This window comes from Capricornis sumatraensis, chromosome 17 (genome assembly GCF_032405125.1).
Source record: "Capricornis sumatraensis isolate serow.1 chromosome 17, serow.2, whole genome shotgun sequence".
NCBI classification, from domain to species: Eukaryota; Metazoa; Chordata; class Mammalia; order Artiodactyla; family Bovidae; genus Capricornis; species Capricornis sumatraensis.
Window position 1 is genome coordinate 48267915 of NC_091085.1, and position 72089 is coordinate 48340003.

The following is a 72089-nucleotide window of genomic DNA, read 5'->3' on the forward strand; positions in this document are numbered from 1 at the left end:
GATCCTTGGCCAGCACGTGCAGTGGGAATTATTTCTTCTTATTCCAAAAGTCTTCTCGGTTTCGCTGCCACTGTTGTAATTGACCTCTGCTACTCTGAATGTTTCCTTCTTTTCCCTTTGGTTGATTTTTAAAAGTAATATTTACCAAAAAAAAAAAAAAAAAAAAGGAAAGAAAAGAAAGACCTCTTCCGGCCCGGTGTATCTGCTTCTTAATGTTACTGGATGGAATTACCTGACTCCAAAAAGCCACGTTTGGGTTTTTCCTTCTTTCTCTCTTTTCCTCCCCTCTACCCTCCCATCCCCTTTTCTTCTTTTCTTCCCTCTCTCTTTTCTCTTTATTTCTTCTTGGTGCACAATTTTAATTTATCAGTTTCCAGCTTCTAGGGGATGGTAATGCATTTCAAGTACAAAACCAGGCTTCTTAAAATACTATCACTTTATCATTTTCAGAAATACAGAAAAAGCCTTTCCTTGAAGATTCCTTTAGTTTAACAAGTAAAATCATTTGAAACCTCCCCACAATGATGTTTTCCCTCTCTGATTTATGTTATCGGAAGTAGTCTGCAGAACTGAAACTGTTTCCCACAGTCAAGATTCATAATATTCTGAAAAATGACTCTGAAACCTTCGATTAGAAAACCCCTTAGTCTTGGATTATCATTCTTCCTTCCCCATAATGAGTTACTACTGATTGATGTGACTTACTCCCACTTTTAATACTCAAGTTTAGATCATGTAATTAAAGATAATTCAATAGCCGACCACATCAAATTACTGAGGAGACCAGAAACTAAGGACTTTTACATAAGTCTAATGGCACCCCACTCCAGTACTCTTGCCTGGAAAATCCATGGATGGAGGAGCCTGCTGGGCTGCAGTCTGTGTGGTTGCTAAGAGTCAGACACGACTGAGCGACTTCACTGTCACATTTTACTTTCATGCATTGGAGAAGGAAATGGCAACCCACTCCAGCATTCTTGCCTGGAGAATCCCAGCGATGGCAGAGCCTGGTGAGCTGCCGTCTATGGGGTCACACAGAGTCGGACATGACTGAAGCGACTTAGCAGCAGCAGCAGCAACCCTGATAAAGACAGGCCTGTATAGGTTCTGTTTGGAGGTAAAGTTGTGTTGTGTGTCTCCTTATTCCTATCATTTCTGGTGAGATATCTGAAGCTTCAATTGTCTAGAAAGAGCAACCTGTATGTATACAGATGTAGCCAGGGTCTCCTACACAGTGTAACCTCAGGAGGGAGGAGAAACAATTCATGATCCTTTTCTTCTGTTGCTTCTATTCTCTTTATCCCATTTTCTTAACCAACATAGAAAAATGTATTTGTTTTAACACATAAACTGTTGATCTCCAAATAGGATTAAATAAGTTACTAGTCAAAGATGGCATGTTACGAGCTATTTTGTAGAGAAAAAAAAAAATTCTTGATCCATAACTGATAATGCATACTCTAGTAAAAAAGAAGAGAGTTAAAAGCGAGTGGAGATTTTGGAGCCAAGGTACCACATTGTGAAAAGAGATGGTCAAAACAGAAGAGTAAAGAAGATATTCAGGTACTAAAGAGATAGTGGGGCAACAAAAAGTAGGAAAATGGGCTAAATGAGATTTAGTTAAATACATATCTGAGTTATTCCTGGAATGTCTATGCTGTTTCATACTTTTATTTTTGTATCCTTTAGCCAATATCACACTGTCAAAATGTTGTTACTGTTCAGTCACTAAGTCGTGTCCAACTCTTTGTGACCCACGGACTAGCACACCAGGATCCCCTGTACTCCATTATCTACCAGGGTTTGCTCAGATTCAAGCCCATTGAGTAAGTGAGGCTATCTAACCATTTCATCATCTGCTGTCCTCTTCTCCTTTTGCCTTCAATCTTTTCTAGCAGCAAAGTCTTTTCCAATGAGTTGGCACTTCAGATCATGTGGCCAAAGCATTTGAGCATCAGTTTCAGGAACAGTCCTTCCAATTAATATTCAGAGTCGATTTCCTTTAGGATTGACTGGTTTTATCTCCCTGCAGTCCACGGGACTCTCAAAGGTCTTCTCCAGCACCACAGTTTGAAAGCACTAATTCTTCAGTGCTCAGCCTTCTTTATGGTCCAACTTTCACATTCATACATGATCACTGGAAAAACCATAGCTTTCACTAAGAGGACCATTGTCAGCAAAGCAATGTCTCTGCTTTTAAATATGCTCTCTAGGTTTGTTATAGCTTTTCTTCCAAGAAGCAAGCATCTTTTAATTTCCTGGCTGCAGTCACCATCCATAGTGATTTGGGGTTATTTTTGTGTTAAAATTCTGTAGGGTAAAATAAATATCAAAATTACATAAAGTAAGTCCTTAACTGGTTATTGTCCATTGTCTGGGCAAATGTTTGTAATGGCCCCTTGTCTTTTTACCATTGATTTGTATATATATATATATATAATGGATAAAAATATTTTGTTATACAAACTAGGTTTTTACTCTTATCCTTGACTTGCCTATTCATTTTCTTTTTTTTAAATGATATCTTCCAAGAAGGAAAATATTTTCTTTTGAGAAAGCCCAGGTTAAGCTTGTTCTCCTCTGTTTCTTTAGTGCTTTTTGTGTCCACCTAAGACAACGTAGCTTCTCTTAATGGCTTGAAAATACTCTCCAGTGACACAGTTTAGACTTTTTTTTTTTAGTTTTCACTTTTGCATTTAGGCCTACAATCCATTCTGAATCAGGTATTTACAAGATAAGAAAACATGTCTACATAAGACTTTTAATAAGAATATGCACATCAACCTTATTCTTAATAACCGTACAATGGAAACCAAATTACTATGAAGAAGAAATGGATAAACAAATCATATTAGATTCACACAATGTAATACTACTGGGCAATAAAAAGGAATAAACAACTGTTATACACATAATTAGAATGAATCTCATAATCATTCTATTGTGTGGAAGAGGCCAGAGACAAGCAATTCCATGGGTATGAAGTCCAAGAAGAAACAATTTTTTTAGGGTAATAGAAATCAGAAAGTGGTTAACTCATATAAGACTCATAATAAGCAGGTGGTGATAAGAGTCATAATAAGCAGGGGCAATTTTTCAGAATGGGGGAAATGTCCTGCATGTTGTTTTGGATGGTGATTACATGGTGTGTATAATTGTCAAAACCTATCAAAATGACACTTGAAGTCTGTACAGTTCATTTTATCTTCCTCTACATCAATAGTTATTCTAAAATAGAAAGACCTGCCAAGGTTTAATGGAATTTTACCATTCACAGATCTAACTTCCATGGCTTTCTCTAAATAATGTGGATGTGCTCCTCTGAGTTGGACCATTTGCAAACTGTAGCTGTGTTTGGTGTTCATAGTAATGTGCATACAAATCATTGGAGCACCATTACCTTGACTTGACCTCACACGCCATTTAATGACAGCCAACATTTTTTTTTTTTGCTTGCTTACTTTGCCTTATACACTTTGCAGATATTATTCCAATTAATTAATCATTAAGGACCAGCAGATATTTTCATTACCCACTGAGCAAGATTTTCTCCCCTCTGGTTAATGAGGTCAGTAAAGTGAATCTATGACTTCAAAAAGGTGAAAATTCATCACACCAATATGTGCATGGAGGGATGGTAAAGCAGAAAAATATCACTAAACTAGTAAAGTTTTAATACCAGATTGTTTTAATGCCTAAGACCAGCTCTAGGCAAAAGTTTTAATGAACAAGTTTATCTTCAGCACCCCGTGAATGCTTCTTAATTATTTTTTTAATAAAAAAAAAAATCACATTAGCCTTGCTGCTGTCTGAAACACTGCATTTCATCTCATGAAACTGATTTCCTGAAGCACTTTCCTTTTGTATGCAGTCCATGTTTGCTGTGTTTCTATGCGCGTTGCTTATACTAAACCATCTCTTCATTTAATGTCAGAGGAAACTGAGATACAGATGTTAGGTAACTTCTCTGGAACCAGACAGCTTGTAGGAAAAGATTCAGTATTAGAGTTAATGCTCTGTGACGCCTTGTGAAACTGCACAGTTCAGATTGGGACTTGAACTTGTCCAAAATCAGGATTGGACTGGAATTATGTATTTCAACTAGATTGCACTCTGGTCTCAGAACTTACCGAAGCTCAGGTTCTTTGTGTCTCAGAGCAAAAGGAATTCAGCAAGAGACAAAGGGATAGGAAAGAAATGGATTTATTTACAGAGAAACACAATCCACATTCAGAGTGAGGTCTGTTTCAGAAGGTGAGAGGCTCCAAAACATGGCATGGTTAGTCTTTATGGACTGTGTAATTTTATAGGCTAATGAGTGGGAGGATTATTCCAATTGTTTTGGAGGAGGGGCAGGGATTTCCGGGAATTGAGCCACCTTGCACATTTTTGTTCTTTTATTGTTAGAAATGTCAGGGTACCTGTGAGTGTGTCATTTAGATGCTAATTATGATGAGGCTTAAGGTCCGCTGGAAGTCCAATCTTTTGGACCAAGTAAGTTCTAACCAGTTTTATCTTATCCTCCTCTAAAAAGAATGTACCCTGCCCTCTTCCCTCTTGTTCCACTTGGGCACAACACTCTGTGCCTTTTCCTTACCTCCCTCTGTTGTTGTACTTTTTGCCTCCACAAGGTATAGGTGTAATATGTAAATTGGTCCTTAACACTTGCATTTCTATAAAAGTGTACTCTGTCTTAACTAGCCCACACACATGTGAGGTGACCCAGACACTGACGAGCTAGCAAAGAAGGTGGTTTCATTTGTCATGTAGGCCCTTTACTACAAATTATTCATAGACTATCATTTTCCCTACCACTCACTCAACAAGTTATTTATTAAGCAGGTATCACAACAAACTGTGGAAAACTCTTAACAAGATGGTAATACCAGATCATCTGACCTGCCTCCTGAGAAATCTACATGCAGGTCAAGAAGTAACAGAACCTGACGTGGAACAACAGACTGGTTCCAAGGCTGTATATTGTCACTCTGCTTATTTAACTTATATGCAGAGCACATCATGAGACATGCTCGGCTGAATGAAACACAGGCTGGAATCAAGATTGCCAGGAGAAAGGAGAGGGAAATAATTGGCTTAAAACTCAGCATTCAGAAAACTAAGATCATGGCATCTGATCCCATCACTTCATAGCAAATAGATGGGGAAACAATAGAAACAGTGAGAGACTTTATTTTCTTGGGCTCCAAAATCACTGCAGATTGGTGACTGCAGCCATGAAATTAAAAGATGCTTGCTCCATGTAAGAAAAGTTATGACCAACCTAGACAGCATATTAAAAAGCAGAGACATTACTTTGCCAACAAAGGTCCATTTTGTCAAAGCTATGGCTTTTCCAGTAGTCATGTATGAATGAGGAGAAGGCAATGGCACCCCACTCCAGTAATCTTGCCTGGAAAATCCCATGGACAGAGGAGCCTGGGTGGGCTGCAATCCATGGGGTCGCTAACAGTTGGATACGACTGAGCAACTTCACTTTCACTTTTCACTTTCATGTATTGGAGAAGGAAATGACAACTCACTCCAGTGTCCTTGCCTGAAGAATCCCAGGGAGGGGGAGCCCGGTGGGCTACTGTTTATGGGGTCGCAAAGAGTCGGACATGACTGAAGCAACTTAGCAGCAGCAGCAGCAGCAGCAGCAGCAGCAGCAGCATGTATGGATGTGAGAGTTGGACTATAAAGAAAACTAAGCACTGAAGAATTGATGCTTTTGAACTGTGGTGTTGGAGAAGACTGTTGAGAGTCCCTTGGACTGCAAGGAGATCCACCAGCCCATCTGAAAGGAAATCAGTCCTGAATATTCATTGGAAGGACTGATGCTAAAGCTGAAACTCTAATACTTTGGACACCTGATGCGAAGAACTGACTCATTGGAAAAGACCCTGATGCTGGGAAAGATTGAAGGTGGGAGGAGAAGGGGACAACAGAGGATGAGATGGTTGGATGGCATCACTGACTCAATGGACATGAGTTTGAGTAAGCTTTGGGAGTTGGTGATGGACAGGGAAGCCTGATGTGCTGCAGTCCATGTGGTCACAAAGAGTTAGACACAACTGAGCGACTGAACTGAACTGAACTAACTAGAAAACCAGGATGACCTTGAAAGCTTATATCCTATAGAAGGTCATGCCAGAAAAAAGTGCCTAATTTCAGACATCTCAGGAGGGTTACTATACTCTAATGTCCCTTTTATAGCATCATTGCTACCCCAAGATATGTCTTTTTATCTTAAACATTGGTGCAATCACAGAATCCTCTGCAAATTAGATTTCCAAGCCATGAAGATTAAAACAGAGAGACACCTATGGCTCAGAATAGGATGTGAAATAAAAATGGCAAAATAATGTCTGCATCAGTATTCCTATGTATATTGGTTTTAGCCATAAGCTGCTGTAACAACCTACCATAAATTTACTGGCTTAAATTTTTTATTATTGTGTAGTTTTGAAGTGCCAAAGTCTGAAATGGGTTTCACTAGGTGAAAACCCAGGTGTTGGCAGAACTTCCTTCTTCCTGGAGGCTCTAGGGGAGAATCAGAGCGAAAGTACCTCACATTTTCCAAGCTTCTGGAGGCTGCTGCACTCTTGGCTCATAGATAAATCTCCATTAAAGAGCCAGCAACACAGAGCATCTCCAAATGCCCCTTTAACTCTGACATCTGCTTCTCTTTTAATATGTGAGGACCTCTGGGACTTCATTAGGCAAACCTTGGATAATCCAGAATTATCTCTTCTTCTTCAGATCCTATCTTGAATCTCCTTGACAGGGTCCTTTATTCCATGGAAGGTAACATTCCTAGGGTCTAGAGATTAAGACTTGGTGTCTTGGAGCGGTAGACACTTCCTGGTGGCCACATTACAGGAAAATGTTCTTATAGTTTTGTATTCCTTAAAATTTTTATTTTCTGGAAACGTAACACTCCATAAACTTATGGATTTAATAGCCAAGGTATGTATTTTCTGAAGTCTGTTACTTTTAGACTGCCCCAAAATGTCTCAGGAGGAAAGAATCTCCTTAATTGGCACAGAAATCAATCCACAGAATGGCTACATAATAGATATCTACTTTTAATAGCCTCTCAGCATCTGCTCCTCCCACCCTCTCCCTCTCCACCTCTATTTTTCTTCTCTTTTCCAATCCTATTTCTCTGTAACACACAAACATGCATTTACACACAGCTAAATCTTCTCTACTCATTTAATGGCAGCAAATGCACAATGATAAATGAAAGATCTAGTTCAGAACTATATTTCACTTGGTCTTAAATAGAAAGCACTCATACAAGGAAAAAAAAAAAATTAAATGTCCAAGGGATTCCTTGTGGGATGTGAAACATCCTTCCCAAGAGAAATAATCTGCTGGTTGAAGCTAAATTTATAGCAGGAATTTGATGGGTTAGTTCACTCCTCCGACGCCTTTGGGGCATAATACTATGATCTGGACTTTGCAGATGATTCAGCAGGCAAGAATTCACATGGAACTTGCTCCGGGGAGAGAGAGAGAGAGAGAGAGAGAGAGAGAGAGAGAGAGAGAAAGTAACTTGTTAAGGGTGCTTTGGAAAGCTTCCTTGAGCTACGACCTTGGTAGATATTGGGCTTCTGATCATTAACTACCTAAGGTAAACATGGTCCATGGGAGGTCGTGTTTCCTCCATATGTGGGTTGCTAATGGACTTGTTGTTTACAATAGCTGCATTTAAATGAGAACAAATTTAAGTAGTGATGAGTCAACTACGTGAGTCTCTTCCTCTAAAAGTGCAAAAACAGAGAATAACATCCATTTTCAAATTTGAAAAATCACTCAAAAATATACATTTGTCCAATTCAACAAAATTCCAGGTGTATTATTTATAATAATTAGCAGACGAAATGTTAGGTTTAGATATCCAAATCTAATCCTTAGTAGCTGGGTGACTTTGCTTACTAAGTTATTAAACCTCACTGCATTCCTATTTCTTTACTTTTAAAATGAGGGTTAAAACTGCCCAGACTATAATTCAGTGATGTTATGAGGATTACTACAGCCTGAAAGCATACCTTGGAAATCACCTAGTATCATCTCAATAATAAAACTCTATGTATGCCTGTGCTAAGTAGCTTCAGTCATGTCCAATTCTTTGTGACCCTATGGACTGTAGCCTGCCAGGCTCCTCTATCCAAGGGATTCTCCAAGTAAAAACACTGGAGTAGATTGCCATGCCCTCCTCCAGGAATCTTCCTGACCCAGGGATTAAACCTGGGTCTCATGTCTCCTGTATTGGGAGGCCAGTTCTTTACCATTAGCACCACCTGGGAAGCCCTACAATTCTTCATCAGTTTTATTAAATATTCATGCTTGTGAAGTATTTATTACCAGGCCTGGCTCACAAGGTTGTTAATTATTACCAAATGCTAATAAAAGGTATGAAATAGTAACACACGAAGCTGAAGATTTTTAGTCTTTTTCTTGTCAACTTTGGGATAATAGATATCTGTTTACAATGTGTCATTCAGTGAGCTATGCTTCTAAGCAGAGATTATTTTGAGATGTTTAGAATTTCATATCTATGGAATTGTAACATATATATTTTCTTGTATCCAACTCCTTTTACTCAGGGTACTACTTCTGACCTTTTACATCCAGTAGATTGTTAATGTTCCTTTTTATACCTGAGTAGTATTCCATTGCACCACATTTATATTACAATTACTCACATCCTATTGATCAACATTTGAGTTCCATTTTGGTTTTCAGTTATTTTAAATAAAGTTGCTGTGCACATTTTTATATAAGCCTTTGTGTGGCCATAAGTTTTCATTTCTCTTGGATAAACACCTAGAAGTGAAATTACTGGGTCATACACAAATATATGTTTACCTCTATGAAAAATTGTCCAACTGTTTTGTAAAGTGGTTGTATCATATTTCTCCAATTAGCAATGTAGGTATTCCATATAACTGACAACATTCATTCTCATAATTTTTAATTGCAGCCATCCATGCATGTGTATAGTCATGCTTCATTGTAGTGTTACCATAATTTCACTTTTCTATGATTATTGATATTTTATATATCTTAAGAAGTGTTTTAAGATTTTTACTAATTTTCAAAAGGCATTATTCATTATTGTTGAATTGTAAAAATTCTTTTCCTTTCTGAAATTTCAATGTAGCTTTATTAGACTGAAACATTCAAAAGGATTTGAGAAAATGCCATTTGTCTTATAACTATTTTTTCCCAGTTATTAAAAAAAAATTTTTTTCAAACGTTTATTTTTAATTGAAGAAAAATTGCTTCACAATACTGTGTTGGCCTCTGCCATTATATATCAACATAAGCCAGCCACAAGTTTACATGTCCCCTCTCCTTCTAACCTCCTTCCCACCTCCCACTCCTTCCCACCCCTCTAGGTTGTTACAGAGCACTGGTTTGAGTTCCCTGAGTCATACGGGGAATTCCCATTGGTTATCAATTTTACACATGGTAGCATATATGCTTCCATGTTATTCTCTCCATTCATCCCACCCTCTCATTTCTTCCCCCAACCAGTATCCATGAGTCTGATCTCTATGTCTGCATCTCCACTGTTGCCCTGTAAATAGGCGCATCAGTACCATCTTTCTAGATTCCATATATATGCATTAATAGATGATATTTGTTTTTCTTTCTGACTTACTTCACAATGTATAATAAGCTCTAGATTCATCTACCACATTAGAACTGACTCAAATGTGTTCCTTTTCATGGCTGAGTAATGAATATTTCATTGTATATATGTGCCACCTTTCTTTATCATCTGTTGAGAACATCTTGGTTGCTTCCATGTCCTAGCTATTGTAAACAGTGCTGCAGTGAACACTGGGGTACATGTGTGTTTTTGAATTATGGTTTTCTCAGGGTATATGCCCAGTAGTAGGATTGTTGTCATATGGTAGTTTTATTCCTAGTTTTTCTTAAAGTATCTTGATATAGTTCTCCATAGTGGCTGTATCAATTTACATTCCTACCAATAGTGCAAGTTGGTTCTTTTTTCTCCACACCCCCTACAGAATTTATTGTTTGTAGATATTTTGATGATGGCCATTCTGATTGGTATGAGGTGATACATTATTGTAGTTTTAATTTACATTTCTTTAATAATGAGAGATGTTGAGCAAGTTTTCAGTTGCTTATTTGCTATCTATATATCTTTTTGGAGAAATGTCTGTTTAGGTCTACTGCCCACTTTTTGATGGACTGTTTCATTTTCTGGTATTGAGCTGAACGAGCTGCTTGTATATTTTGGAGATTAATCCTTTGTCAGTTGTTTCATTTGCTATTATTTTCCCCCATTATGAGGGTTGTCTTTTGTTAATAGGTTCCTTTGCTGTGCAAAATCTTTTAATTTTAACTAGGTCTCATATGTTTATTTTTGTTTTTATTTCCATTACTCTGGGAGATGGTTTATAGAGGATCTTGCTGGGATTTATGTCAAAGAGTGTTCTACCTATGTTTTCCTCTAAGAGATTTATAGTTTCTGGTCTTACATTTAGATCTTTAATCCATTTTGAGTTTATTTTTGTGCATGATGTTAGGAAGTGTTCTAATTTCATTCTTTAACATTTATCTGTCTGGTTTTCCCAGCACCACTTAATTGAAGAGATTATCTTTTCTCCATTGTATGTTCTTGTCACCTTTGTCAAAAATAAGGTGTTCATAGGTGCATGGATTTATCTCTGGGCTTTCTATCTTGTTCCATTGGTCTATATTTCTGTTTTTGTGTCAGTGCCATACTGTCTTGATGGCTCTAGCTTCAGACTGTACTGAAGTCAGGCAAGTTGAAAAAAAAGTGAAAGAAACAATAGCAAAGATCAATAAAACTAAAAGCTGGTTCTTTGAGAAGATAAACAAAATTGACAAATTGCTAACCAGGCCCATCAAGAAAAAAAGGGAGAAGACTCAAACCAACAAAATTAGAAATGAAAAAGGAGAAGTTACAACAGAAAACACAGAAATATAACAGATCATAAGAGACTACAACAAGCAACTATATTCTAATAAAATGGACAACAAAGAATTGGACACAACTGAAGCAACTTAGCATACATGCATGCATGCAAACCTCCCTAAAGAGATGAAAGGCCTGTATGCAGAAAGCTATAAGACATGGGTGAAAGAAATCAAAGAAGACACAAACAGATGGAGAGATATAACATGTTCCTGGACTGGAAGAATCAATATTGTGAAAATGACTATACTACGCAAAGCAATCTACAGATTCAATGCAGTCCTTATCAAACTATCAATGATATTTTTCACAGAACTAAAGCAGTAAATGTCACAATTATTATGGAAACAGAAAAGACTTCAAATAGCCAAAGCAATCTTGAGAAAGAAGAATGGAGCTGGAGGAATCAGCCTTCATGACTTCAGACTATACTATAAAGCTTACAGTCACTCATTAAGAATTTTATGTCTAGCAAAAATATCTTTCAAGAGTGAAGGTATGATAACAATGCTTTTAGATCATCTTAGTCTTTTTTTTTTTTTTTTTTTTTGGTTGCACTGCATAGCATGTGAAATCTTAGTTCTCCCACCAGGGCTTCCACCTGCACTTCCTACATTGGAAGTGTGGAGTCTTAATCACTGGGCATCCAGGGAAGTCCTAGATTATCTTAGATTTATTCTACAATTTTCTTCAGTGTAGTGATACATTATCATTCTTATTATAATAATTACCACATTCAATTACATCTGTCATTGACATTTCAGACCCTGCTCAATTTTACTCTTTATGTGGGAGAAACGTCCTTAGGAAGACAAACATTTGAATACATCTCATACTTGGGCAATTTAAGAGAATGGATCTCTTTTCTTCTTCACCCATCAGGAAATGACAGGGTTGTAAACTCAACTGACTATCTTATAGAAGGGCTCAATGTCAGAGAAAGGAATTACTGCAGATTTCTAAGCATCCTCAGCATCAGTGTTTGCCTTCTTTTTAAGTGTAGTGAGTATTTAGAAAGTCATTGTTATCTTTTAAGTGTAGTGCATTAACATGTTCCATATTCAAGTGAAAATGGCATTTTTAAAAATCTCAGGGCTTCTGATTACACCTGTATCTTCTGTGGCATGAATAATTTAACTACAAGTAGTGACTAGAATAACTTCCCAACTTCAGCACTGGTCTATTAGACTATATAAAAAGTGGAGCATTGTACTTTTCAATCCATTGTTGTGACATCTCAAGGGAAAATAAAATCCTGCAGTTAAAAATCGCTTTTATGTTTTTTGCCTTCAGCACTATCACCTAGATTCTAACTAGGTCTTTGTGCAGGGTTCTGGTCCTTGGAGATGGATCACGTTATATTCTCTGAACTGTTAACTATCTTCACATAGGCATGAAGGATGACTCTGCCCTCCTTCTCTCAGACCTACTTTCCTTTTACATCTTTGGAAAATAACATTCTTGTTTTTGTCAATTATAATCTGGTACCACTGATAGATATACACCTGGGGAAGTTTGTGTTATTATTGGGTTTGGTTCACTCTGGTTTTTCATTGTATCTTGTTAACATCACTAAATATTCCTTTAAAAGGAGGAAAGTGATTTCTCCTGTTATGTGGTTTTCTAAGAGTGACTGCTTTGAGTTTTAAATACAGAAAAAGAAAAATAAATGTACATTAATGTAACAGTTTGTAAGACTTTTGATCAGATGAAATTGTACACTGAGGCAGAATTTCATACAACCAGCACCTGTATTCTCAGAGATGGTGATATGTGAGTGTAATATTGTTGACACTGTTTCTAGTTCAAACCACTTACTTGAGTTTCAAGAGTAACTAAAAAGCTATTTTTACAGCTTTATGCAACTGTATTAAATATAATAATATCTAACTTTATTTTTTGGGCTCCAAAATCACTTCAGATTGTGATTGCAGCCATGAAATTAAAACGCTTACTCCTTGAAAGAAAAGTTATGAGCAACCTAGATAGCATACTCAAAAGCAGAGACATTACTTTGCCGACCAAGGTCCGTCTAGTCAAGGCTATGGTTTTTCCAGTAGTCATGTATGGATGTGAGAGTTGGACTGTGAAGAAGGCTGAGCGCTGAAGAATTGATGCTTTTGAACTGTGGTGTTGGAGAAGACTATTGAGAGTCCCTTGGATTGCAAGGATATCCAACCAATCCATTCTGAAGGAGATCAACCCTGGGATTTCTTTCTTTTTTTTTTTGTATTTAAGTCTATATATTTTTCTTGAATTTATTTTAAAGATCTAAAAAAGTAACTTTAAAAATTAAGATAACTATTTCTAAGGTTAGTGGTGTGTACCTGTATTTAGGGTTAATTATTATTATTTTTTTAATTTTTATTTTTACTTTATTTTACTTTACAATACTGTATTGGTTTTGCCATACATTGACATGAATCCACCACGGGTGTACATGCATTCCCAAACATGAATCCCCCTCCCACCTCCCTCCCCGTAACATCTCTCTGGGTCATCACCATGCACCAGCCCCAAGCATGCTGTATCCTGCATCAGACATAGACTGGCGATTGGATTCTTACATGATAATATACATGTTACAATGCCATTCTCCTAAATCATCCCACCCTCTCCCTCTCCCTCTGAGTCCAAAAGTCCGTTATACAAATCTGTGTCTTTTTTGCTGTCTTGCATACAAGGTCGTCATTGCCATCTTTCTAAATTCCATATATATGTGTTAGTATACTGTACTGGTGTTTTTCTTTCTGGCTTACTTCACTCTGTATAATCGGCTCCATTTTCATCCATCTCATCAGAACTGATTCAAATGTATTCTTTTTAACAGCTGAGTAATACTCCATTGTGTATATGTACCACAGCTTTCTTATCCATTCGTCTGCTGATGGACATCTAGGGTGTTTCCATGTCCTGGCTATTATAAACAGTGCTGCGATGAACATTGGGGTACATGTGTCTCTTTCAATTCTGGTTTCCTCAGTGTGTATGCCCAGCAGTGGGATTGCTGGGTCATAAGGTAGTTCTATTTGCAATTTTTTAAGGAATCTCCACACTGTTCTCCATAGTGGCTGTACTAGTTTGCATTCCCACCAACAGTGTAGGAGGGTTCCCTTTTCTCCACACCCTCTCCAGCATTTATTGCTTGCAGATTTTTGGATCGCAGCCATTCTGACTGGTGTGAAGTGGTACCTCATTGTGGTTTTGATTTGCATTTCTCTGATAATGAGTGATGTTGAGCATCTTTTCATGTGTTTGTTAGCCATCCGTATGTCTTCTTTGGAGAAATGTCTATGTAGTTCTTTGGCCCATTTTTTGATTGGGTCATTCATTTTTCTGGAATTGAGCTGCATAAGTTGCTTGTATATTTTTGAGATTAGTTGTTTGTCAGTTGCTTCATTTGCTATTATTTTCTCCCATTCAGAAGGCTGTCTTTTCACCTTGCTTATAGTTTCCTTTGTTGTGCAGAAGCTTTTAATTTTTATTAGATCCCATTTGTTTATTTGCTTTTATTTCCAATATTCTGGGAGGTGGATCATAGAGGATCCTGCTGTGACTTATGTCGGAGAGTGTTTTGCCTATATTCTCCTCTAGGAGTTTTATAGTTTCTGGTCTTACATTTAGATCTTTAATCCATTTTGAGTTTATTTTTGTGTGTGGTGTTAGAAAGTGATCTAGTTTCATTCTTTTACAAGTGGTTGACCAGTTTTCCCAGCACCACTTGTTAAAGAGATTGTCTTTACTCTGTTGTATATTCTTGCCTCCTTTGTCAAAGATAAGGTGTCCATATGTGTGTGGATTTATCTCTGGGCTTTCTATTTTGTTCCATTGATCTATATGTCTGTCTTTGTGCCAGTACCACACTGTCTTGATGACTGTGGCTTTGTAGTAGAGCCTGAAGTCAGGCAAGTTGATTCCTCCAGTTCCATTCTTCCTTCTCAAGATTGCTTTTGCTATTCAAGGTTTTTTGTATTTCCATACAAATCTTGAAATTATTTGTTCTAGTTCTGTGAAAAATATGGCTGGTAGCTTGATCGGGATTGCATTGAATTTGTAAATTGCTTTGGGTAGTATACTCATTTTCACTATATTGATTCTTCCAATCCATGAACATGGTATATTTCTCCATCTATTAGTGTCCTCTTTGATTTCTTTCATCAGTGTTTTATAATTTTCTATATATAGGTCTTTAGTTTCTTTAGGTAGAGATATCCCTAAATATTTTATTCTTTTCGTTGCAATGGTGAATGGAATTGTTTCCTTAATTTCTTTTTCTACTTTCTCATTGTTAGTGTATAGGAATGCAAGGGATTTCTGTGTGTTGATTTTATATCCTGCAACTTTACTATATTCATTGATTAGCGCTAGTAATTTTCTGGTGGAGTCCTTAGGGTTTTCTATGTAGAGGATCATGTCATCTGCAAACAGTGAAAGTTTTATTTCTTCTTTTCCAATTTGGATTCCTTCTATTTCTTTTTCTGCTCTGATTGCTGTGGCCAAAACTTCCAGAACTATGTTGAATAGTAGCGGTGAAAGTGGGCACCCTTGTCTTGTTCCTGACTTTAGGGGAAATGCTTTCAATTTTTCACCATTGAGGATAATGTTTGCTGTGGGTTTGTCATATATAGCTTTTATTATGTTGAGGTATGTTCCTTCTATTCCTGCTTTCTGGAGAGTTTTTATCATAAATGGATGTTGAATTTTGTCAAAGGCCTTCTCTGCATCTATTGAGATAATCATATGGCTTTTATTTTTCAATTTGTTAATGTGGTGAATTACATTGATTGATTTGCGGATAGCTGGTTCTTTGAAAGGATAAATAAAATTGACAAACCATTAGCCAGACTCATCAAGAAGCAAAGAGAGAAAAATCAAATCAATAAAATTAGAAATGAAAATGGAGAGATCACAACAGACAACACAGAAATACAAAGGATCATAAGAGACTACTATCAGCAGTTATATGCCAATAAAATGGACAACTTGGAAGAAATGGACAAATTCTTAGAAAAGTACAATTTTCCAAAACTGAACCAGGAAGAAATAGAAAATCTTAACAGACCCATCACAAGCACGGAAATTGAAACTGTAATCAGAAATCTTCTAGCAAACAAAAGCCCAGGTCCAGACAGCTTAACAGCTGAATTCTACCAAAAATTTCGAGAAGAGCTAACACCTATCCTACTCAAACTCTTCCAGAAAATTGCAGAGGAAGGTAAACTTCCAAACTCATTCTATGAGGCCACCATCACCCTAATACCAAAACCTGACAAAGATACTACAAAAAAGGAAAACTACAGGCCAATATCACTGATGAACATAGATGCAAATATCCTCAACAAAATTCTAGCAATCAGAATCCAACAACACATTAAAAAGATCATATACTATGACCAAGTGGTCTTTATCCCTGGGATTTCTTTGGAAGGAATGATGCTAAAGCTGAAGCTCCAGTACTTGGCCACCTCTTGCGAAGAGCTGACTCATTGGAAAAGACTTTGATGCTGGGAGGGACTGGGGGCAGGAGGAGAAGGGGATGACAGAGGATGAGATGGCTGGATGGCATCACTGACTCGATGGACGCGAGTCTGGGTAAACTCCGGGAGTTGGTGATGGACAGGTAGGCCTGGCATGCTGCGATTCATGGGGTCGGAAAGAGTCAGACACGACTGAGCTACTGAACTGAACTCAACTGAACTGAAGGTGGTGAGTAATACTGATTTCAGTTTTCATACTTAAAGTTGTTGTTGTTTGGCTGCTAAATCCAGTGTGCCTCTTTGCTGCCCCATGAACTGCAACATGCCAGGCTTCTTATCTCCTGGAATTTCTCAAACTCATGTCCATTGAGTCAGTCATGCCATCCAACCATCTCAGCATCTGTCACCTCTTCTCGTCCTGCCCTCAATCTTTCCCAGCATCAGGGTCTTTTCCAATGAGTCAGTTCTTTGCATCAGGAAGCCAAAGTATTGGAGTTTCAGCTTCAGCATCAGTCCTTCCAAGATTGATTTCCTTTAGGACTGACTGATTTCATAAAGAAGACCTATATTTATTTGGAAGATAAATTTAAAAAAATTTCACTTGGATAATTTTATCTAAGCCAATAAACAACACGTTTAGTACAAAAAAGCTAGGTTTACATCACCCAGCTATGTTTTCTTACTACTACCATAACCAAAGCAGAATAAAGAATGTTATTACACCTGAATGACTTATGGCATCATTTCATATCATAAAAAGCAGGGCACATCTTCAAATAAAGAAGTCTCAATGAGAGAGACTTGCAAATTTCTTCTAATGTTAATATGTATCAATACTTATTTTTAGAAACGATACATACTATTTGCTGAATAATCATCTCACTGGGTGTCTGAGGTTACCACCTGCTACATTTGACTTAAACCCCATTTTCCTGTACACCCCCCTTATGTTAAGCAACATGGAATTTGTAGCTATAATCAAAATTTGTTCTGGATGCATCCTCATAGGGCAGACTGGAGAACTACTAGACTCTTGTACTTATTGTCTGCCGCTGCCTCTCTTACCTCTGGAACTTCTGACCCTCTTGTTTTGTAATGGTCAATACCAAATGTTGTTTTCCAAAGCAAAGGTCCAGGGAAAAACATTTTTACTTATCCTTTCCTTTTCCCTGCTCACACTTCTGAACGGAGATCCCCTTTGCAAACTATTTTTAATAACTCTCCATCTTTCAAAACGTGTAATCCCTGTGCTGTCAAAATTTTCAAAATCGGGTGTGGTAATTTCTACAGTCTTCAGAAATCTCTGAGAAATTCTCTGAGAAATATGTCACTTTCTTACTTCTGAAACAAAACTCATCTCAAGTACTTGGTTGGAGGAATCAAATAAAACAATAAAAGTGATTTGCTCCACTTACCTATCTGCACCCCTTCCATCCTATGAAATTCCTCAAAGATGTTAAAACGTTAAAAACATGTTAAGATTGGAGCCTCCTTAAAAATAAGATCTTGTACACTGAATGGAGATTATGTGTTAATCAGATTATAGTGTACTTTCTCAGAAGGAATTTGAGTAAATTTTTAAAATATTAATTAGTTTATCATTTTCCACTGAAAAAAATGTTCAAATCAGTCGAGTGCTTTGTCATTTTAAGATGGCAGAATCCTGTGACTCACAGGTATTTTTTCCTCCTATGCAAAATGTTAAATACATCTTTAGTCTCTATTGAAATGAAATGCTTCTAGTTTATCCATTTGTTTCTGTGACTAAGTCAAAGCAGGGAACATTTCTGCTAGGATGACTGCCAGTCTGTCCCCACATGCTTTAAAACTTCCACAGCTAACATTCAATTACAGGAAGTACACTTACTCCCTGACACTTTCTTTCTTAAACTTAAAATTAAAACAGAACTGCTTTGCACATAAAATAAAATTTTAGAAGCTTACTAAAAAGCTAAAAAAAGAATCATTTGATTTCATGTAGAAGAGAGATAGTATTTTGCTGATTCATTTCATATAGCACTTAACCTAACAAAACATGCAAGTTGCTGACAATTTATTGATGTTGCTGCTGGTATTCTAACACTTAAACCTTTTCCCCTTAGTTCAAAATATTTGCATTGTGTTTCTCTCCAAGAAAGTGTTATTGCATTATGATAGTAATGAAAATTGAGGAGCATTAGTTAGCATTAGAAAGAGCTCTGTTCCCATTTAGCTATAATATTTTAGTTCAAGTAGCCAAGAGATAAATGACTAAGTGCATTAAATAAGTGATCCTGACAATCCAATGATCATGGCACCCTGTGGCTTACACTGTCCCTGAGATTCACCCTACTAGGTAAGAAATTTCTCAGGACTGGGACATTTCAGTGCAAGATAACAGTAGGCAACTCTGGAGTATGAACCAGAGAATCACTAATATAAAAACACTAATTTTGTAGCATTGCAAATGCAATACTATTCCTTGAGTTGTATTGATTGTGCAAATCACACCAGTTCAGTTCAGCTCGGTTGCTCAGTCGCATCTGACTCTTTGTGACCCCATGGGCTGCAGCGTGCCAGGGAGGTCCACCACCAACTCCCGGAGTTTACTCAAACTCATGTCCATTGAGTCAGTGATGCCACACAACCATCTCATCCTCTGTCGTCCCCTTCTCCTTCTACCTTCAATCTTTCTCAACATCAGGGTCTTTTCCAATGAGTCAGTTCTTCGCATCAGGTGGCCAAAGTATTGGAGTTTCAGCTTCAACATCAGCCCTTCCAACGAATATTCAGGACTGATTTCCTTTAGGATGGACTGGTTGGATCTCCTTGCAGTCCAAGGGACTCTCAAAAGTCTTCTTCAACACCACAGTTAAAAAACATCAATTCTTTGGCCCTCAGCTTTCTTTATAGTCCAAATCTCACATTCATACATGACCAGTGGAAAAATCATAGCCTTGACTAGACAAGACCTTTGTTGCCAAAGTAATGCCTCTGCTTTTTAATATGCTATCTAGGATAATCAAAACTTTTCTTCCAAAGAGTAAGTGTCTTAATTTCATGGCTGCAGTGATTCTGGAGCCCCCCCAAAATAAAGTCTGTCACTGTTTCCATTTTTTCTCCACTTATTTGCCATGAAGTGATGGGACTGGATGCCATGATCTTAGTTCATTTGCTTTTAATTCACCTCTTTTCATTTTTCTTTAAGAATAAGTGAACTGTAAACCCACAGACCTGAGATTTGTGTGTATGTGTGTGTGTCTCTGTTACTAGATAGTGATAACTAATAATAATAGTGTTCAATAAGTATCTATAAAGAGCTAGCCACTATGCTGAGTTCTTTAAATACACTTTCAAAATTAAGCCTGAAAACCATCCTGATATGTTCTCACCACTGAAAACAGCACCTGTCACTTAATAAACATTTAATAATGAGTATGCAAGGGTCCAAAAGAGATATCACCATCCCACCACAATGGTTGAGAAAATGGTGTAACCTGCCAGCTTTATACCACCCAGTAAGAAGCAGAGGCAGACTATGGAAAACAGTATGAAGGTTCCTCAAAAAACTGAAAATAGAGTTGCCATATAATCCAGCAATCCCATTCCTGGGCATATATATGTATAAATATGGAAATTCTAATTAGAAAAGTTATATTCACTCACAGGTTCATTGCTGCACTATTCCCAGTAGATAGTACATGGAAGCAACCTAAGTGTCCGTCAGCCCATGAATGGACAAAGAAGGTGTGGCAAATATGCACAATGGAATCTTACCCAGCCAAAAGAAGAGTGAAACAACGTGATGTGCAGGAACATGGGTGGACCTAGAGATTGCCATTTTGAGTGAAGCAAGTCAGAAAGAGGAATATCAAATGATGTCATTTATATGTGGAATCTAAAATATGATGCAAATGGACTAATCTATGAAACAGAAACAGAATCACAGACACAGAGAACAGACTTGTGGTCTGTTGAGTCATTGAGTCAGTAATGGAATCAGTCCATTCAGTCTCCTCAGTGGACAAGGAGGAGGCATGGATTGGGAGTTTGGATCAATAGATGTAAACTGTTATATAAAGAATGGATAAATAGCAAAGTCCTACTCTATATTACAGGGAACTATACTGACGAAGCCAAAATGGGAAGGAATATGAAATATATATATATATATATATATATATATATATGTATATATATATATATATCTGAGTCACTGGGCTGTACAGCAAAAACTAACACAATATTGCAAATCAACTATAATTCAATAATTTTTTTTTTAAAAAGGAAGCAGATGCTGGATTGGAATACAGGTGTAACTGATTGACTACAAAGTTCTTGTTTTGATTCTCCATGCACACATTTTGACCTCAATTCTGTAAACTTCAGGTCATTATTTAGGAGACAAAAGGACTTAAGTGATTTTTAAAGCTTCTTTCCAAATTAAATATATTTTGAAAATCCATGTCCAGCTTTTAAAAAATTAACATCAAACACAGATGTAAAAAGTGGATTGGGATACTGAGAGTTAATCTGGAATTTTTTCACCTTGAAAAGTTGGCAGTTTTGCTGGATTTAGGGCTGAGTGTAACAAGTGAGCCTTGGGTATTTCCTTTTGTGGGTTTATATACTCTCTTATCTCAGTTCTGTTAACCAAGCAACTCTGGAAACCAGAACTTCTGAAACTCATTTGGCTGCGAATTCTGGCTTGACCTGAACTGATTTGACTTCAGATATTAACCTGAACTGATGTGAGATGGTTTCCAGTCTTTATTTATCACACTTGAGAGTATTTGTTGCCAAAAATAGGAATGTAGTTGGCCATGATGTGCTACTTCCATTTCTTGAGGTGAAGAAGGCTAGGACGTTAACACCTTGCACTGTGTAGGCAACGTATGCCTATCTATAAATCTAAAACATCTGAATCATAAAGTATATCTAGACAAAATGTTTTGGGATGATGGACAGTGGGCTTGTTCATGCCCCAGTCACTAAAGTCATACTCAGGGTGTATCTTTAAATTTTAAGAAGGTTCTAGTTTTAGGACTCTGAGAGGCACCCACTGTAGAAGTGAGTTTCCTTATTTTGTAAAGGAAGATCAACAGAAATCAAAGTAGGTCAGACAGAACTATTACTCACCAGGATGGTACATGTGTCTCTATAAGGTCTGGCATTTTGCAGGCAGAAGCCGATAGTGGAATCCTGGGAGTGACAAGGTCATTGTCCCACCTACTACAGCAGTGTACCTGGAACAACCCAGGCCACTCCACACATTGCCAGCTATTCTTTGACACAGCTACTACTTTCTGTTTCTAACATTTACCTGTTGTTTTCCCCATTCCTGCCCTAGTTTTAGAACAATCAGAGCATTTCAAGGTAGCATAATAATAAGAGAGAGAGAAACCTCAACACTGAACCTATATACCATCTCCTGGTTTTTCTAGTTTCCTTACTGACATTATCCTATTGGGTATTCACATAAAACAAGCAGAGAAGGAAGAAAAGTGCTTCTTATGATTCCATTTAAAAGATGGCAAGACTTATGGACCCAGAGGCTAAGTGACTGGTCATTGCCACACAGCTACTTGGTGACAGCTGAGAGACTAGACTCTAGGTTCTTAGCAAAGTGAATTTTCCACTGTTCTGGTAATGACTCTGCAACTTAACTTTTGTTATTTGACTAAGGCTACCCTAGGATAGCTCTCTTTTTTAATAGTTGCTATATAAACACATGTACGGTATTCCACAAATATCATGGCAACAAATAAGGTAAAATTATATAAAATGATATTACAGTATGACTCACACGATTTCTTGATTGCATCTCCAAATGTTTTTCCTAGTCTATGCAAGATACAAGACAAAGTTCTTAAAATGACACTTAAATTCCTGTATGTCTGAGAATTTGGAGACCAGCCAAGCATTCATTTTGATACTGCAGAAACTAACTCTATGCCTTATAAAACGGATCACAGCATTCTCCTGAGATGTCTTAAAGACGCTGTGGACTTCAATCATGGTGAGGAAAGTGGTTTCTGTATGGCGGCTGGCTTGAGTGGTCCCTTGAAAGCCTTCAGGTGGGGATTCACATGGCAGTGAAGAGTCCTAGGCAATCATGTGTCTATGCTTCAGGGTCCTTCATAGTTAGCTTCTTTTAGTCTCCCTTCATAAATCGTTAGCTTTCCTCTTTCTTTTGTTGTGTAACTGATAATGCAGCAACGGAGCAGTTTCTGTATCTTTTTGATCAGGTTGTATTTTGATGGAATTATGTCCTGTCTAAATTTCTATATTGAATCCGAACCTCCAGTGTGATGCTGTTTGGAGATGGAGTCTCTGGGAGGTAACTAAGTTTGGGTGGATTTATAGGGGTGGGGCCTTCACGACGGGATTAATGACCTGAGAAGAAGGGACATTACAGAAAGCTTGCTGTCTTTTTCCGCTACACCATGTGAACACACAGCGAGAAAGCAGCCATCTGCCAGCCAGGAAGAGGGTGCTTCCCAGAAACTGATGATACTGGCTCTCTGATCTTAGACTTCCAGTCTCCAGAACTGTGATGAAATAAATGTCTTTTCTGTTTAAGCTGGCCAGTCTGTGGCATTTTATTAGAGCAGCCCACTCTCACCCAGCCAGGATAGTTACAGCATTGTAAATGCCACCTCACTGGAGACATGGACCATAATCAATGCCGCTATATTCTTTGAAGCTGCAGCTATGTTAGACTAAGTTATTCAGGTACTTAACTCTAGTTTAGCAGTATTCATTTCCTAGATATAAGAAGAAAATAACACATGGCAGGTAGAAAATGAGCATGACCTAGTTGGGCATGCCAGAAGTTTAGCTGAGTCCCAGTCCTTCAGTGAGTGTCAAGTTGTAGAAGAAAAACCAAATTTCTCTACAATATGTTTTAGATGTTTCCAAGTTATGTCTTCTCCCTTGGGGTAGATATTCAGTCAATAAAAGTTCAACTTCCTCTCCAGTTGCTTTCCTCCTCCTGTACTTCCTAAGATGACATGGGAACCTGGGTGGCTCACTATAACCTCATTGCCATTTACGCAGGGATCCTTCAGTCTGTGTCTGAGGAGATGGACGCCTGGTCTTGCCCCACCGCTGAATGCCTTCTGTACCTTAGTTACTAATGTCTATGGCAGATAGACTGCTGTAGCTACTCTGCGTACAGTCAGGATCAGTTGGCGAGTCCTTGCTGAATTGGTCCCTTTTCAATTTTCCCTGAGTCTTTGTCCGTGCATCGTGGTCCATGCACTGCTCTCACTCTTAATCCCACTGCAGGCATCTGACTCTCAATTGCACAGAAGACCTCCTGGAGGGGATAGACAAAGCTTGCTTGCATGTTGCTTGATGTGACAGGATGCTGATTAAACCCTTGCAAGGAGGTCCTGAGAAGAGGGGAGATAATTTTAAATGATGCACTGAAGAATACTGAAAACACAGTTTGATGATAGCCACAAATAGTTTTCATAAAGCTGAGATACACAATGTAAACTCCAGCACAATGAAGTACTTAATGAATTTGTAAAAACTTAGGATCTCCCTTGTGGTTGAATGTTTTATTAGATATTAATGAATATTTTCCTTTTAACAAATGACTGTTATAACCAAATCTCAAAACTAAAGTAAAATCAGAAACATATGTTTTTATACCCCCTTGTCAACTGTTTAATAAACCCTAAGCAATTCTAAGGAGACTCAGACAATTCTTGCCTTTAAAACATTATAATCTGAAGTCTTTCATTTTGAGTTACATGGTTCCAATGGATCTGCTTTGCCCTGAAAATTATAAATAAAAATGTCTAGAGCCCTAATGTAATTATTTATGAGTTTTCCCTATATATGAAAATGATGATTGCTATTAAAATGTTATCTAACTTGGTAACATGACACTGATGGCTCGGTTGTGCTTGTGTTCTGATTTTTTTTTTTCCATTTTCTTAGTTTCCAGTAATTTACTCCTTAGACAAACATTAAAAAAGTTCCCTATGGTAACTATATTTTAAGGGTAATCTTTATTGTTTCTTATCTCTTTTAGATTAATTTAAATCAATATTATACCTGTTAAAAGTATCTATTTTAACAAAAGAATCAGCAAAAACTTTTCTTCAGTAGGAAAATACTAGAGCTGGCACAAATTCTGAGACTGGCCAATCAGTCTTCAGAGATGAGGAAACCGCAACTCTGTGATATTAAGTGAATGATCTATTGCCAATCAGATACTAGAAGAAATAGGATTATTAATTCTAGGTTTCTAAACTCTTGACCCAATGCTGTTGTTTTATAACCTTAAGATTAATTTTAAATATAAACTTATGTGTACTAATAATCCTTTTCAGAATTATAGCCCCATGTTTCTAGATTTAGAAATTGTCTTACAATACTATTCATCCCATTTATTGTGTATTGAGTATGTGTTACATGCTAGAACCTGTGCAAAGTACTTGTCATAGATTAGCTCATTTATTTCTAAGAGGAATCTGGCAAGAGTGTCATTGCTGTTATTATTTCTATTTGATAAAGACTCAGAGACTCCTGTAGGTGAAGTTCACATGTTCACAGTTGCATCCTTGGTGAAAATGATGGCAGAATGAACCCAGACTGCTGGCTTTCCCAAGGCAGACTTCCTGAATTTCTCTGGAAGGCTGAATTTAGCCACAGCTGCCCACATGTCTGTTGTGATGCTAGAAAATTGGGAATTCTGTAATTTACTCAGCTTCTATTTTTATACCACCTATTAAGTAAACTTAGCAGCATAACTGGGACTCACCTTTGCCAAATTAAATGATTTTCTGGAATGATTTTTCCATGTCAAACTCCTGACTCTATAGCGTTTTCCTGTTCTTACTTCTCATTGCCTCTTTTTCCTACCATTCTCTTGTTTTAATATGTTTTATTTTGTGTTGTATGTATCTTTATATACATCTTCATATATATATATATATATATATATATATAAAGTACACATCATTACAAATACCTTTATAACCTTCTTGGAACAAAGCTAGACCCAAATAGAAAACAAATAATTAAATAAGTGATTCAATCTCAAATCACTTTAATGAAAAGCTAGAATAATGCAGGTTAATTTTTCATGAATGTAGAATAAACTGTGAGCTGTTCCAGAAGCAAATACTGAAAGAGCTCAAGAATATCCAACCACAAAGTTCTGTGAGATGGAACATATATGCAGGGTTTATTTCAAGAGGAAATGGGTGCTCCAGAGTCATTCACAGAGGTTCACTCTATCAAGATAAACTGTATGGTTACTGTCTCACTAGTTAGACATCACTTTTTGATTACTTCTCTGGCTTTTTTCCTCCAAATTATTCCTAATAAGAATTTTATTTTTTAACTGAAGCATAATTTACCATGTTGCATTTCAAGTACACAACAAAGTGATTTCAAGGTACTGTGTTTAATTCCCCATGCTATACAGTGGGTCTTTGTTGGTTATCTATTATGTATATAGTAGTGTGTGCTAATTTCAAATTTCTAACTTATCTCTCCCCATTCCCCATTTTTCTTTTTATCTACAGCAAATTGTATATCAGAAACCCTATTAAAATCACTGGTTGATTTAGGTAAAAAACAAAAAAAATTCACTGTATTATATAGGAAGAACTATCAGAACTGTTATTATACAGGGCTTCCCTAATAGCTCAGTTGGTAAAGAATCCAGCTGTAATACAGAAGACCCCAGTTGGATTTCTGGGTCAGGAAGATTCAATGGAGAAGGGATAAGGCTCCTCACTCCAGTATTTTTTGGCTTCCTTTGTGGTTTAGCTGGTAAAGAATCTGCCTGCAATGTGGGAGACCTGGGTTGATCCCTGGGTTGGGAAGATTCCCTGGAGAAGGCAAAGGCTATCCACTCCAGTATTCTGGCCTGGAAAATTCCATGGACTGTGTCATCCATGGGGTTGCAAAGAGTTGGACACAAGAAAATGACTTTCATTTTCACGCCAAATAAACATTGCGTTTTTCTGTTAGAGATCTCTTGTGGGTACTGTCTGAACTGATATTAATCATTTAGAACAAATACACTTATAAATATAGAATGGCTGATTAAATTATTACCTGGGTGTCACTATAGCAGAATAATAAAAAGACATCTCATATTTTATTATAAACAGCCTATAAAATATATATTTAATGTCACCTGTCTGTTCAGTTCAGTTTAGTGCAGTCTCTCAGTCATGTCTGACCCTTTGTGACCCCATGAACTGCAGCACACCAGGCTTCCCTGTCCATCACCAACTCCCAGAGCTTGCTCAAACTCATGTCCATCAAGTCGGTAATGCCATCCAACCATCTCATCCTCTGTTGTCCCATTCTCCTCCTGCCTTCAATCTTTCCCAGCTTCAAGGTATTTTCTAAGGAGTCAGTTCTTTGTATTAGGTGGCCAAAGTATTGGAGTTTCAGCCTCAGCATCAATTCTTCCAATGAATATCCAAGACTGATTTCCTTTAGGACTGACAGGTTTGATCTCCCTGCAGTCCAAGGGAAAGCAATTTTCTGATATTTTATTTATCCAATGATGCTAAAATGGACTTTTATAAACTACTATCCTATTTAATTTTACCCTTGTTAAGATTTATCTAAAATAACAACATGAATAACAAACACTTGATGCTGAAATTAACCTGTCTAGATTCCCATTATGAGATATCTAAAGGTAATTTTATTCTTCATCTGAATAATAGACATATTTTTAGAATGTCTGCATAAATTAGGAAATTCAGCAATATTCATTAGACTAAACTATTTTGTTGGTATTTATTTCTTAAATTCTGTCAACCAAAAAGAAAATGTAAGCCCTGCTATCCCAGGTTTCTGTGTAGAAATTGCTTTACTTGAAATTCTATTCATATTAAACATCTTTATAAAAGGTGACTTAATTCTATCTTTCAAAACATATTTCAATTTGAATAAGAATGTGTCTGTGTGTGTGCATGTGTGTTCACACTCTCTGGTGTCCAGCTCTTTGCAACACCATGGACTATAGCCCGCCAGGTTCCTCTGTCCATGGGATTTCCCAGGCAAGAATACTGAGGTGGGTTGCCATTTCCTCCTCCAAGGAATCTTCCTGAATCAGGGATTGAAACCATCTCTTGCACCTCCTGCATTGGCAGGCAGATTCTTTAACCTAGTGCCACCTGAGAAGCCCTGTGTTAATTGAATTGAAATTGACTAAGTCAGATGGCATTATATATTTGCTAGTGCCTTGATTTTCATCAGGAGAAGAATAAATACACATTACTATTAAAATACCACAGCATGCACCCATTGCTGTGGAAAGAGAAACAACCAAATCAGTCGTCAGTTCCCTCCACATTTGGCACAAAATTCAGTAACTCCCAGAGTAATCAGGATTAGATGCTCATTGTCAGACAAAATTGCCAATTCTGTGCTACAGATTTTTTTTGTTTTAATGTTCTACTCTGGAACACTAAAATGAAGAAATATGTAAAATATGCAAACATTTCATGTGCAAGTCACAGTAAGAACATAGGAAATAAACATATTCTATTGAATACTGTAGCATTACCAATTGAACTGAGCTCACTTACTAAAGACATAATCTTTATTAACAACTGAATCAGAATTTATTATCTGTTAAAAAGTTTTATTATCTATTGAAAAAGAAATAGATAATTTATTATCTATTAAAACAGTTTTAAACATAGTCATTATTTCTCATAAGTGAGAAAAAATTGGTAACCTTTTCCCCTTTACTAATTGGACACTTTGCCTTCTCTTTTAGATGATGCCGGCAGACCACACTAGTCTTTCAGATGGTGAGGAAAAACCAATTCTGCAGTTGTATTTTTAGCAGTGCTGGCCCAGGAACATGCTTAAAAATACTGCATCAGAACTATCCTGACAGTCATAACTTCAGGGCAATTTAGGAATTACCTTCAGAGCCAATCTGAAAACCAGACTTCTTTCCAAGAAGTTAAATTTTAGAAACTGGTGGCTCAGATGGTAAAGAATCTGCCTGCAATGCCGAAAACACAGGTTCGATCCCTGGATTGGGAAGATGAGCTAGAGAAGGGAATGGTAATCCACTCCAGTATTTTTGCCTGGAGAATCCTATAGACAGAGAAGCCTCGTGGCTACAGGCCATGGGGTCACAGAGTCGTAGACAACTGAGTGATTAACACTTTACCCACTAGCAGAGCATGGGTCAGAAAAAGGAGGCAGGGCAGATCATAACAGCCATACGCATGGAAAAGGGACGTTGCCGTAGACTGTTGACTAGAGCCCCAAACAAACACCGCTTACAAATGTCATGACATAGAGAGTAAGTTTTTTTTTTTTTTTTTTGGCGCTGGTCATGCTTTTTATTTACTCATTTTTTCAGCATTTTAACACATACATATCTATTTTGGGGGCTTCTCTCATGGCTAAAAATAAATACATACCTATTAAAATGCTGAAAGAAAATGAGCAAATAAAAAACATGACCAGTGTTAGGGGAGAAAAAAAATCACACTCTTTATGTCATGACATTGGTAAGTGTATTTGTTTTGGGCTCTAATCAACAGCCTATGGTAACCTCTCTTTTCCATGCCTGTGGTTGTTATGGTCTGTCCTGTCTTTCTCTGCTGCCTCCTTTTCTGACCCATGTACTGCTAGTGAGTAACGTGTTTGTCTCTCAGCCGTGTCTGACTCTTCAGTTACACTGTTTCAATGGTACTGGTTTCCATTTACAGTACAGGTAATAATTTTTCCTTTTAGGGTAAATTTAAGTGGAAACAGTGAGTCAGTTGAAGGGAAAATACATAAGCAACCACACGGATGATGTAAAGATGTGGCAAAGGGACACAAAATGAATTTTTAAAATACTATAAATACCAAATTTTGAAACTTTCCATTAGAAATATGTGAAATACCTTGAGAAAACTTAAAGTGTATAGCCTGGTGGGTTGAATAAACTGTACTTTTTAAAACCGTTTGCCCAAGTTTGGCCTGAATTCTAGTTAGGGGAAGATGTAAATATGCCATTTTCACTTCTTCAAACAGGTTCTTAGAAGTAACTATCCCTCTTCCTGCATATACAATGGGCGGAATTTGTGCAGAAATCACACCTGAATCTACATGAGCGATATCTCTATGCAGTGAGCATGTAGAGGTTAGAGTCAGTGGCTGGTTCTCTCCAATGGTTTGCTCTTTCACAAAAACAGTGGAACAGGTCTGTCTTCTTCTTACAGGCTCAGATGTGACAAGGGGAAAGAGAGCTGTAAAAGTCCTCCTGAACACAAAAGCAAGGAGCAAATAAATGTGAAAGGAACTTGTGCTTTTCTTGCTTAATTAGCTTCAAATTCCTAAGACATTTATCACATCCCAGTCATGTGATAGAAGTAGGACAGCAAAAGGGAAATGTTGGGAAGTTTAGCAGAGCACAGCATCAGCTACTATTAATCTGATGAACCTTTCAATTGTAACCTTTGAAAGTACGATTACCATAAAGTGAAGCATGCCTGAGGAAAAACAAATTATGTGGAAGACATTTCTAAGATTTTAAAATGTATAAGGATGGGAAACAATAGGTAACAATGTAAAACTTTATCAAATTTTTCATGGTTAAAAATTGTAATGAATTAAATTGCATTTAGATTGACATACATCCAGTTACTTTTTAAAATAGAGCAAATGTGTGCTCCTGAACATGTTTTGAAAAGTATATTTTAAAGATACTTTGTTATATTGAGGAACTCTATAGAAATCACTTTTAGGTACTTATATTCCTATTAATTTAGTACATTTTCAAACTCTAATTTTATTGTTTACATGGAGGAAGTGCTTGTAGCATTTATATCAGCAAAATATATCCTAACTACACTATTTACAGAGTCTGTGGAAAAATAAAACTGTTTAAAAAATCCCTGGAAGAGTTCTGTTTCTGGATGATATGGAACAGCTGGAGCAGACTTGCCAATTTCCCATGGACGTGTATAAACCAGACATAACAGGCAACAGTTCTGTGCCCAAACGTGGGACAATGGGCAGCATGACAGTGACCCCTGATATAAGGGACACACATGCTGAGAGTCTAGCGTTGCCCCAGCTTTCTGCCTGGAGGTACCTGCCAGACTACATGCAGGAGGAGAAAGTAAATTTCAATATGATAGTCTTACTGAGTGAAAGAAAAGAGGGCAGAGCTCAGGGAAAGTGATGTGGTATAATTTAGAGGACATAATACCAGAGAGATTTGAGCTCTGCAAAGACAGAGCTCCCCAAAACCTGCACAAGGATCCCCTTAAGCTGGTTGCTATATACTGAGCAAAACTGTGGGAGGTCAGATAGAGTGTTCAGGGAACTGAAAAGTGAACAGTTCCCAGAGCTTGTTCAGGTCTGGAAGATGTTGCGGTCTGATACAGACATTGGAGTCTTCATAGCACATTAGGGAAGTTCTGGATACACCTAACAGCAGTTACACTTTACCAGTATGGGCACCCCACTATTCGAGGAGGCTCCTAATGGTCTCCATGTCCTGGGACTCATGTTCTCTTCTCCTTAAATATGAGCAGGGCGTAGTGACTTGTGATAGCTAGTAGAATATGGCAGAAGTGATGAGATATAACTTCTGAGATTAGATTAAAAGACGTCTTACTTGTCTTCTCTCTCGATGGCTTGCTCTGGGAGACTGAAGCATGGGGCCATACCTGAGGCCTACAGTCTGCATCCTTCAGATGGAGGAATAGTGCTACTAGATGAAAACTTGGATTTCCTGAAAATGATACTGTTGGGACTGGTAAGTGTGTGAGTAAGTATAGTGCTGGGTCAATATGATTCTCTCATTTTTATAAAACAGAAATAACAGAAAGTGTACCATGCAACTTGTAACATACATGTAACATGTTATAAATCCTATGTACGAAAACCAAAGTATGAAGGATGGGGGGAAATATAATTTCTATGTTGTTAAGATTTTTTTGCATTTTACCTGAAGTGATGTAACATTAACTGAAGCAGAGTGTGACAAGTTAAGAAGCATGTAGAAAACCCTAGAAAAACCATTAAAAATGAAATATAAAGTATTGATATAAGACAATAGACGAAATTGGAGCAAAAAAAAAAAGAAGTAAAAGAGAGAAAAGAGAAAATAGCAGAGGTATAATTACAAAACAAATAATGAAGGGATAGATTTTAACTTAACAATATTCTTAATTAAAGGAAATGAAAGAAAGACTACAGTTAGAAGTGGGAGAGTACCCCACTGGATGACATAGATATAGATAGACACAATTATATGACCTACAAGAAATGCATTTCAAATGTTAACACAGATAGGTGTTATAAATAAACATAAATATGTATTCACACATAATATACCACCATTAATAAGAAAACAGGTATAACCATATTAATATCAGAGAAAGTAAATTTTAGGACAAGGAATTATACTTTAAAAATTATAAAATAATAAAGTGGGAAATTAATTAAAAAGGTTAATTTATAACCCTAAGTTTTTATACCCACTAACTGTGACCCCAAACCCAGCACTTCCTCCATAACCCGCCACATGCCGTGTCTGTCTCTCTGCATCAGCTGAAAGTAGGCTAAAGGAAAAGCAAACACAGTTAACCCTGGAACAATGCAGATTTGAACTGTGTGGGTCCACTTATGCATGGATCTTTTTCAGTAGTGAACATTACAGTACTACAGGGTCTGCATTTGGTGGAGGAACCAAGGATGTGGATGGCCAGCCGTAAATTATGCTCAAATTAACCCCCATATTGTGCAAAAGTCAACTGCATTCCCGAATGGGATCCCAACCTGGGGCATGAATTGTTGTGTGGTCTTGGGCATGTCCTTTCCCCTCTCTGGACCTTACATTTTCAATGGATCAAGTTAGGAAGCTGGACTTGGTAATCTCCAAGGGTCTGTCCTCCTTTACTATCCAGTAGAGGGATCCCATGTCTTCTGATATGGATATTCTTAACCACCATAGATTTGCTGTTGTTGTTATTTTTTAAGTATTTAGAAACATTAAAAAAAAAAATAAGGAGATATGCATAAAAATCTGGATCTAGTGCGTCTTGAATACAAACCTGAGAGTCTGCTAACATAGGTCTGTGTTCCTCCTGTACTGCAGCTATTGGTTAGAATGGAACTCCTACCTCTTTAAAGTGGATACTGTTCTCCAGTTCACCGCAGTCCCCACCTTTCCCTATTGCCCCCTGTCCTTTATAGTACACATCAGTTGCCATTTATTGCTGTGTTTATATTGTTGCTTTATTCTTTTTTTAATATGTATTTATCTTTAGACATGCAGGAGACATGGGTTTGACTCTTGGTCTGGGAAGATCCCCTGGAGAAGGAAGTAGCAACCCATTCCATTATTCCTGCCTGGAGAATCCCATGGACAGAGCAGTCTGGTGGGCTACAATCCATGGGATCACAGAGAGTCGGACATGACTTAGCAACTGAAAAACAACAATACTAACACAAGTTCAAAATGCAAGAAACAAGTGCAGATTGAGCTGAAAAGTAAATAGGAAATTCCACCATTGTGTATGGACAATTTAAACTTCTCTCTCAGTAGCTGATAAAGAGTATTAAGAAATATAAGGTAATTGAATTTGTGAAGTTTTTATTCAGCAATAGCAGAGTAAACATTCTTATTGGTAGCATATGGGCAGTTCATCAAAATAGACCTTATGCTGGGGCATAAAACATATCTTCAAAAATCAAAAGGACTGAAACTTATAAAACTGAATTTTGCATGTAACAGAATTAAATTTTAAAATGACAGCAGAAATCTTTCTAGACAATTTCCAAATACCTGAACATTAATCAGATCATTTCTATAAAACCACGAGTCAAGAGAAATTCACAAAGCTTTTAAAAATATTCCTGTTAAACATAAATGAAAACATAATATGTCAACATAGGTGAGATACTGCTAATATATTGCCTAGAGGAAACTTAAGGGTTTAAATAATTATATTAGAAAAAGGAAAGATCTAAAATAATTTGTATTAATACCCAAAGAAATGAGGAAAAAGATAACTGAGACAAGGACAATAGAACATAAGTAAATAAGTCAACAGTAACTAGTAAGAAAAGTCAGTAAAATGAAAGGATTTTTCTAAAGATCAGAAAAATAAACTTCTTGCTGGATCAATAGAAAACAAAAGTGAAGACACAACTTATCAATAGCAGGAATGAAAGAGAGAGCTCCAGAATTTATAGAAATTAAGACCATCAAGTGGTATCATGAACAAATCTGTGTCCATAAATTTGACAATTACATAAAATTCAAAAATTATTAGAAAGGCACAAATTATCAGAAATGATTCATCTCTAAATACAGGTAATTAATATATTCTGTATTACATTGCATCATGGGAAATAGTCAATAGTTCAAATCTTCTTTGGCATTGATACCTATGCTGAGTGCCATACCCCTGAATTAATATTTTAGGACTGTATTTCCTTCTAACTTTCTAGAAGAAATAATGGGTATGCTGTTATATACATAACTGCTGATTAACATCATTATGGTGGTATGGCATCATCATGACTGGATGGTTGGATGACTACAGGAATTGGTGATGGACAGGGAAACCTGGCGTGCTGCAGCCCATGGGGTCACAAAGAGTCCGACATGATTAAGTGACTGAACTGAACTGAACATCATTATTTATTACGAAATACTGGCATCACTGACTCAATGGACATGAGTTTGAGCAAACTCCGGGAGATAGTGAAGGACAGGGACGCCTGGCGTGTTGCAGTTCACAGGGTCACAAAGAGTCAGAAATGACTGATTGACTGAACAACAGAGTACAACCATTATGGGACTGCAATACACGGCCAGTACAATGGTGCCATTGACAAAACTGCACACTATTCATTGGAGAGACAGGGAAGATTTGCAGCTAACGTGCATTGCTGGTGGAAGCTGCAGGCACAACCAGTGTGTAAAACAACTTGGCAATCATGCTCACCACACAAATCAGCCATTCTACTCCTAGGTACTTACACAAGTAAAGTGACAAACACACATTTGCACATTCATTCATTGCACAGTCCAGACTTGGAAATCAACAGGTGACTAGGTGAGCTCTTACATTTGCATTAATCCTAAAATGGAAACTCCCCAAATACCCATCAGTAATGAGTGGATAGAAATCTCCCTGGTAGTCTAGTGATTAAAAATCCATCTTGCGATGCAGGGGACTTGAGTTCAATCCCGGGTTCGGGAACTAAGACCCAAGATGACTTGGAGCAACTAAGCCCGTGTGCTGGAATTATTGCGCCTGTGCACCACAAGTAGAAAGTTTAGGCACCACAAGGAAAGATCCCACATGATGCAGCAAAGATCCCACAAACTGTGGTAACTAAGTCTCAAAGCAGCCAAACAAATAAATAAATATTAAGATAATACGAAACAGATAAGAAAACTGTGGTACATATGATACATGAACACAAAGATAAATCAGTGATACATAGAACATGCACAAACCTCAAACACATGCTGAGACCCAGGAGAATGACACAAAAGAAGACATGGTACATAATTCCATTTACATGAAATTATTTCACATGTAAAACTAATCTATAGTGACAGGAAGAAGGTCATGCTTACCTGGAGCCATGGCGGCAGGGCAGGAACATTTACTGCCTAAAGGTAGGAGGGAAATGGTTGTATCTTGATCGCAGTATATCCAGTGTCAAAACCCATCAATCTGTACATTTGAAAAGCATCCATTTTATTGTGTATAAAGATTTCCTCAATGAAATGGAGTAAAACATTTTTTTTAAAGAAAGAAACACATTCTTAGAATGTTTTTCTCAGTATTTGAATGTTTTAATGTAACAAAAAATGTTATACACTTTAATAATAAAGACTATGAAATCTATACTTGAAACAAAAAATCGAAACCCTAAATCTATTTGAGTTTACAGTATATTCGATGCAAAGATTAGCATATTTTCCTTGCCATAGTCAAACATCACATAGAAAATTGGAATTTTAATAAATATGAACTTCTCTTCTGCCAAAAATGAAGCAAAGAGAAGAAAGGAAAATGAATGAGATAAATGAGTGAAAAAAAGAAATACAGTTGTATGATACAGTTACAGTATCTGACATAGATACTATACTGCTCAAAAGTCCCTGAACTGGGGAGATAAGAAAAGAGACACTTGTGCAGGTCCGTGGCCTGAAGGAAAATATTGCTTTTCAAACTGCCTGGGGCGCATACTTGAAAATGCCTGCATAAGGCTCATATATCCCTTTGGGTAGAGACTCTATAAACAGAACAGCTTACTCAGAGGAAGAGGGAGTCGCCTGTGGCATATTTATTTAGCCTAATCGGGAAGTTAGGAGCCGAGCTCTGCAAGTGTCTTACACATGTGATGCAGAGATGGAGATAACCCATGGAGATTTTAAAATAAATATGGAAACTTCTATTTATATCATTTCACTTAAAATTTTTAATGAAGTTGTCTCTGACAATTAACACGTTCGTTGGGAATTTTCATGTTTCCTAAATATGATTGGATTTAGGTGGATCATCACAGTGACTACAACCTCTGTTTCGTATATGTTTTAACCAGCCTAGGCACCATAAGTACTTAACCTTTCACTGTGAGGACAGTTAATGAGTCTGCCACTGCATTATGAGGGGTACAGTTTTTCTAGTCTAAAAAAAAGAATTTTTTTTCAGATGAAAAGATTTTTCTTAATAGAGCACACCCTCTAACTAAGCACAGCCCTTTGAGCCAGGATGCAGAGTGGGGTCCACATAGGGTGTTGATGGTTTGGTGGAAGGGCTTCTCCTTGGTTTCTAGCACTGCCATGCAGCTTCTTCTTTCCTTTGGTTTCCACATGGGGATGCTCTGTCTTTTTCCCCCTGATGAACAAGGAACAGCCTGTGTAGGGACTTACTGAACAAGAAAACAAGAAAGAACTCATTCTAATGAATTACAACCTTCTTCCAAAAAGTGGGGCAAGTCCAAAAATATATATTTTTTAAAATGGCAGCGAATTATTAGGTTATAATCTGTACAAATCTGTACAAAATTCCACTGGTGTTACCTTTGTTTACCTTGAATCACAATTAGTGCTCTTCAGTGTGGCAGCATCCTGACTGCAGTTTCTAGAAAGAAATCCTTTGGTAGAATCAGTAAAGCACATTTTTGTGTCCCATAGCTCTTTTCTTAAATGCACATTGCAGTTTCCAGAAGCAGTTTTCCCTCACTGCTTGTATTTGCATAATGTTTATTGCCAGGAAGATTATTTCAGTGTGATGAAAGTTGGAAGTTTGGAGTGTATGCTTTAATCAAGGCTATAGTTACTGCATTTGGAATTATCTGGTTATTCAGAAAAGTCTAATTTGGTGAATGATTTTCTATAAGTTTTAACCAATAAGCTATTTCCCAAAAAGGAAGAACACAGGTTTTGGAATAGCACTACTTTTAGTTTGCAGTGTATATGCCTTCTTGGTGGAGAAGGAAATGACAACCTACTCCAGTATTCTTGCTTGGGAAAGCCCATGGATAGAGGAACCTGATGGGCTACAGTTCATGGGGTTGTAAAGAGTTGGACATGACTTAGCAACTAAATAGCAATGATGCATTCTTGGACCCTTGTTAACGATGCATTCTTGGACCCTTGTTATTTGAACCGATGTATCCAATCATGTATATGATGGTTACATAATTGGAATATGATTTTTTGCAGAAGAATGCTGTCTTCTTTCCAAGCAGAGGAAGTAAGATATTGGGAACTATGAATAAAAGACATTTTATTTCTGGCACTTCATTTACTCTTTGGAAATTGTTAGACTCAGATACGGTTTCCATTTCCATCTATAATACAAAATGCTATTAATAGTTGAGTGATATTATTGTTCATCAGACATGAAGAGGTTTATCTTACACTATTTTGATTCTCTGAAAGTGGAAACACCATTCTGGGTTTTAAATACCCAGCTGTGGTTTCTAATCTATCCATTCTTGCATATATAGAGAATTCAATTGTTGTTTTCTTTTTAATTTTTTTTTTTACTTAAAAATATAAATCTTACTTTATTGTGCATTGATAATAGAGGTATAAAATTAGAATTACATACATTTGCCAAACATACATCATCAAATTTGTTTCCTGAATCTGGAAAGTGAAGTAATTCACTTTACAAATCTCACAATTTTTTATCAAATTCTATCCTTTCCACAAGAGAATGCAGTTTCTCTTTGTTATGCAGTATTTGAGCTGATGCCAAGGACTGCACAGTCTGTCAGAGAGAAGGCTGACTAACCATATTTTAAGATATTTTTTGTAAATGATGAAAAGATTAGTGATTATAAATAACAGCTTTAACCTTTATTTTTACTTTTGGAATCCTCGGGTCAATTATCTTTTACATTTACTTTAATTTTCCTGTTGACTGTAGCTTTCATGAAATATTTCAGTAGAAATCATCATCATATTCTATGAGCTTTTCATTCTGATTCTGTTTGTTCAAAATGATTTGGAAAAGTTTTTTAAAAAATTATTTTCTACATGGCTTATTTCCAAAGCTATGATCTATTTTTGAATCCAAAATCCTTGAAAATACACACAAAAACACACATTTTCCCATTTTGTCTCATATGGGATTATAATCTGGAGTTACTGAGCCACTCCAAGTTTCACCTGCTATATAATGTCCATCTTATTTTTCATCTAAATCAATCAGCAAATATTTATTCCTTGAATATATATATTCAAAGTTTTGAGCTAGGCTTTGGGAATATACTTACTTTGATTCTGAGTGAACAAATACAACTTTCTACCAAAATAAACTTTTCTATAAAAAGTGTAATCTCAAAATAACAAGTAAATCTTGGATGGGAGATTTCTAAAAGACATCTCTGAAAATTATAGTATTCTCTTTTCATTTGGAAAACAGACTGAATCAGAAACCCAAGTTTGCAATGAATAGTGACAGTATAGATTTTACTTAAATTTTATAAGTGGTAAGGAGATATTTCTCACCTCTCTTTACACATAAAGGATGATGGCAACATTACTGCCCTCTGGTCACTATCAACAACTTTTTTAATGCAAATATTCTCATCAATTATGTTTGGAAGTTGAGACCTATGTTTTCAAAGTTATAAAGTTTTATTAATTTGAATTACTTTTAATTTCCAAAATTATCCTTGATGGACAGAAAAAATTCAATAAACAGTAATGGGGGAAAATAATCTCACTTGAACAAACATATCACTCTGAACCCTGATACCTTCTCCAAAGTGGACCCCTTCATTGTTTGCTGCTGATTCTCTTTAGGCACATAGGGCTGCTTGTCCCATATTGACTTCTGCAGAATTATAACATGTTTCTAGATTCCATCTATATGCATTAATATATAACATTCATTTTTCTCAATCTGATTTACTTCACTCTGTTTGACAGTCTCTAGGTCCACCCATGTGCCTGCAAATGATTCAGTTTTGTTCTTTTTGAATGGCTAAGCAATATTCCACTGTATATCTGTACCATATCCACTTTATCCATTCACCTGTCAAAGTGCATTTAGGTTGCTTCCAAGTCTCATGACTGCGCCAAGTGGTCATCACTAGTCGCATGTAGATGTATACATCAATTTTAAATTTAAATATAATTTAAAAACTCAGGGTATATTCCCAGGAGTGAGATTGCTGGATCATGTTAGTTCTATTTTTAGTTTTCTAAGGAAACTCCATACTGTTCTCCAAGGTAGCTGCATCAATTTACATTCCCACCAACACTGCAGGAGGGTTCCCTGTGGAGAAAAGGGAACCCTCTGACCCCCTTTTAATTGCTGCTGTTTATATTCCTTTTGGTGGAATTTCCTAAAGCATATCTACTACATTTACTGCCTTTAACCACGAAGTAATCATTGCAAAATGGCAAAATCTGCTAACAAGAAGGAGACACATACCTTTTTAATTTACCTGTATTACCTAGAACTTACTGCTGTTAATTTCAATTTTTATTAAAATTATCTGCTCCCATTTTGACAGATGGCACAGCTCTGCTGCTGCTGCTGCTAAGTCGCTTCAGTAGTGTCCGACTCTCTGCGACCCCACAGATGGCAGCCCACCAGGCTCTCCCGTCCCTGGGATTCTCCAGCTCAGGATGTGAAAAACTACTTCTGCTAGGCCCAACTCATAAACTACAGACTACAGTGAACATTTAAAACCCATTAACATTGTGCCTGAGTGCCTTTTAGTCTATGCACAGGCGTTTGATAATACAGCTGCTCTCAGCACAGAAGCAGCACCCTTGTCCACAACGTTGCTCACACCTGGACTCATGGTCGGGGCCTGCCTATACAGCAGAAATCAGCAAGGCATGTCTGATAAAGACCAAGCAACAAACTGTCCAATTAGAGTGTCAATAAATCACTTCCCATACACATAATGGGCTGCCAATGAGAATTTCATGGTTGATTATCGTGTGTGTGTGTGTGTGTGTGTTTAATGGATTTCATACAAAAAAAAAAAAATCACAGACACAGGCTGATGCAAAAGAGAAAGAATTGAAAATCAACTGATAGTGAAGTAAGTCAAAAAGAGAAAAACAAATATACATTAAAACATATATATGGAATCCAGAAAAATGATACAGATGATCTTTTTTGCAAAGCTGAAATATAATCACAGACATAGAGAACAAATGTATGGACAAATGTGTGTAAGTGAAGTGAAGTTGCTCAGTCGTGTCCGACTCTGAGACCCATGGACTGTAGCCCACCAAGCTCCTCCGTCCATGGGATTCTCCAGGCAAGAATACTGGAGTGGGTTGCCATTTCCTTCTCCACAGGATCTTCCCGACCCAGGGATCCAACCCAGGTCTCCCACATTGCAGGCAGATGCTTTAACCTCTGAACCACCAGGGAAGCCCATTGGGAGAATGGAATAATATACATAGAATGTATGCATGTGTACTAAGTCACTTCAGTTGTGTCTGACTCTGTGTGACCCTAAATAGACTGTAGCCCACCAGGCTCCTCTATCCATGGGTTTTCCAGGCAAGAATACTGGAGTGGGGGCCATGCTCTCCTCCAGGGGTCGAACCCACATCTCATGTCTACCTACTGCGTTGGCAGGTGGGTTCTTTACTATTAGTGCCACCTGGGAAGCCCCATATATACAATACTATGTATAAAATAGATAACTAATGAGAACCTACTGCATAGCACAGGGAACTCTATTTGTACTGTGGTGTCCTGAATGGGAAGGAAGTTCAAAAGAAAAGGGATATATATATATATATATGTATGACTGACTTGGGCTTCCCAGGTGGTACTAGTGGTAAAGTAACTGCCTGGATGCAGGAGATGTAAGAGATCTGGGTTCAAACCCTGGGTTGGGAAGATCCCCTGGAGGCAGGCATGGCAATACACTCCAGTATTCTTGCAAATCCCATAGGCCAAGGAGCCGGGAGGGCTACAATCCATAAGGTTGCAAAGCGTTGGACATGACTGAAGTGACTTAGCACATACATGGCTGATTCACTGTGTTGTGGTAGAAACTCATACAACATTATAAAGCAACTATATGCCAATAAAAATTAACTGAAAAATAAGATGTAAATGACATCTCTCAGGTTTTCCTTCCAAGTAAAGAAGATGCCCACCCTTAGGGCTGCAGGAAGCAGAGGGTTTTAGCCTACTTTTTTATTTAACCACATAGATGGGAAGCTGCCAAATGGGACTGAAAAAATGTAGAAAATGCAAAAGCAATGGATCATTTTCATCCCTAATGCCTTTGATTCTACCAGCCCACAGAAAAATACAAGAGACTAAAAGCTAGATGAATCACTCTTTCCTCTACAATCAAAGCATTTGGGCGGTGGTGGGCGTTAAGTATCTTTCTTTAAGTACATTTTAAAGAAAGGAGGGTAGGAGTGAGGGCAATTTCTCACTGAGGGTGAAGCCACCTTTGGAGCTGCAGCTGTCAATAGAATCTGTTTTAAAATGTACTGGCAGACTTTCAACTGAGCATGCCACACCCAGACATTTAGATGGTTTAGCGGTACCAGGGGAGATGTGATTACCAGTGGGTGATGGAAAACACTCTCTGAAAAGTATCGGTTCTTCTCTTTGATATGCATTTTGTACAGTATCCAATGAGAGTGTACACTTTATAATTCTTGTGCCCTCATCCTTCAATAATGTTGTATATTTGCAGGGCTTAATGACAGACTTTTATGATGTATTCAGAGTATTTTGCAGAGAATGAAATTTTGATTTGTTCTAGTTTATTGGTGTTAAAGAAAAATTTCATTACAGATAAATTATGTAGTGGGAGGAATAAGCAAATAGAGGCAAAGGCGGAATCTTTCGCATGTCTGCCAAGTTGAACTTAATGGTGCTAATCCAAGAGTAACCTGGAGATTTCAGTGGCAGCTCACAGTGAACATGTAATTGAATGTGCATCACTGTCCAGGAGCCCTGATCTGTGTTGGCATCACCTGAAAACCACACTGTGGGAACAGCCTCGCCAGGGACACTGCTACTGAGAACAAAGGGGAATCCAAAAGGTGGGGGACCATGTGATGTCTCATCAGTCTCCCATTTGGAGACATGTCAATTTCCATCACTCATTTGCTGAAGTCAGTTGTGTGACCAAGCCTGAAGTCAATGATGTTGAAAGGTCTAATCTTAACTCAAGGGCTCCTGTAAGAGGAACAGCAGGTGTTTGAACATGTAACATTACACTGGTCAGAGCACAGCTGCTGGAGCCTCACAGACTCAAATTTAAATCACAGGTCAGCAACTTGTGCCAGAGTACATGGAACTCCCTGGGTCTCAGTCTTTATTCTGTTTATGGTACTTATTTCACAGAGTCATTATAATGTTTAAACAAGATAATGCACATAAAATACATAGCACAGTGTTTAACACTTGTAAGCAGACAGAGTTAGCTATTAATATAGTCAACTTCTGTTCAGTGGTTTTTTCGATGCTTTTGATTTCTTTGCTATGAGTGCTAAGTTGCTTCAGTTGTGTCCAAATCTTTGTGAACCCATGGACTGTAGCCTGCCAGGCTTCTCTGTTCATGGAATTCTCCAGGCAAGAATAGTGGAGTAGGTAGCCATTCTTTCTCCAGGGGATCTTCCCCCTGGGTCTCCTGCATTGTAGGTTAATCCTTTACCTTCTAAGCCACCAGGGAAGCCCTTTGATTTCTTTAATTCTATAATAAAAGTCTTTAATATAGTTGAAAAACAATTGTTCTGAATATTTTCAAGTTGCTAATGGAAACTAGTAGAAGACACTCATTTCAAATCCTCAATAGCAACTCAGATAACACTTTGTTCTTCATATTTTAACAGGGACAGAGGAAGCAATCTAGAAAAGTATACTATGTAATGCATTTTTAAAACAAAATCCAGAGGCAAATTTTAATTAATTGATTATAATATATTCTAATTTTAAAGGAGCTGTGGTCACAAAAATTTATTTTATGCCTCTATAAGAATTTTTGAGTAAGGCTTTTCTTTTTATTTATATGTTCCCACCAATCTGAGATAATTTTTTTTAATCTGGATTCTGTTTCCAATTCAAATTTGGCCCTATAGCACCATATTAATAGCTCTAATTTTCAATAGAACAATATTGAAAAAAATTATTTTAAAAAAGAGCATATGATGAAAGAACACAGAGTGCACCTGGATGTTTTATTCACACTCACAGAATTAGTTCTAGAAACTAATTTTGGCAAATGGTAAAATTTCAATGATCAACATTCATAAGGTTTCTGAATTTAACTAATTCAAACAACTGATAAGTCTTTGTCTGAAATATTAAAGGTTATGGTAGTAATAAAGGTGACAGAAAATGGAGTATATTTAAAATCCAATGAACATTATTCTCATATTTAAAATTCATAAGCAAAATTTTCATAAAAACTGGCATTTCTTTCTGATGACATCTGAGTTAGAATCTGGCCTCATATCAAAGTCATTGCCTAAATGTTTAATGTGGAAAAATTTATAGATTGAAATAAGGCATATATGATACTAATGAGGGCTTCCTTAGCAGCTCAGATGGTAAAGAATCCACCTGCAATGCGGGAGACTTGGGTGCAATCCCTGGGTTGGGAAGATCTCCTGGAGGAGGGCTTGGCTATCCACTCCAGTATTCTTGCCTGAAAAATTCTGTGGACAAAGGAGCCTGGCAGGCCACAGTTGATGGGGTCACAAAGAGTCACACATGACTGAGCGACTAAGCAGAAATACCAATGAATAAAATAATCTTTCTTAAAAGAAACTTTTGACAGCCTTTGAACCTCTTCATAAACAAAAAAACAAACAGAAAATAAAGTTTTAGTTTACCTATGGAAAAGCAGAAATCAAAACAGAGCTAAATAATTTACTAAAACACCAAGGTGACAGTCTTACCAAGATCAAAACCATTCAGTTACCCAAGTTTGAGAAACTTAGTTTCAAATTCACAGCTTTTGGTATTTAGGGTGTTGTGAAGTCACCTCTGCAGTGTCCCTCTTCCTATGACAATATCTGTCTCCAGTCCTTTTTGGTACCTCAGTTTGAATGTGATCACCTTCCATAGTTCTCTTCTGAAGGATATTCCTGCATCAGCAAAGTTGTATGATACAGACGCCTATGCAAATATTCCACAGACTAGGTTTTCCCTCCCCCCCACAACCCCAGCACAATGCCCTGGACTCCCCTCTCTTTATCTCTTTCCTGACTTCATCCCTGTTCTGTTTTCCTCTCTTATTCTTATCAGCATATCTCTTTTCTATTTACCTTTTGATATGAGAAATGAAGTCAGAGAGATCCTTTGGCAGAAGAATCATGAGATGAGAGAGTTAAGAGAATTACCTGTAATAGTCACAGGAACACATAGGAAGAAAGCACAGAAACCATCTCGTCACAAAACACAGTGTGTAATTAGCCAACATCATCCATTCATTACTTTATTCAGCTTTCCTATACTACATGGTGGTGGGGAGTTTATAACATTTACTTTTTAGGTTACTTTCTCCCCTCAAAGTAAAAATAAAGAAAATCACGAAAGAGTGATCAAACTTCAATGTGTCTGACGTATTGACTATCCAGATCTATGCTAGGATCTGGCCACACAAATGTGAATTAAGTATGACCTAATAAGAGACCTCTTTTTACTTCAAGGAGAGACAAACGGAAACACAGGTACGATAATGAATGTACAAACCATTATAAGGGAGGCATGAAAAAGATCACGGGAACATAGAAGAGGAATGACTCATTCATTTCCAGAATATTGATGTGGACTTTTGTAGCAGTGGACGCAAGGCTTATTGTTCCCTTATTTGGATGGTCTGGTTTTATAAGTCATTCATTAGTTGTAAAAATAATTTTTGATTTGGAAATAGAATGATTTCTCTCCTCATAGATCCTATATTTTAGTGGAAGTATACAGTCAATAAATCAGATAAAAAATTAAATATATATCATACTACTTGGTGCTGAGTGCTACAGAGAAAATTAGAACAAGGAAAGAATTAAAAAAAGCTAAGAAATGCATATGTGTGTCCACGGGCGATTGCATTCCAGGCAGAATAAAGAGCAAGCCTGTCCTAGACTAGGAGCACCAAGGCCGGGTGCCTGAAGCAGAAATGCTGATGACTGAGAACAGTAGGAAATGAGGTCACAGAGCTCATGGTTACCAGACTGGAGAGAGCGCTGGTGACTACAGTGAAGAATTTAGCTCTCCCTTTGAGAAAGATGGAAATCCCTGAGAGATTTTGAACATCGGTTAACATCATCTGACTACTATCAACAGGATCACTTCAGTTTGCTCTGTGGCAGATAGACTGAATGGGGGGTGGGGGGGGGGAGCTGGGGGAGGGCAGGGAGGGAGTAAGCAGGGAGTCAGAGGTCATGGCAATAATCCTGATCAGAGATGATGGTGTTACCAGAGGGTGGGTTGCTGTATCATCCTAGAAAGATAGCAGAGATGACTCATGGAGACCAAGAAAGCAAAGTGTGGATTTATTAAGTGACAGTACACTCCTAGGAAGGAGAGAGGGCAGACTCAGATGAGCAGCTGCCCCAAGTGCCCTTGGGAGCTGATTACAAGCAGTGTGAAAATGATTGGGCAGGGCAGAATATGCATGGAGCAGGGAGGGGTTTGGGATCACATTTCCTGATTTCCATTCCAGCTCCACCTTAGTGAAGGGTGGAGGGAGTTTTGTTCTTCTTTGGTTTTGAAGGAAGTGTCATGGCATTGATGCTTGATGGATAGTTCATGTATATATAATTTTTATTGGAGTATGGTTGCTTTACAAATGGAACCTAGTTAAACTTAAAAGCTTTTGCATAGCAAAGGAAACCATGAACAAGACAAAAAGGACACCCCTCAGAGTGGGAGAAAATATTTGATAGGTACTTCTTGTTTGCAAGGCTAATTTTATTGCAATAAGGGCAAAAGGTAACAATTGGATTCTATTAACTCCCACCTTTTGCCACTGTTGACTTAGAAAATACACAGTGTGAGAGTTGCAAGTTAAGTTTTATTTGGAGCAAAATGAGGACTGCAACCAGGGAGAGAGCACCTGAGATAGCTCTGAGAAACTTGCATTGAAGAGAAAAAAACAAAAAGGAATGAGTTTTTTTCTTTCCCTTTCTCCAGAACAAATAAGATAAAGAGAACAGTGAACAGGCCTCAAGATTCCTAGGTTTTTTTACTTTAACTCTTTCTCAGTTCAGTTCAGTTCAGTTCAGTCACTCAGTCGTGTCCAACTCTTTGCGACCCCATGAATGGCAGCACGTCACGCCTCCTTGGCCATCACCAACTCCCGGAGTTCACTCAGGCTCACGGCCATCAAATCTGTGATGCTATCCAGCCATCTCATCCTCGGTCGTCCCCTTCTCCTCCTGCCCCCAGTCCCTCCCAGCATCAGAGTCTTTTCCAATGAGTCAACACTTCGCATGAGGTGGCCAAAGTACTGGAGCTTCAGCTTTAGCATCATTCCTTCCAAAGAAAGCCCAGGGTTGATCTCCTTCAGAATGGACTGGTTGGATCTCCTTGCAGTCCAAGGGACTCTCAAGAGGCTTCTCCAACACCACAGTTCAAAAGCATGAATTCTTTGGCGCTCAGCCTTCTTCACAGTCCAACTCTCACATCCATACATGACCACTGGAAAAACCATAGCCTTGACTAGATGAACCTTAGTCAGCAAAGTAATGTCTCTGCTTTTGAATATACTATCTAGGTTGGTCATCACTTTTCTTCCAAGGAGCAAGAGTCTTTTAATTTCATGGCTGCAATCACCATCTGCAGTGATTTTGGAGCCCCCAAAAATAAAGTCTGACACTGTTTCGACTGTTTCCCCATCTATTTGCCATGAAGTGATGGGACCATATGTCATGATCTTCATTTTCAGAACGTTGAGCTTTAAGTCAACTTTTTCACTCTCCTCTTTCACTTTCATCAAGAGGCTTTTTAGTTCCTCTTCACTTTCTGCCAAAAGGGTGGTGTCATCTGCATATCTGAGGTGATTGATATTTCTCCCAGCAATCTTGACTCCAGCTTGTGTTTCTTCCAGTCCAGCGTTTCTCATGATGTTCTCTGCATAGAAGTTAAATAAGCAGGGTGACAATATACAGCCTTGACGTACTCCTTTTCCTATTTGGAACCAGTCTGTTGTTCCATGTCCAGTTCTAACTGTTGCCTCCTGACCTGCATACAGATTTCTCAAGAGGCAGGTTAGGTGGTCTGGTATTCCCATCTCTTTCAGAATTTTCCACACTTTATTGTGATCGACACAGTCAAAGGCTTTGGCATAGTCAATAAAGCAGAAATAGATGCTTTTTCTGGAACTCTCTTGCTTTTTCCATGATCCTGCAGATGTTGGCAATTTGATCTCTGGTTCCTCTGCCTTTTCTAAAACCAGCTTGAACATCAGGGAGTTCACGGTTCACGTATTGCTGAAGCCTGGCTTGGAGAATTTTGAGCATGACTTTAATAGCGTGTGAGATGAGTGCAATTGTGAGGTAGTTTGAGCATTCTTTGGCATTGCCTTTCTTTGGGATTGGGATGAAAACTGACCTTTTCCAGTCCTGTGGCCACTGCTGAGTTTTCCACATTTGCTGGCATATTGAGTGCAATACTTTCACAGCATCATCTTTCAGGATTTGAAACAGCTCAACTGGAATTCCATCACCTCCACTAGCTTTGTTCGTAGTGATGTTTTCTAAGGCCCACTTAACTTCACATTCCAAGATGTCTGGCTCTAGATTAGTGATCACATCATCATGATTATCTTGGTTGTGAAGATCTGTTTTTACAGTTCTTCTGTGTATTCTTGCCACCTCTTCTTAATATCTTCTGCTTCTGTTAGGTCCATACCATTTCTGTCCTTTATTGAGCCCATCTTTGCATGAAGTGCTCCCTTGGTATCTCTAATTTTCTTGAAGAGATCTCTAGTCATTCCCATTCTGTTGTTTTCCTCTATTTCTTTGCATTGATTGCCGAAGAAGGCTTTCTTATCTCTTCTTGCTATTCTTTGGAACTCTGCATTCAGATGCTTATATCTTTCCTTTTCTCCTTTCCTTTTTGCCTCTCTTCTTTTCACAGCTATTTGTAAGGCCTCCCCAGACAGCCATTTTGCTTTTTTGCATTTCTTTTCCATGGGGATGGCCTTGATCTCTGTCTCCTGCACAGTGTCATGAACCTCATTCCATAGTTCATCAAGCACTCTATCTTTCAGATCTAGGCCCTTAAATCTATTTCTCACTTCCACTGTATAATCATAAGGGATTTGATTTAGGTCATACCTGAATGGTCTAGCAGTTTTCCCTACTTTCTTCAATTTGTGTCTGAATTTAGTAATAAGGAGTTCATGATCTGAGCCACAGTCTGCTCCCGGTCTTGTTTTTGTTGACTGTATAGAGCCTCTCCATCTTTGACGGCATAGAATAGAATCAGTCTGATTTCAGTGTTGACCATCTGGTGATGTCCATGTATAGAGTCTTCTCTTGTGTTGTTGGAAGAGGGTGTTTGCTATGACCAGTGCATTTTCTTTGCAAAACTCTACTAGTATTTTTCCTGCTTCATTCTGCATTCCAAGGTGAAATTTGCCTGTTACTCCAGGTTTTTCTTTGCTGCCTACTTTTGCATTCCAGTCCCCTATAATGAAAAGGACATCTTTTTTGGGTGTTAGTTCTAAAAGGTCTTGTAGGTCTTCATAAAACTGTTAGACTTCGGCTTCTTCAGCATAACTGGTTGGGGGATAGACTTGGATAACTGTGATATGGAATGGTTTGCCTTGGAGACGAACAGAGATCATTTTGTCATTTTTTAGATTGCATCCAAGTACTGCATTTCGGACTCTTTTGTTGACCATGATGGCTACTCCATTTCTTCTGAGGGATTCCTGCCCGCAGTAGTAGATATAATGGTCATCTGAGTTAAATTCACCCATTCCAGTCCATTTTAGTTTGCTGATTCCTAGAATGTTGACATTCACCCTTGCCATCTCTTGTTTGACCACTTCCAATTTGCCTTGATTCATGGACCTGACATTCCAGGTTCCTATGCAATCTTGCTCTTTACAGCATCAGATCTTGCTTCTATCACCAGTCACATCCACAACTGGGTATTGTTTTTGCTTTGGCTCCATCCCTTCATTCTTTCTGGAGTTATTTCTCCACTGATCTCCAGTAGCACCTAATGACCTGGGGAGTTCCTCTTTTGGTATCCTATCATTTTGCCTTTTCATACTGTTCATGGGGTTCTCAAGGCAAGAATACTGAAGTGGCTTGCCATTCCCTTCTCCAGTGGACCACACTCTGTCAGACCTCTCCACCACGACCTGCCTATCTTGGGTCACCTCGCAGGCATGGCTTGATTTCATTGAGTTGGACAAGGCTGTGGTCCTAGTGTTTTCAGACTGACTAGTTTTCTTTGAGTATGGTTTCAGTGTGTCTGCCCTCTGATGCCCTCTTGCAACACCTACCATCTTATTTGGGTTTCTCTTACCTTGGGCGTGGGGTATCTCTTCACGGCTGCTCCTTACCTTGGACGAGGGGTATCTCCTTACCACCGTGGTTCCTGACCTTCAATGTGGGATAGCTCCTCCAGGCCCTCCCGGCCGCCGGCCCTAGCCTCGGTCATGGGTGGCTCCTCCCAGCTGCCCCCCCTGGTCTCGGGTTCGGGGTGGCTCCTCAGGGTCACTGCCCTTGGCCTTGGGTGCAAGGTGGCCTCTCCTGGCGCTCCTGACCTCGGACGCAGGATAGCTCCTCCCGGCCGCCTCCCTGACCTCAGATGAGGGGTGTCTCCTCCCAGCCGCCGCCCCTGACCTCGGACTCGGGGTAGCTTAACATTTTTACTCCTAACTCTCCATGTCTGTAATTAAGTTTGTTTTCTGCCCCCTAACTCTGCAGGAGCTACACTTCACACTTATTTTCCTTTGACTCTACGTGAAATATATGTTGTGCCTGATGTTTACTCTTGTAACATCCTTTCCCTTGTAGTTACATATCAGAAGAAGGCCACAGAGCCACCAAATTGCCAGACTCAATTACTGGGTTACTGATGCCAGCCTTTGACTCTTTTTGAAATAATGCAAGAGGAAGAAATCAAGATTCTAATAACTTTCTTCTTCATCACTGACTCCTCACTATGAATTCATCTTATATAACCCCCTAGACACCTCATGGAGCAGGAGGCACAGTTCCTGAGGCATAAGCCTACTGTGTTCCCCGCTCTGCTGGCCGAATATTAAAGCCACCCTTCTATTTCCTCAAAACTCTGTGTCTGCATTTTTTATTCAGCTGCAGTGGGCAGAGAAAGCCAAGATTTTGGCCAGTAACAATACTGCACCAAAGAGGAAAAGGGGAAGGCCAGAAAATATGATTTTTGGTAAAGGGGGAATACGTGCACTCAAGCACTTATTTTTCCAGAAGGTTTCTACAAGCCTCCTGAAACCTTTGCTGGTCACAAGGAACAGTTATCATCAGGAAGGATTTCAGTGCTTTGCTAGATATGGGGAGTGTAAGAAATGGACTCATAAAATCAACTCCTGAGAATATCTGACTATCTAAAGCCCTGACCTGCCAGTTTTTTCCCAAGCACAGAATACCTCATTTTTGATCTGTACCTTGAACTCCTTTCAGGGGATATTGAAGGTCATCAGCTACAACAGCACACGATTTAATTCTTGTAGAGGTAGATGGCAAATGCCAATGGCTAGTGCCAATTTGTAGTTGACATGGACTTTGTTTGCCCCCAAAACCCACTGTTGCCTCCAGATGTATAGTTTCCTGCTTCCTGAACCATACCTCCTTTCTTGGCTCAGACCTAGCTATTTGCCTGCTCTAACAAAGTTGACTTGGATCATGGTGGAAACAGGGCAAATAATGAGCAAATCTTGCATTCTGAATATACTCTAAAACTATTAATATTCAATTAAACTAATATTTTGATGATATACTTCTCTGGCACATAAATGTAATGATAGTTGATCTAATGAAGTCAATCCACACTGTCAATTTCAGCACTTAGAAACTGTTGACTAGAAAACAGTCATAACCTGAGAGTTGCTTTTTCAGTGGGAATTCTTAGGACTTCAAGCCTGGGAGGCAGCATCTCAGGTAGCCCTGAGAAACTGTTCCAAGGAGTTGGGAGAAGCAGTCGGGTTATATAGAATTTTGCAACAAACGGGGCAGATAGTCTGAGACATCAAAGATTATTATTAATTAAGGAAACTAAGATATGTCAAGTTAAGGAATTTAGTACTCTTTTATGAATGGGAAGATGCAAGTGTCTGGGTTCACTGAAATCATTTCTTTCATATGCTTACATCCCTTGCCTGTGTGGAGTGGCTGTAGCCTGATAGCAGGTATTCTTTGCCTTCTTGAATTCCCTTAGGGCTCACTGGCTCACACAGGAGGGCTATTATCACTCATGACTGTCAGTGATCCTTAAGTTCCTTGCTTACCATAGGGAGTGACAGATGGCATTGTTCTTCCTGGGCTCAGAAATTCACATTTTGAGGGCTCAATGGCTGTGACACCCTTGTTTACTGATGTGGCAGGGGATATTCCATTTCACAGTATTTAACTATTTTTAATGACCAAGCCAGACTGATATATCATGTAAATCAACTCCAAATTCCATATTTGATCTGTCCTATGTATTCACAGGAAAACTCTAACATTCTGACCTCAGAGAGCAGGCATGAGTAGTCAGGAGTTTATCTAGTGAGAATCAAAACCATCTATACTGAGAGAACAGATATATACTTTCCCACACCTTTACTGTTTGACTATATCTTTCTATAGTATACCTTCATTCACCACTGTTTTTATCAACGTGACTGCTCTTGCAGAAAATAGTTGCCCAGGAAAATAAATGCTGCACAAGAAGACAGCATTAAACTGTTCACCAAGATTCTCCATAAAACTCACCTTCAGTTTTCATCTTGCTGTGTTGCCTGTCCTACACTGTTAGATCAAGATCCTTTCCATTCTAATTAAAACACCTACATTCAAAAACCTACTTTAAATACAAAAGGCCTTTAAACACAAATAGCCCAATATTTTCACACCCTTCTGAGATGCTACTAATCTCTAAATACAGTGTTCTCCCTTAATGGAGAAAGTAATTATAAACACTTTTTCTTACTAACAAGTGATTTTGGTGGTGTTTTCAGGGGACCAGCATTCAACAATGTTTTACCTGATAATAGTGGTGTGCTGGGCTGGAAGAAACACAAGCTGGAATCAAGATTGCTGGGAGAAATATCAATAACCTCAGGTATGCAGATGACACCACCCTTATGGCAGAAAGTGAAGAGGAGCTAAAAAGCCTCTTGATGAAAGTGAAAGAGGAGAGTGAAAAAGTTGGCTTAAAGCTCAACATTCAGAAAACGAAGATCATGGCATCTGGTCCCCATCACTTCATGGGAAATAGATGGGGAAACAGTGGAAACAGTGTCAGACTTTATTTTTTTGGGCTCCAAAATCACTGCAGATGGTGACTACAGCCATGAAATTAGGAGACGCTTACTCCTTGGAAGAAAAGTTATGAGCAACCTAGATAGCATATTCAAAAGCAGAGACATTACTTTGCCAACTAAGGTCCATCTAGTCAAGGCTATGGTTTTTCCAGTGGTCATGTATGGATGTGAGAGTTGGACTGTGAAGAAGGCTGAGCCCTGAAGAATTGATGCTTTTGAAGTGTGGTGTTGGAGAAGACTCTTGAGAGTCCCTTGGATTGCAAGGAGATCCAACCAGTCCATTCTGAAGGAGATCAACCCTGGGATTTCTTTGGAAGGAATGATGCTAAAGCTGAAGCTCCAGTACTTTGGCCACCTCATGCAAAGAGTTGACTCATTGGAAAAGACTCTGATGCTGGGAGGGATTGGGGGCAGGAGGAGAAGGATGACATGGCTGGATGGCATCATGGACTCGATGGACGTGAGTCTGAGTGAACTCCGGGAGATGGTGATGGACAGGGAGGCCTGGCGTGCTGCGATTCATGGGGTCGCAAAGAGTCGGACATGACTGAGCGACTGAACTGAACTGAACTGAGTGGTGTGCTGTGCTTAGTCACTCAGTCATCTCCGACTCTTTGCGACCCCATGGGCTGTAGCCCACCAGGCACCTCTGTCCATGGGGATTCTCCAGGCAAGAATATTGGAGTGGGTTGCCATACTCTTCTCCAGGAGATCTTCCCAACCCAGGGATTGAATTCAGGTCTCCCACATTGCAGATGGATTCTTTACTGCTGGGCCACCAGGGAAGTCCTTGGTAATAGTGGAGGTGGTGCAGAGAAAATCTTTATAATATTTTGGCTTGCTGACAGATTTTAAAATTAAAATCCATTGTACAGTTATAAAAAAAAATTATGAGAACACCATTGAGATATTTGGGTCATGGGTGTCATGTAATCTAATAGCTTTTCTATAGGATCCCTTTAGCTGCTCTTTGGTGAGTAGCCTGATGGATGGTGTGTGAGATTTGTGGCCTGATCAAAGAGAAAAATAGGACTTTCACTAATATGGGGAAGAGTGAAGAGGGGCAAGTATGGACAAAGAGTAGAAGCTCTGTCTTAGACCTGTAACATGTAAGACATAGACTTGACATACAAGTGGAAAAACTGAGCAGGCAGTTGGAAATTGGAGTCTGAGCAGAGATATTGGGGTGGACATAAGCTTTGATATTTGAACATATGACACTGCTGCTTCTTTTTCTTTTCCTTTTTCCCCTGATATTTATATTTACTATTGTTGTTGTTTGGTCACCGAGTCATGTCTGACTCTTCCTGACCCCCTGGACTGCAGCACACCAGGCTTTCCTGTCCTTCACTTTCTCTTGGAGTTTGCTCAAGTTCATGTCCATTGAATTGGTGATGCCATCCAACCATTTCATCTTCACCCTCTGTCACCCTCTTCTCCTTTTGCCTTCAATCTTTCCCAGCATCAGGGTCTTTTCCAATGAATCAGCTGTTTGCATCAGGCGGCCAAAGTATATATATATATGTGTGTGTGTGTGTGTGTGAAAAGTTAAGAATAAAGAGAAAATAATAAATAACATTTAAAATTATCACGTTTATTTTTGTTAGTCATACCCAAACTTCTTTGGTCTTTAAGTATTATTTAAATGGTTCAATATATTGATAAGCTTTACCCTTTGTTTTTAATGATATTTTGAAGTTGTGGTTCTAAGTTCAGTATATTTTAATATTTCATTTTAAAGCAATGGCTAACTTGACAGAATAAGATCTAGCTGTCAAAGTCCAAAATTGGCTTTATGTGCCAATTATAATATGCATCTTTCTATTCTAATTATGAAAGGTGTTTGGTTGAGATTAGCTATAAATTTTCTATCCTAACTGATCTTGACAGATTGTTCTTGTGTGCAAGGCACTGCATCTTTATATTTTAAGCAAATGACTCAGAGTTCAATAAGGCTCTCCATTTGGAGAATTTGGAACTGATTGGGAGCTTCTATTTTCATGTTTTAATATAAAATATTAAAGTGTATGTAAATGACATACTTTTGCTATAAAATATCATAGTGAGAGAAACTTTAAAAAATACCCAAATTCAATGGAGTATCTTTCAAAATAAAGCTACTTTCTTATTTATCATTAAAATATCATTTTTATTTTAAGGGCACAGCAAAGGTTGCATTTAAAAGAAAATCTGCTGGCTAGTATGCCACTGAAAAGTTGCTATCCTCTCAAATTCAGTACATTTGGAACACTTATTCTTTTACAAGAAAAATGCTAATGTAACTTTAGGCTTGACAGCTCTTTTAAGTACCTTGTCTTGACACAAACTGTGAACTTATGAACAGTACAAAAACAAGTCAAGTCATTTCACCTCTCAGGTCATTGTCTTGCAAAAACTCCAGGATTTAAGCTATTCTTTCAACCAATCTAACAAGGTACATATAAACTATTATATTTTAAGTTTTGCTAAAATTAAGTTAGAAAGTGGTAATAGCACCATGAGCATCTCCACCTTATACAACTCCCAGTCTGCTCTCAGAATCCCTGAACTTTGCAAGTGAGCCTGTAGGCTAGTGAGGACATCAGTATTATTCTATATCAAATATTAACGTAGCCTGGTTGTTAAATCATTTAAAATTATTTTGGTAGAAAATAAACTTTCCAATGTTTTTCCACACTAATTAGTCATTTTATGCACCCTGTAAGGCTTGCAACATAATTTGGAGACCATTGCTTAAAATATATGGAAAGAGACTTGTTGGTATTTCATGAAAGATAAATTTGAATGCTTAGTATATTAGTGATGGTCCCTTTGTTTTTCAGCTAAAGAAATCAGATTTAGCTATCATAAAATAATTTATTAAAGAAGATATTTTAATGGCTCATAGAAATCATGGAAAAGTTTTCAAGTAAACTTCAAGAATTGGGCTCAGAATGAGTGATTATGGACTTTCTTTTGTCACAATCCTATAAATGTTACTTCACCACTCACAGGATCTTGCCCCAATAACTCTGTTCAGAAATCCAAGTTCCTGAGAACAGAACTGGGATTGCCCAACTTAGATATTATATGGATGTTTGGTCCAATCTTTTATGGATGGAAAAGAAAGTCAGATAGTAGAAAATAGTTTCATAGGAGATGTGGAGAGCAGATCCCAGAGACAAGGGGCGGGCTGGTGAAACCAGATTACAACCTCTGTATCAAAGATTGGACATGGGAATGCATGGGACAGGTGTGGGAAAAAAAGAATATGGGCTGACCAAAGAATAGTGTTCCTGAAGCTCAGCAATAGAAATAATCAAGACTAAACAAAGAAATACCATATGATCCAACAATCCCACTATAGGACATATACACAAACAATTTTATAACTCCAAAAGACAAATGCACTCAATGTTCATTGCAGCACTATTCACAATAGACAGGGCACAGAAGCAATCTAAATGTCCATCAACAGAGGAAGGGAAAAAGAAGATACATGGTCCATATACACAATGGAATATTACTCAGTCACAAAAAGGAAGGAAATTGGATCATTTGCAGAGACGTGGATAGACCTAGAGACTGTGATACAGAATGATGTAAATCAAAAAGAGGAAAAAAAATACTATATATTAACACATGTGGAATACAGAAAAAGAGTATAGATGATCTTATTTGCCAAGCAGAAATAGAATCGGAGGCATAGAGAACAAATTTATGGTTACCAAGGGGCAGGGGCTGTAGGATGGATTGGGAGATTGGGATTGACACGTATGCACTACTGATACTATGTATAAAATAGATAACCAGTGAGAACCTACTGTATACCTCAGGGAACTCTACTCAGGACTCTGTGGTCACCTAAATAAGAAAGAAATCCAAGATGTAAGAACAAAGGTAAATGTATAACTGATTCACTTTGCTGTACAGCAGAAACTGACACAGCAGTGTAAAGCAACTATACTCCAATAAAATTAATTAAAAAAAAAAAAGACTGATAGGATCCGCTGGCTGAATTTCATGGGGTTAAAGACCAGCTGTATGGAAAAGTAACATTTATATTGAAGATGTAGGAGGATTTTGGAAGGACCTTTTGAGAAGCAGCATGACTGGAGCAGTCAGAATCTTAATAGGAAAAAACTGAAGGGACAACCGAAGAGAATAAGGAGATGATTTAGAGAAGTGTGAGCAGGATTAAGGGAAAGCCACTTGGAACTAGCAACACTAGGCCTGGAGAAGCAGGAGCGGTGGCCAGAATTTGAAGAGAGTTGGAGGTGCTGAGAGTGGCATTCTATAAAGGCTGTGTCCTTTCCTTAGGGAAGTACATCTCCCAGCAGACTACTGCCTGCAGGAGGTGTGTGTTAGTTACTCAGGCATGCCTGACTCTTTGTGACCCAATGGACTGCAGCCCACCAGACTTCTCTGTCTCCAGAATTCTCCAGGCAAGAACACTGCAGTGGGTAGCCATTCCCTTCTTCAGGGATCTTCCCGACCCAGGGATCAAATCCCCGGTCTCCTTCATTGCAGCCAGATTTGTTACTATCTGAGCCACCAGAGAGGCCCACCAGCAGGTGGCCAGAGTGAAAAGTGTACTTACCTCTCCATCCTCCTACTTTCTGACTTCCTATTGGAGACTCTCCGGGAAGAACTCAAAGAAAAGCTAGAAAACATGGCTACTGGTTGGTGCTATCTACACAGGTTGGCATCTATGGACCCAGAGAAGAGTGTAGAATGTGTAGAAATGAAATCAAAGGGGAAAATAAAGAATATCCCATCCCAGTGATCAAAGCACTGTTTTAGAAAGATAACGCTTTAACATTGACTAAGGAGCACTGCTTTCCTGGTGCCTCAGTCAATAAAGATTTCTCCTGCAAGGCAGGAGATTCAGTAGCTTATTGGATATGGTGAGTGTTATAAAGACAGAAAAGTCCAGACAGCACAAAGTCCCAGCCCCCAGACAGGAATAAAGTAGAAGGTATACTGTGAGTCTGTGAACGTGTTGTGCAGGAACGGGTGGTGAGAGAGAGCCCAATTAGGTGACCTCCAAAATCATTTCTGAGAATAAGAGAAACACGGTTGGATGATTCAAAGGATCTTGGATTTCTGCACCAACTTGTCAACAAGCAGGGTACACAATGCCAGCTAATCAACCTAGGACTTACCTTGGCTTTAATTTTCCCTGCCCAGCTCTTTGAGACTACACCCAATTTGATTCAATTTAGCAAAATGTCCTACAGTATTTTCTAAAAATGAGAATTATTTTCTTGAAGACATGTAGTGGTACCCCATAAGAGAATAAAGGACATAACATGAATGTCTTTTCTTATATTGCAGATTCAGTCTAAATGATCCTTTCTTCGTTTTTTGAAAATCATTTCAATTGTAAGAATGGATTTTTAAATTTTTATTACATCATTTTTACAAGATTATTCTTGATTTACATTAAATACCTCTTGGGCATGATATACTGAATGTGGGAAAATTATATTTTAGATATCCCAGGCAATTAAGTCCAGTTGTTTTTTTTTTTTAATTTAGAATAATTCCAAGAGAATTAGATTTGTTTTGGAACTTCTCCTTAGATTTGCACAATTGAATCCACATGGTGAAGTTATCTTTTAAAACTGGTTGGGTAGCAGCTGGGAGGAAAATGAGAACATCCTTATATGATACTGTTGAATGTCACCGGGGCTGTGGGGGAAGGAGAACCCTTTTTATTTTTTCTTGAGCTTTTGAAAGATGCTCTAAGTTTCACTGAAGTTTCTCTTACAAAAACACCATTAAACCAAAATTAAAGACCCCATACATTCCAATAATAGCTGGATGGTTCTGAATAACATATTTGCCAGCTGAAAAGTACCTCTGAATAGCTCAGGCTCGGCTGGAAGTCTTGTTCTCCCAGCCCATTAGGCTTATGCATTAGAGCACAGACAGCCACAGCTGCCTGACTTGTCCCATTGTGCTCAAGGACTAGAAAGTGATAAGGTTAATGAGACTTTGTATTGATGCCATACCATTCAGAGCAGAGCCAGACCATGTAAGCACTGCCTTACATGTTCTCCAGTGATTTTATAGTGTTAATGAGCTTACAACAGTGCTTAAGGAGAAAGGGGCTAATTTTGACAGAAATATTACCCTTGAGGAAAAAGTGCTTTTTCTATTGAGACTCTCAATGTTATCAATCTTTAACTGTTGTTAGTGCACAGAAATGATCCCTCCGAATTTCCCAAGAGGAAGACAACTAATCCAGCTTCAAGTCGTCTATGACCCCTAAAGGGATGATGTCCAGAATGTTAGAAACTATTGGTTTGGGGATACTGAGTGTCTCAGGTCCTTTAACAGGACTCACATAAATATTTTAATGTTGTGATTCTCAACCCTGACTGGATGGTGATTGAAAGCATATGGGTAGCTTTTTTTAAAAAATTGCAAATATATGGATCTCGTTCTTTAACATTCAGCAAGTCCAAGTATCTGTGCCATTGGTCTAATAGTTTGTACTATGTTGATTAAAAAAAAAATAATGCTTATAAAGGTGCATTGAACTGTTTAAATCACATGGCTAGGGGAAGAGTTATAATTCCTCTCAAGCCCGCAGGGTTCCAAGGCTCCCATGGGTCACCACACCCTGATTCTGTCCTCCACTACCAACTCCTGAACCAGATAAATTCCCGGGAAGTTCAGTGGGCTTGTATTAAGGGTGTGGATTTAGAAAGTACATAGATTTTCAATTATTACTGTATGACTTTTTAAATTGAACATTTCCAACTTGACAGCATGTGCACGCCTCCAAGATCACCCCAGGAGTAGTAGTGATGAGTAAGGCACCAGCAGTAGGTGGTGCTAAGAAGATTTGTTAAGGACTCCCTGCTCTGGGCACTCTTGCAGGGACTCTGCAGTTATTACTGTCACCAAACTCAGGTCCGGCTGTTCATCACTTGAAAGCCAGTATTGGAGAGACAAGTGCTGATAGGAACAGAAAGATTGCTTTAATCAGGATGTGGGCAACCTGGGGAGAAGGCAGACCTGTGTCCCTAAACCAACTCTGAATATTCTGCTCAGCCATAAGTCTTTAAAGGGAAAAAGGGGAAGTGATCATGGAGATGGGGGGTCAGACTCATCCCTATCTCCACTGTGTGCAGGCTTGTCAACCCCCCATGATCTCTCTATAAATGCTGTTTTGTTCACAGTTTGTTTACAAGATGACTGAAGGGGAAGCTGGGGAAGAAAACTAGTCATCTGTTATTTATTTATTCTCCATTTCTACTTCTTTGATCTAAGGAAAGAACCAATAGATTAGGCAAGATATTGTGTGATCAAAAGATTTGAAAGGTGTGCTTGAGCCAGAAGTTAGTTTAAATATAGCTTTGCTAAAGTGACAAGACAAAAGGGGCCTCCTGCAGAGAGCTCTTTCCTGCAAAAAGCTGCTTGCATTACATATTAGCTTTTTGCAGCTACCCTAGGAGGTAGTCACAAAATTGCTACCACACAATTGTGGTGGCACAGGGGTCTTTAAAGTTTAGAAAGGTACCTATATAGTGGTTAATAGGGGCAGACTCAGCATTCAAAGAACAGTCTGTCTTGTTCTGGGCCCCAAGTTTATCACTGGTACCCCAAGGATTGGCAAACTTTCTGTAGAGGGCTATACAATAAATATCTTAGATTTTGTTAACATATAGTCTCTTGTCACGAGTAGCTAACTGCAATTATAGTGTGAAATCAGAGACAACGTGTAAATTAATGATCATGATGGTGTGCCAATAATGCACTGAAAAGCACATTTATGGACACTGAAATTTGATTATCATATAATTTACAGATATGTTAAATTACAGTATTCATATTACAGAATATTATTCCTTTTTAGTTTTTAAGGTTTTTTTGAATCTGCATTTTTTAAATGAAGACTTCCTTATTATTATTTTGGCCATGCTATGCAGCATGTGGGATCTTAGTTCCCCAATCAAGGATTGAACTGAGGCTCTGAAAGGAAGTCCCTGATTTTTAAACATATTTAAAAATATTACAACCATCTCTAGCTTGCAGGCTGTACAAAGGCAGGCAGCAGGTGAGATGTGATCTGTGGGTGGTAGTTTGTCCAACTCCTTGACTGTTCTACACAGCCAATTCTCATCAGTAGAGTTTGATGAGAACTTGTATGTGGAAAGAAACCCTCATCTCTGCTTTTGCTTTAGCACTCAATTTATTAAGCTTTAAATCATTAGGCAAATGGACTATACAGGTACATAACACTTAAATTTCTAATGAATACAAATATACATTTATAAATCCAATATTCTAACAATTTGAAAGCTGCTTAAAACAAAGGCAAGTTCTGAATGTCAATAAAATTAAGGATCCCACATAAGAAATCATTGAAAAGACTCAACCTCTTAACATAAATCAAATATACACAAGGTAATTCAATGATTACAAATCTTACTGTGATTCTGACATTTAAACCATTCCAATGACACAGAGACTCTGGATTTATGGGCTTACAAAATTTATATTTGGATTTATCCTTTGGATAGCAACATGTTACAGAAATCTCCAAATTACAGTATTCTTTCAAGTCAAGATATCAAGTTCTAGTTTATAAATTAAGTGATTCTTGGTCTGAAGACAAGATTTGGTTTCCCCCAGGAGTAAAATTCAATTCCCAGTATACACTAGTGGGTGCAGCTCCTTCTTTGGATTCAAGTTTATGCGTTATTTTATAAGACTTTATACACCTCTTCTTTGTTGTTATTCACATTATACCTTGTTAGTACTTAATTATATTCCTTATATAGAATCATTATAACAGAGTCATACAGAAACGTCCCCTCCTAGGAGCGCTAGGTCTGCACAGTCAGCTCCCTCTTATGGACATGCAGTTACAGTACTGTCTTGCAATCTATCATGAAAACCAGTTCCTATCCGATTATTTGGTGTGCCCATTTCAGCTGGTCACTCTTCTTGTTTATAACACAGATCTTGGTTTCCTCAGTTCATCTTGGCTCACTTTTGACTCTCCTGTCAACCCTTCTTCATCATGCTATTAAGACACAATACGTATTCATTACCATGCACATTATTTTAAAAAACAAATAAAATTGATCAACACAGTCCTATTTGTCAGTTCACTTACACATTAAAACTAATTTTAAAACATACATGACACTTAAACTCCATTTGCGTACAATGCCTATCTTTAAGAATCTGCCTCCAATGCAGGAGATCTGGGTTCAATCCCTGGGTTGGGAAGTTTCCCTGGAGAAGGGAATGACAACCCACTCTGGTATTACTGCCTGGAGAATTCCTTGGACAGAGGAGCTTGGTGGGCTACAGTCCACGGGGTTGCAAAGAGTTGGACACGACTGTGCAGCTAACACTTTCACTTTACTTTTCACCTGTCTGCATTTATGTAGTCTTTCCTGTTTTGAAGTATGTATGTAGCCTGAATTTTTTACCATTGATCAGGGTTTCAAAATCTCAGCACTATTAACATTTTGGACTGTAAATTCTTTTGTGGGAACTGTTCTGTATTTTGCAGAATGTTTAGCAACAGCCCTTGCTTCCACCCATTAGATGCCAGTAGGATTTGGAGGCCAGCAAATTTGGAAAACTCGGCAGTGGCCACAGGACTGGAAAAGGTCAGTTTTCATTCCAATCTCAAAGAAAGACAATGCTAAATGAATGCACAATTGCACTTATCTCACATGCTACCAAAGTAATGCTTAAAAATTTCCAAGCAAGTCTTCACCAGTACATGAACCATGAAATTCCAGATGTCAAGTTGGATTTAGAAAAGGCAGAGGAACCAGAGATCAAATTACCAACATGCGCTGGATCATTGAAAAAGCAAGGGAGTTCCAGAAAAGCATTTGTTTCTGCTCTATTGACTATGCCAAAGTCTTTGACTGTGTGGATCACAACAAACTGTGGAAAATTCTTCAAGAGATGGAAATAGCAGACCACCTGACCTACTTCCTGAGAAATTTGCATGCAGGTCAAGAAGAAACAGAACTGGAAAAACAGACTGGTTCCAAGATGGGGAAGGGATACCCTTAAGCTGCATATTGTTATCCTGCTTATTTAACTTCTATGCAGAGTACATCGTGCAAAATGCTGGGCTGGATGAAGCACAATCTGGAATCAAGATTGCCAGGAGAAATATCAGTAAACTCAGATATGCAGATGACACCACCCTTAAGGCAGAAAGTGAGAGGAACTAAAAAGCCTCTTGATGAAAGTGAAAGGGGAAAACAGAAAAGTTGGCTTAAAACTCAACTTTCAGAAAAAAGATCATGTCATCTTGTCCCATCACTTCATGGCAAATAGACGGAGAAACAATGGAAACAGTGAGAAGCTTCATTTTGAGGGTCTCCAAAATCACTGCAGATGGTGGCTGCAGCCATGAAATTAAAATACACTTACTCCTTGGAAGAAAAGCTATGACCAAATTTGATAGCATATTAAAAAGTAGATACATTACTTTGCCAATAAAGATCTGTCTAGTCAAAGCTATGGTTTTTCCAGTAGTCATGTATGGATGTGAGTGTTGGTTTATAAAGAGAGCTGAGCGCTGAAGAACTGATACTTTTGAACTGTTGTGTTGGAGAAGACTCTTGAGAGTCCCTTGGATGGCAAGATCCAACCAGTCCATCCTAAAGGAAATCAGTCCTGAATATTCCTTGGAAGGACTGATGCTGAAGTTCCAATACTTTGGCCACCTGATGCAAAGAACTGACTTATTGCAAAAGACCCTGATGCTGGGAAAAATGGAAGGCCGAGGAGAAGGGGACGACAAAGGATGAGTTGGTTTGATAGATGGCATCACCGACTCAATGGGCATGAGTTTGAGCAATCTTCTGGAGTTGAAGATGGACAGGGAATTATCTCCAAATCATGGAAACAGTTCATGCAGCTCAATATAAAAAATAAAGAAGAAGAAGAAAAAGAAGATGACAATGGACAGGGAAGCCTGGCATGTTGCAGTCCATGGGGTTGCAAAGAGTCAGACACAACTGAGCAACTGAATTAACTGAGCATACCTTTCAGTTGTGACAACCAAAAATATCTTCAGACCTTTCTGGTGTCTCAGGGGAAGGGGGGAGAAATTGTCTTATGTTAAGAACCATTATAATTGACTCATGTTTTGATGCTCAATATATCAGAAGATAGTTCCTCTTTTATTTAGCCCCATTGTTCTTTTACTCCTATCACAGGCTTTTTTGAAATTTTTCGTCCTTTATGGAAAGAAAAAAGATATTCCACCATCATATTTCCCTTCTCCATTAGTGAGTCTCAGATCTGGGTGCCAAAGTGCACTCCATTTTTAAAGGAAGGAGGCTGACCCTACTGACAGCAAGCCTATTTGAATGACCAAGTGGAAATATATAAAGTCCTAACTGCATAATGATGTCTGCAAAACAACTTGAAAATGCGTACTCCTTTCAGCATTTTTTAAACAGAATTTTTAATTTACTGTTTTTTTATATATATAATGAAATATATATATATATACTAATTTACTTATATATATATTTACTAATTTACTTATATATATAATGAAATATATATAATTATAGTTTTATATATGTATATAGTTAACTATAGTTAATTATTGGAGAAGGCAATGGCACCCCACTCCAGTACTCTTGCCTGGAAAATCCCGTGGATGGAGGAGCCTGGTAGGCTGCAGTCCATGGGGTCGCTAAGAGTTGGACATGACTAAGCGACTTCACTTTGACTTTTCACTTTCATGCATTGCAGAAGGAAATGGCAACCCACTCCAGTGTTCTTGCCTAGAGAATCCCAGGGATGGGGGTGCTTGGTGGGCTGCCGTCTATGGGGTCGCACAGAGTCAGACACGACTGAAGTGACTTAGCAGAAGCAGCATAGTTAATTATAGTTAATCACTCCCAAAACATCAGTTTCTCATACATTTCCATTCTTCAGGAACTGGGCAGATAGCAAGAGCAGTTGGTTACCAGATGGTCTACCAGCCGACTAAGAAGCACCTCATGAATATAGCAAGGGGTCTCAACCCTGACTCTGTATTTTATTTATTTATTTTTTTCTTTATTTTAATTTACAATACTGTATTGGTTTTGCCATACATTGACATGAATCCACCACGGGTGTACATGCGTTCCCAAACATGAATCCCCCACCCACCTCCCTCCCCCTGACTCTGTATTTTAGGAGGGCAGTTGGTTGAAGCACATATTTCTGTATTAAAAAAAAAATGAGGCCCTTAACAAGATCATCACTTAAAAATGATAATTTAACCAGAGTTATTTCTGAATGAAAATAATGGGTAACATTTAGCACCATTTGCCATTAAAACCAAACTTGCTGATGAATGATCTGCATATTCTTGTTGCATTTAGTTTCAATATAAGTAAAACATAGATAAGAATAACTATCTACACACAGGGTTTTCAATCTGGCTCATATCAGTCTGTGGATATATCATTCCTTTGTCAAAAAAATCTTTCATGATAACACATTTCTCATTTTAGCTGAGCCAGGCTTGTGTGTGTATACGACTTTGATGGGAATGCTTTTGAAACATATATTTTTGCCTAGGACTCCACCTTCAAAAGCTCTAAATGAGTTTATTTGGAGATTAAATTTCTGGTAAACCCTCCACCTATATTTAATGTAAGTGGTCTGAAGTCTGAGAAACACAGAAAAATAGAAACCCTGATTTACTGAGTGACATAAATATCCTGGCATTTAAGAAGTTCCATAACCTGCATCCAGCCTGTCTAATTCCATCAGATACAAATGACATGTTAAGGTCAGTGACAAGATGACAGCCTTCCCTTAGAAAAAAACAGTGATATTAAATGCATAAACCACAACTAGCAGGTCAGAAGCTGGTTGATGTTAACCTCCAGAAATCACTAGCATCATTATTTTCTTTCTTCAGTTAACATTTTTAAAACATTTTATTTTGCGGGGGAGTACAGTCAATTAACAATGTTGTGATAATTTCAGGTGAACAGCAAAGGGACTCAGTCATACATATACATGTATCCATTCTCCCCGAAATGTCCCTCCCATCCAGGCTGCCACATAACATTCATCAGAGTTACCTGTGATATACAGTACATGCTTATTCATTTTAAATATAGAAGTGTACAAGCTCATTCCAAGCTTTCTAACTATCCCTTCCTTTCATTTTTCTTCCAGCAGCCATAAGTTTGTTTTCTAAGTCTGCAAGTCTGTTTCTGTTTTGTAAATAAGTTCATTTGTATTATTTCTTTTTAGATTCCATGTAAAAGGGATGCCATTCAATATTTCCCCTTCTTTGTCCGATTTACTTCACTCAGTATGACCATCTCTGGGTCCATCCATGTTGCTGCAAATGGCATTATTTCATTCTTTTTAAAGGCTGAGTAATATTCAATTGTGTATATGTACCACATTGGAGCACTGTTTACTATAGCCAAGACATGGAAGCAACCTAAATGTCCATTGACAGCTGCTGCTGCTGCTGCTAAGTCACTTCAGTCATGTCCGACTCTTTGCAACCCTGTGGGCCATAGCCCGCCAGGCTCCTCTGTCCATGGGATTCTCCAGGCAAGAATACTCGAGTGTGTTGCCATGCCCTCCTCCAGGGGATCTTCCCAAACCTGGGATAGAATCCATGTCTCTTAAGTCTCTTGCATTAGCAGGCGAGATATTTACTGTTAGTACCACCTGGGAAGTCACATGAGCACATATACGAAACTTTAATTTTTTTCACTAATGTATGAAACTTAATTAGATAAACAGTTTTATTTGTTTATATTTTGATGGCCTGCTGCTGCTGCTGCTAAGTCGCTTTAGTCATGTCAGACTTTGTGCGAGCCCATAGACGGCAGCCCACCAGACGCCCCCATCCCTAGGATTCTCCAGGCAAGAACACTGGAGTGGGTTGCCATTTCCTTCTCCAATGCATGAAAGTGAAAAGTGAAAATGAAGTTGCTCAGTAGTGTCTGACTCTTAGCGACCCCATGGACTACAGCCCACCAGGCTCCTCCATCCATGTTATTTGCCAGACAAGAGTACTGCAGTGGGGTGCCATCGACTTCTCTGTTTGATGGCCTATATGTGTGTATTTCAAATATATAAATCTATAAATCTTGAAAATTCTGTGAACTATCATTTGTAGGCATCATATCAAGACTTTCTTAATTTGAAAATTATTAGTATTTGCTTATTGTATTTTATCACTATGGTCAAAGATACCTTAAACATGTGACAATGTATGGAAAATTATTACCTCATTTTACTACATCAAAAAACCTGGTCAAGGTATAAGTCTGTGGTTCTCAGCTACATTGCATTGTGATCTAGGTATTTATCCACTTTCACCAACACTTTTATATGCTAAAATCAGATTTTAACATACAGCAGGTGTTGTAGCCAAGTGTTCTGGGAAACAAACTTACTCAGAAGGACAATGCAGAGAGTGGAGTGCAGTTTATTACAATGGCAGGCCCAAGGCAGAGTCTCCTCTTAGCCAAGGACCCCCTACCAGTTTTTGTGAAAACCTTATATACCCTAAGCGTACGTTCTCAAACCCTCCTCCTTAAATTTTCTGAAACTAGTCTGAACAAAGGAAAAGAAAGATACAATCAAAATTAACTCGTGATTCGTATGCCTTAAGCCTAGGTAGTCAACAGTGGACAATTATCAATAGGCTGGTGGTCATACTTTTGCCTGGCAAATCCCATGGACGGAGGAACCTGGAAGGTTGCAGTCCATGCGGTCACTGAGGGTCGGACATGACTGAAAGACTTCACTTTCACTTTTCACTTTCCTGCACTGGAGAAGGAAATGGCAACCCACTCCAGTGTTCTTGCCTGGAGAATCCCGGGGATGGGGGAGCCTGGTGGGCTGCCGTCTATGGAGTCGCACAGAGTCGAACGTGACTGGGGAAACTTAGCAGCAGCAGCAGCAGCAGCAGCAGCAGCAGCATGCCCCAATAAGCATAATAGAATTTATGATTCTATTTGGTTACAGACAATTAGGGTATTCTTTAGGTGACAGAGTGTCTAGGTATGAGCCCTGGGGCTTTTCCTTCCAGGAATTCTGGTTCTCCAGTTGGTATATCATTTCCATAGATACTGGGCATATCGCTCATAGTCCACAGTCCGGCCCAAGATAGAGTCCTGCTTTCAAGATGGAATCTATACTGTCTGTTCCTTCTTCACAGGAACCTATTGAATTAGGAAAATTAATCACTAAATGAGAGCTGACACTGAACGTGGAATAGCTCCTCTAGGCCTTCCTGCGCCCATGCAGCCACCGCTCCTTGGACTCCTCACTTCATTCCTGAATTTTTCGAACATTACTCCATGTCCATCGTCTTTTAAAACTTCATCTGCAGTACACAGACCCAGGGTTTTTAGTGCTTCTTTATACTGTACAAATGATATGGATCCTTTATTCGAGGAATCCAGCATCTCAAACATAGATGCAATATTAGACTTATCCATAAATAAAGGGAGACCCACGCCCGATAGTTTGGCAATTCTCAGCCGTTCCAATATAGACATTAAATACTCTCTTAGTCTTTCTGTCGGCTGTGTCCTGGGCTGGATACGCTTGAAGGACTGGATTGTGACAAAGCTAGGCTGCTATTTTTCCCAACCTGAAAGCCAATGTCAGGAGGGGTGGCGGTGAGGAGATAACCTGTGTCCAAGGTAAGGAGCAGTCGCTGCACTTTGCTGGAGCAGCTATGAAGAGATACCCCACATCCAAGGTAAGAGAACCCAAGTAAGGCGGTAGGTGTTGCAAGAGGATATCAGAGGGCAGACACACTGAAACCATACTAACAGAAACTAGTCAATCTAATCACACTAGGACCACAGCCTTGTCTAACTCAATGAAACCAAGCCATGCCTGCGGGGCAACCCAAGATGGGCGGATCATGGTGGAGAGGTCTGACAGAATGTGGTCCACTGGAAAAGGGAATGGCAAACCACTTTGGTATTCTTGCCTTGAGAACCCCATGAACAGTATGAAAAGGCAAAATAATAGAATACCAAAAGAGGAACTCCCCAGGTCAGTAGGTGCCCAATATGCTACTGGAGATCAGTGGAGAAATAACTCCAGAAAGAATGAAGGAATGGAGCCAAAGCAAAAATAATACCCAGCTGTGGATGTGACTGGTGATAGAAGCAAGGTCCAATGCTGTAAAGAGCAATATTGCATAGGAACCTGGAAAATCAGGTCTATTAATCAAGGCAAATTGAAAGTGGTCAAACAGGAGATGGCAAGAGTGAATGTCGACATTCCAGGAATCAGCGATATAAAATGGACTGGAATGGGTGAATTTAACTCCGATGAACATTGTATCTACTATTGCAGGCAGGAATCCCTTAGGAGAAATGGAATAGCCATTATGATTAACAAAAGAGTCCGAAATTCAGTACTTGGATGCAATCTCAAAAATGACAGAATGATCTCTGTTCGTTTCCAAGGCAAATCATTCAATATTATGGTTATCCAAGCCTATGCCCCAACCAGTAACGCTGAAGAAGCTGAAGTTGAATGGTTTTATGAAGACCTACAAGACATTTTAGAATTAACACCCCAAAAAGATGTCCTTTTCATTATAGGGGACTGGAATGCAAAAGTAGGAAGTCAAGAAACACCTGGAGTAACAGGCAGACTTGGCCTTGGAATGCAGAATGAAGCAGGGCAAAGGCTAATAGAGTTTTGCCAAGAAAATGCACTGGTCATAGCAAACACCCCCTTCCAACAACACAAGAGAAGACTCCACACATGGACATCACCAGATGGCCGAGACCAAAATCAGATGGATTATATTCTTTGCAGCCAAAGATGGAGAAGCTCTATACAGTCAGCAAAAGCAAGACCAGGAGCTAACTGCGGCTCAGATCATGAACACCTTATTGCCAAATTCAGACTTAAACTGAAGAAAGTAGGGGAAACCACTAGATCATTCAGGTATGACCTAAATAAAATCCATTATGATTATACAGTGGACGTGAGAAATAGATTTAAGGACCAGATCTGATAGATTGAGTACCTAATGAACTATGGACGGAGGTTTGTGATATTGTACAGGAGACAGGGATTAAGACCATCCCCATGGAAAAGAAATGCAAAAAAGCAAAATGGCTGTCTGAGGACGCCTTACAAATAGCTGTGAAAATAAGAGAAGTGAAAAGCAAAGGAGAAAAGGAAAGATATAAGCATCTGAATGCAGAGTTCCAAAGAAGAGCAAGGAGAGATAAGAAAGCCTTCCTAGGTGATTAATGCAAAGAAATAGAGGAAAACAACAGAATGGGAAAGATTAGAGATCTCTTCAAGAAAATTAGAGATACCAAGGGAATATTTCATGCAAAGATGGGCTTGATAAAGGACAGAAATGGTATGGACCTAACACAAGCAGAAGATATTAGGAATAGGTGGCAAGAATACACAGAAGAACTGTACAAAACAGATCTTTATGACCCAGATAATCACGATGGTGTGATCACTCACCTAGAGCTAGATATCCTGGAATGTGAAGTCAAGTGGGCCTTAGAAAGCACCACTATGAACAAAGCTAGTGGAGGTGATGGAATTCCAGTTGAGCTATTTCAAATCCTGAAAGATGATGCTGTGAAAGTGCTGCATCAATATGCCAGCAAATTTGGAAAACTGAGCAGTGGTCACAGGACTGGAAAAGGTCCGTTTTCATTCCAATCCCAAAGAAAGGCAATACCAAAGAATGCTCAAACTACTGCACAATTGCACGCATCTCACATGCTAGTAAAGTAATGCTCAAAATTCTCCAAGCCAGGCTTCAGCAATATGTGAACTAACTTCCTGATGTTCAAGCTGGTTTTAGAAAAGGCAGAGGAACCAGAGATCAAATTGCCAACATCTGCTGGATCATGGAAAAAGCAAGAGAGTTCCAGAAAAACATCTATTTCTGCTTTCTTGACTATGCCAAAGCCTTTGACTGTGTGGATCACAAGAAATTGTGGAAAATTCTGAAAGAGATGGGAATACCAGACCACCTGACCTGCCTCTTTAGAAATCTGTGTGCAAGTCAGGAAGCAACAGTTAGAACTGGACATGGAACAACAGACTGGTTCCAAATAGGAAAAGGAGTACACCAAGGCTGTATATTGTCACCCTGCTTATTTAACTACTATGCAGAGTACATCATGAGAAACGCTGGACTGGAAGAAACACAAGCTGGAATCAAGATTGCCGGGATAAATGTCAATAGCCTCAGATATGCAGATGACACCACCCTTATGGCAGAAAGTGAAGAGGTACTAAAGAGCCTCTTGAGGTAAGTGAAAGAGGAGAGTTAAAAAGTTGGCTTAAAGCTCAACATTCAGAAAACGAAGATCATGGCATCCGGTCCCATCATTTCATGGGAATTAGATGGGGAAACAGTGGAAACAGTGTCAGACTTTATCTTTTTGGGGCTCCAAAATCACTGCAGATGGTGATTGCAGCCATGAAATTAAAAGACGCTTACTCCTTGGAAGAAATGTTATGACCAACCTTGATAGCATATTCAAAAGCAGAGACATTACTTTGCCGACTAAAGTCTGTCTAGTCAAGGCTATGGTTTTTCCAGTGGTCACGTATGGATGTGGGAGTTGGACTGTGAAGAAAGCTGAGCGCAGAAGTATTGATGCTTTTGAACTGTGGTGTTGGAGAAGACTCTTGAGAATCCCTTGGACTGCAAGGAGATCCAACCAGTCCATTCTGAAGGAGATCAGCCCTGGGGTTTCTTTGGAAGGAATGATGCTAAAGCTGAAGCTCCAGTACTTTGGCCACCTCATGCGAAGAGTTGACTCATTGGAAAAGACTCTGATGCTAGGAGGGATTGGGGCAGGAGGAGAAGGAGACGACAGGGGATGAGATGGCTGGATGGCATCACAGACTCGATGGACACGGGTCTGAGTGAACTCTGGGAGTTGGTGATGGACAGGGAGGCCTGGCGTCCTGTGAATCATGGGGTCGCAAAGAGTCGAACACAATTGAGCGACTGAACTGACATAAGAGCTTAAAATATAAATGAAAGCTTAAAATATAACAGAACAGTTTTTAAAGAATGCATGACTAAATAAATAGTAATGATTAATATGATAATGTTTCCATAGGATACCCATGGAAATAGAGTTCATATGTCCCTTACTTTCTGCACCAGCTCTTGGAAGACCTGTTTGTTTTACCCAGCTGTGAAAACTACAGAACACTCTGAAAGCTCCAGGGCTGAGGCAGAGGTCCACTTTTTCTACATCCTGGCAGAAGAAGCGTTGGGGCCTGGTGGAAGCTACCTTTGCTAGCCTTTTAAAACTCCATGACTCACTATGAAAATCTCATAGAGGAACTCCATCTCCCCCAGTGAACAAGTGTCCATCCATAATTTTCAGTGTATCAGATTATCCCTGGAGGTAGCAGAGATAGAACAGCCAGACAGAAGCATGCACTTATGGTATAGAGCTTATGGAAATGGTCCAGTTGCTTCATGATTTGTGTAATTTTTTAAAATGATGATGATGAAAAGAAAAGGGAGTAGGAGAAAGTACAGAGACATGTTAGAGATGCTTATTTGAATTTATACTGCTCACAAGAATCTATTGCCCCCAAATCCTAATTCTGAGAGGGTAACAGGCAGGAAGGCCAGGGGTCTCCAAACAGAGGAAATAGGCTGCAAGTGTTAGAGATTTTTC